The sequence below is a fragment of the Ailuropoda melanoleuca genome, chromosome 6 (assembly GCF_002007445.2).
Source record: "Ailuropoda melanoleuca isolate Jingjing chromosome 6, ASM200744v2, whole genome shotgun sequence".
Classification (NCBI taxonomy): Eukaryota; Metazoa; Chordata; class Mammalia; order Carnivora; family Ursidae; genus Ailuropoda; species Ailuropoda melanoleuca.
Window position 1 is genome coordinate 121,408,077 of NC_048223.1, and position 71,504 is coordinate 121,479,580.

Consider the following 71,504-nt stretch of genomic DNA (forward strand, 5'->3'; position numbering starts at 1 on the left):
TTAAATTAAAAATGGTTTTTTCTCAAATTTTTGTTTTGAAAATCTTCGAACAGACAGGGAAGTTGAACAGATGGCACAATGAACACCTGAGGACCCATCATTTAGATCCTCGTTTCACTGGCCTGTTTCTGTGTGAATGTATTATTTCTCATGGCTCTGTGGCTTGACCACGCGATCACTGTGTTTTGCACAGTGTTGGCTGGGGTGCTGGGAATGTCTCAGGTGGCTGGGAGTTCAGAGCTGTTTGCTAGGTGCCTGGATTCTCTCCATGTGGCTGTGTTCCAAGAAGAAACAGACCAAGAAACCAAGGAGAAATCACAAGGACATGTTACGACCTGGCCTTGGCACCCATGCAGCCACACCACCACCATTTGTCTCCAAGGCCAGTCCAGATCCAACGGGAGCAGAAACCGATTCCATGTCTTGACGGGGGAAAAGGCACGATCACACTGCAAATGAGAACAGAGGAGGGGAAACATTGTGGCAGCTATCTTTGGGAATGTAATCTACCAGAGCCTGCCCTCTGGCAGTAAAAATTCACATCTCTCCCGTTCACTTCCTTCCCAGAAAGTGTCATCCCATCACGGCATCTGACTCGGGCTGAAGATCCAGGATCTTGTCCTCTAAGTCAGCTCCTGTGCCGATGAGGCCCCCGGCTGTGGCGCCTCTGGCTCAGAGACCTGTGAACGGCAGACACAGACCCAACACGGTATGGGGAGCCTGGGCTAGGATAGCCACAACAGACACTCCTCTCGAAAAAGTGGGGGCAGAACACCTCGTGATTGCTCTTGTCCCTGTCGATCCTGAGGATAAAGCAGAAATGAACAAGAAGGGTCATCTTTGGGTCGTGGGCACCGATTTGGTAGATTTCTTTGTGCCAACGTGATAATATGCAAAACTCACGTTGCATTGGCGATGATTATGTATCCTACTGAAATGGCCTTTATTCATATGACCAAAGACTTCTGAGTTGCTAAACCTAGTGGACACTTTCCAGTCTTTATCTCATTTGAACTCAGCGGTGCAGAGGCTGACGCTCACAGTCAGTGGGTCAACAAGCCTCCTTTCTTTAAAAAATGGTGCATCAGTAAAAAAACCCAGCCAAGTGTCTATACAGCAAGAATAGGCAGTTAACAATTTCCCAAGCTTTGCAGGTCCTCAGGGACCGGTCTCAGTATCATCACCCAGGATAAGAAGGTCGTCTCAGTGCTTCTGCCATTTCGCAGGATGGGTTCTGGTGGTCTGTGTTCACAGGCCAGGTTTTCTTCATAAAATGGAACTCGAGTGCTGGAGGTGACCCCAGATCGTCCCGCACGACGTCCTCACTGTGTACGTGAGGAGACCTGAAGCTCCGTGAAGGGCGGTGGCTTGGTGGCGGGGCCAGGAGACCCTCCTGTCATGACCCAAGGCCTCGGGTAAGTGTTCGTTCTCTGTCGCACACACGCTCGTGGCGTGTCTGTTGTGTCCAGCTTCTATGCCAGGCGTGAGGACTGTGGAGAAAAACAGACACGCTGTGCTCGGCAAATGTCCGGAGTCCCAGCAGTTGCACCCCAAAAGAGGAACTGTGCTACGCCAAACCATGTGGGTGCCAGGCCTCTTGGAAGTAGTGGCAACTGCATCGCTTCCAAGGCCTCCCAGGCTCCTGGCTCGTATGGGAGGTCAGAGTGCAGCTGGCCGGCGGTCTCCCACCACGCTTAGCAGAGATAGAGTGGGTAGGGGGCGCATTCCACCACGTCGACCACCGCCTCTGTAAAGTGAATCGGGGGCAATTGCCAAGTGGACCAATGTCTGCTTCAGCATCTTGAGAAAGCCAAAAATAAAAATCAATACGTGTAAAATTAGGCTGTCGCGTGAACCCAGGACCACGAGTAATTGCGATGTGAGTTCGGACCTCTGTCCAGAAAACAGACACCTTCCCCCACATACGGAATCTGTATTCTCAGCTCCTTCTCCAGTGATAGTTTCTGGCTTAGAAAATGATACTCTTGGTGATCCCTAAGAGCCTAATTTTTAAAAATCACCCCCTCTTTCTTTGCTTAGCACACACCCGCTTACGCTCTGCTATTTCAAAGAAAGGAGCAGATAATAACTGTGTTTTAGAAATTGGAACCAGAAACTAGCAGATGCAACTTTAGTGAATATTGAGTTTTAAACTTGTCTCGCTGTGATTTGTGGCCATGTCACGGCAAATATTTTTCAATGTCACCGCCTTAGCCAGTGCTGTCACTAAGGCAGTCAGCTGGGGAATAGAGGGCCGAACACTGTGATCTCAATATTAATGGGAGCTGTTGAAAGTGGCAAAGGTGATAAAGTGTTGTTTAGCTATTGGTGCCATACTTTGGCTGCGGGACATTATTATAAAACGCAGTCTGTTTTTGTCAGATTTCAATCACGGCTTCAATAACACGTTTAGAAACTTGGAGTCTAGGAGCCCACATAAGAATGATTTTTACCCCCCCTGAAACTAAAGGAGTTTAGATTGCAATCTGAAGAAATAGGGTTTGGAATTTGGATTTTACTTACTTGTTTAATAATTTTTTCCTCCAAATAATTTGGCAGTGTGACATCCTTGCCTGATTTGCACACAGTCGGATGGCTTAGATGTGGCTTAAAGGAGCCGGGAAATTGATCTGATCTCCTCCTTCACACTTGCGATAAGGAAAGATTCCTATAGGTCGTGTAAAGGCGGGCCTCGTTCAGCAGGCAGAGTCCTGAAACCCCCTCACCCCCACCTCCCCGGGCCAGTCCAGGAAGAGAGAGTTATGCAAAGTGCATAATGCTTTAAAAAATAATATCCTGTTTTGCAAAATTACATTTCGTTCAGGAAATAACAGGATTCCCTAGCTTGGCCGCGACCCTGGGGAGAAGGCGAATGAATGCTTTGGTGAAGGAGGCTTCCCCTGTCATTAATAGTGCGTGGGTTTAAACTTATAATTAAAATAACCTTTAAAATTCAATTTTTATAGATGGAGGAGATAACTTGATTTGAAACTCTTCAATGCACACATTTTATGTAGCATTCACCCAAATCCAATGGTACCATAGAAAAACGGGAACATAAAACCAGATGACGAGAGTTTATATAGCTCTTAAATATCAAGCTGTCAGGCTCTGTGCGGGTAGAAATATTGTAATTGGACAAGAGTAAAGAAAAAGAGTTTGTGTTAGCGTTGAGGGTTTTTGAGTGAATTCAGACCAAGCAGAATATAATGGAAACCCCTTTAAAAGAGAGAGGACAGAAAATCCCAAGGTCTGAGCATAGTCTGACCTCCCTTTCAGAGGAGATCTGCTTGATAAAGCAGACACAACCCCAATAAAATCCTAACAATAGAAAAAAGTAAATAGAAATCATATTAAGCAGTGGCAATATTGCCTGAATTGAAACAAAAATTAGGTATAATAGCCTTGGCGGGTTTTAATATGGTGTCCAATCACATCACGATATGAAGCATATCATGGTGTTTCTAAATAATGCTTATCGTCTGGAAATCTTCCTGCCTAGTAGACAACTTGCATTATTTGAGGTTTGTGGCTTTTTAAAAAAGAACTCATAAATATTTAATGTCCGGGATCAAGAATGAGGTTGGGGGAGGGGAACATGTCCCCAGGAGTAGTGATGTTTCCCTGTGTGACAGGCCCCAGCATTGTCTGGGGCCAGGTCTTGGCCGTGGCAGTGAAGTTTCCGGACAAGGAGAAGCGTGTCCCACGGAGGACCTGGAGCCTGGAGCCAAGGAGCCACCTGGCGCCAGGGCCTCAGGGTGAGCCCAGATGGCGGGGCAGCCTGGCACAGGTGTACCAACACGTGTCTGCTGTGCCGTGGCAGGACGAGGCTCAGGTTGATATTTCCCTTGTGTCTCTTGAAGCAAAGGGGCCACAGAGGGGGGAAGAAAAGGCAAAATGAGATCACATTGGCCATCTATGAATGCCATTCTGAATTCTAAGAGCTAGAGGCAAAATTTAGCCAAAGGAAACTGGCCTTCAAGCTGGCGATCACTTTCTTTTCTTGGTCAGCTGATCGGCGTGGACCCATCGAGAGCCTTCATTGAGCCAGGCTCCCAAATCCTCAGATGGTGTTTTCTGTTTGCCAAGAGATTCTTTAGGGAGGGGTTTCAACTCTTAAGTTTCAGAAGCCTGCTTCTTTTTTGGATGGAGGCTGTAGGCATTCAAGGAGAGTTTGAGGGATCGCCTTTTCTCTACTGTATTGGTCAGGTCCTCCATCCCAGGTGGGAAGGGAGATGAAGGAGAAGCGGTAGCCTGTGTGCTATTTCCTCCAGATTCCCACAGTTAATTCTTAAAAGCGAATCTTAGTGACTCTCTCGTTTGGCCCTGCGGCGTCTGCTCATCCATTCACGCCATTCCTGAGGACCCACAGTGTGCCAGGCACAGTCTCAGCCTCTAGAGACGCAACAGGGACACTGGGCAAGTTCCCGTCCTCCTGGAGCTTACGTGTCCGTGGATAACGCATGTGGCTTGAAATTTGGCCTCCATTAAGAGGCAGAAAGAAGAGAAGCAAAGTACCTTTTTGGGTGGAGTGAGTGCTTTGAGAGCAGAGACACCTTAACTTGTGCAGGATTTCGCCGTCTTCTGTTTGTACGGGTGGCCAGCCACACACTGACACCGGTGCCCCTCACCGGACCCCTGCAGTCTTCCAGGGGAGGAGGGCCGGACTGTGGGAGCAGCCTCGCTGGCTCCAGCATGCGCCTTCCTTTCTGAATCAGTTCGCTAACTTCCAGCCCCGCCCCCTCAGGTGGCGGTGGGCTGTGACACCCCTGATGGTGGGCACCATTGGCTTACAGAAGCGCTCAGGCCCCCTACATGCTCCCCCTCCGGCCAGCCCAGAGTCCTCCCTGCTGCCCCCGGGGAGGTTGGCCTGAGGGACTAGCACCACCTTCCTGGCCAGGGGAGCCCTGTGGGCTGCCTCGGGAGGAGGAGAAGAGGGAAGCGCTGTTTGCCTGGGGCCTGGGTTACCAGCTGACACAGGTCGTTCCCTGGCCCACCATGTTCCCGTGTCTCCTCCCCCTTGTGAAGCCAGCTGTGGTGGTCACGACAGCAGCCGATTCCAGAATTCCCCAAGGCCTACAGTCTAGCTGATCTCAATTTCCCTGGCCCTCCCCATTTGCTGGGCATTGGGAGTCTGGCTACATGCATCGAGGGTTCAACTGACAGTGAGCGAGGGGAGGGCTGGGGGCCACTTGGAGAGGCAGCCGGAGGTCTGCAGAAAGTGTTATATAGAAACTCACCACAGCCCCCTGGGACAGGGATATGCGGCAGTGTCATATCACCAGCAAGTGCTCGAGGGGCTTTCCCTTCCCGGGGCAGCTAGACCGGCACAGACAGCGGCTGGAGTCGCAGCTGTAGGAACCGCTCAGGGCTCCCCACGCTCAGGGCTATGCCGGGGCTCATCCAGCCCTGGGACTCCCGTAAGGATGGCTGCCATGAACAGTCTGTCTTGGCTTTGAATGTTGGCCTTGCCACTTACTTGCTAAACGATCTTGGTGAACCACTTAGTCTTTCTGAGCCTCAGTGTTCCCATCTGTAAGATGGGTATGATCCTGATCACAGGAGGCTGTGTGAGGTTCAGCTCTGTGTGTAGGGGGCCAGCCTCCTGGCTGGTGGCCAGTGAGCTGTCCTGTCAGTGCCTGGGAGGGTGAAGATCTTTCTCCTCCCTGTTGGGCTTGGCTTTGGCGCCAGAGTCCAAAGCACAGCATCTTTGGTGACTGTTAGTGACATACATGAGCCAGCATTGCCTGCTTTCAGGCACACCTCCTTCCACACTCCTTTTCCCTGGAGGTGCCTGCCCCTCGCAGCCCTGAGCCCGGCTGGACCCCGGCGTTGAGAAAGAGGAGCCACCCTGGGATGCCCTCGGGGAGGGCATGCGCACCCGGGTCCGTGTCTGGGAAACCAGAGAGGTTTGCAGTCATCGGGAAATAAGTGTGGGCAGTGCGGAGGCTGGAGCAGGGCTGAGGTGCCGAGTCAGGGTCAGGTGCAGTGTGGATGTCCTGAGTCCCAAGGGCACAGGGAGGTTCCTGCCCTGGGGTGGCCCCTGCTGGGAGGGCGCTGCCAGGGGTTGAGGGGCCTGAGCCCGGAGGAGGGGGGATCCTGGAAAGGCCTGCTTGGCGGGAGCTCAGTAATTTTGCTGCTCTGTCACTCAGACTCCTGAGGAGGACTGGGTCAGGAAGCAGAGACTGAGAGACAGAGAGAGAGGAGAGAGAGAAGAGATAGGGAGACAGGACAGAGAGAGTGGGAGGGACAGAGCCCCGGGGAGACCACGTACTGGCCCGGGAAACGTTTCTGAATGTCACCTGGTCTGATCTTTGCAGCAAATACTATTCTTGTGCTCATTCTACTGAGGACTGCAAAATTGAGGCTCAGGGCCCCCTGCTCCCACTTGCCCTTTCTTTCTGCTTTCCCCCACATTCCCGCAACCCCCAGGATGCCCTGTTCCTCCCTTGACAAGGTGTCCGAGGGGGCAGTTTTGGCCACAATGTCTCCCGCCCGGTTGTTTCAGGTCTGACACCTGTGAATCTCGTCTCCCTAAGTTCTTTTTCTAGGGCAGAAAACGTGTCAGAATCTTCTCATAGAGAAGCTCCCGTGGAATTGTGCACGTGTGTGTGTGTGCATGTGTGCACCCGCGTGTGTGTGTATGTGTGCACCCGTGTGTGTGCGTGTGTGCACCCGCGTGTGCGTGCATGTGTGCACCCGTGTGTGTGCGTGTGTGCACCCGCGTGTGCGTGCGTGTGCACCCGCGTGTGCGCGCGTGTGCACTCGCGTGTGTGTGCGTGCGTGTGTGCACCCGCGTGTGTGCATGTGTGTGCACCCGCGTGTGTGTGTGCGTGTGTGCTTCCGCGTGTGTGTGTGCGTGTGTGCACCCGCGTGTGTGTGTGCGTGTGTGCACCCGTGTGTGTGTGTGCGCGCACACATGCGTAGCCCCTTTTTTCTCAGGAGAGAGTCCACAGTTCTCACTGGATTCTTATGTAAAAAGGCCAAGCCCGCTGCCCCGGAGTTGCTTCCTCCACAACTGGTATCTTACAGGAACTGGAAATTTCCCCCTTTGAGTGCTTTAAAATCACCTCCTAAGACAGACACACTTTAAACAAGGCTACTAGCTTCTCAACACTTCCACGGCAAATGAGGCTGAGGAGTGGGGAAATAGAAAATAGGAATTTTTCATCAGGTTACAGAAAGGGACACCAGGAAGAGTGGCTGTGATCCCCAGGGTCAGGGCGACCCCAGAGGAGAGCAAAGGCCGCTGCTGTGTGCACACATGTGCATGTGTGTTGGTGTGTGTGTGCATGTGGGGGGGGGCATGGGACGGAGCGGGGGCGCTCACTGTGCCTGGGTGTCCTGCTTTCTTTCTCCCTGAGGCCGCAGGAGAGGTGCTGATGCCCCCAGCAGGGAGGGGTCGTTAGGGAGAAGGAGAGGCCATTCCCATCTTCAGATTCAAGGATTCCTGATTCCTGAGATCTCAGCCCCTAGGACGCCTCTCCGGGTTAGGGTTAGGCCAGGACCTCACAGCCCGTTCAGGCAGGTTGTGAGAGAAGCTTTTGTACCTGAAGGAGGTGGGCTTGGTGGTCTCCTGCCAGCAGCAGCTTGGTGTCGGCATGGCCTTGAGCAGTGTATGAAACTCAGTTTTCTTCTCTTTAAAGTGGTGCTAAGAGGAATTCTGATGTGATTCTCACTCATGGTGAGAATTGTGTGTGTGTGTGTGTGCGCGTGTGTGTGTGTGTGTGTGTAAACAGGTTGCAAATTACAAAATCTTAGGCACAAGTCCCTGCTAGTGTTTCATTCAATGAGTCAGTTAATGATAATTCAGTTCTTGGAAGATCTGCTTGCCATGGTCGTGGATCTGGGGGTCACATGGCAGCTGGGTGAAGAGCCCTCAGTGATGGACAGAGGATGGAAACCCATAGAAACCCTGGCTGTGTCACCCAGCTCCTGCACCCCTGGTCCCTTCCCTCCCGCTCCACTGTTTGGCTCCGAATCCCGCACACCGAGCCCTTCTCGAAAGTCATTGCGAGCCAAGCGTGTGAACGTAGGCCTGGGATCCTGACCTGTCACACTAGACAAGTCCCCCAGAGTGCCAACCGGGACTGAAGCCAGGGGCCCTCCCTGCACCCATGTTTCCAGCTGCTCCGGCCTGGGGACTGGTTCCAAGAGACTTCCACGGAGAAAGGGGGCGGGAGGCGCGGAGCATGTGTGAGTCATGCTCTCATGGCTCTGCAGAGGAGAGAACACCGAGCGGGTTCCACCGGGCAGAGAGCCAGTGCTCCGAGGCAACTCTACTTGCTCCGGGTCTCTGGGCTGCTCCGTGGCAGCACCAGACTGTGCCCCAGATTTCTGCCTCTAGAGTCCAAGCCTTTCCCTCCTTCTAACCTGATCCCTCTGTCTTCTCTCTCCCCCTCTCCCCAGTGCAACCCAGCTCCTTGGCTGCGGCTGAACTTGCATCAGGGATGGCTTTAGTTTCTAGGCTGACACCAGTTCCTTGATGGTGGTGGCCTGGATTACAGGGTTGAGAAGGATGCTGAGGCTGCATCTGGGGTCCAGTGGGAAAGAGTACTGTGACTGATCAGCAATGGCCTGCCTGCCTTGGACTTGGGAAAGGGGGTACTGTGGATTTCCATCCCTCCCTTACTTGTGGGACAGTAACATCCCAGGTGCTGTTCGGGGTCCTGTGGTGGCCAAAAAAACAGGTTAGCCATCACTCAGGAATGCTTGGCTCTGCTGTCCCTCCTGGGTGGATGGAGTGGTGACAGTCAGAAGCAGCAGGGGAAGCAGCCAGGGCAACCCCGTGAGCAGAGAGCCCGACTATAGCCCAGGCCTGGGCAGGAACATCACTTCTCCATCCATCCTGAGCCAATTGTCAAAATGCCTCCATTTGGTCTTTAATCCCTCCATCATCTCAAATGCCCAGGGAGGGTGCTGATGGCCCCTTGGCTGGTGTGCCAAGAAGGAGTGGAGGACACGGGACAGGGGCCTGGGAATAATGCTTAGGGACTCCAGGAAGGAGGGATAGCCCTGGCCTCACAGCTCCCCAGCCACACGCCACCCTGGTGATGTTACAAGATAAAACACGGGGTATTGAGTTAGGTGTGAATTTCAGTTAAATAATAAAAATACTTGTTTAGTCCCAAATGTTTTTATTTGTTAAATCCGGCAACACTAAACCCTTGCCAAGGGTGCCTGGGTGGCTCACTCGGTTAAGCGTCTGCCTTCGGCTCAGGTCATGATCCCAGGGTCCTGGGATCGAGCCTCGCATCAGGCTCCCTGCTCAGTGGGGAGCCTGCTTCTCCCTCTCCCTCTGCAGCTCCCCCCGTTTGTGCGCTCTCTCTCTCTCTCTCTGTCAAATAAATGAAGTCTTAAACAAACAAACGATAAAAAACCCTTGCCAAATATACCTTAGGCTCCAAATCCAGAAGGTTCCAGAGCCTCAGCCTCTTGGACTTCATGGAAACTGAAAGAGCCCCAATAAGGGGAGGGCGGGAGCCAGGCTGCCAGCTCTGTGAGGGAAGGGGCTGCAAGGGCAACTCGGCCGCCAATTCTGGTGTGGGCTCCGGAGCCCGGCTGCCTGCGCTCAAATCCCAGCTCTGGCACTCACTGGCTGGGGCACCTTGGGAAAGTTACCTAACATTCCCGAGCCTCAACTTCTCCATCTATAAAATGGGTATCATGGGATAGCTCCTACCTCAGAGGGCTGTCGTGAGCTTCCGTGTGAAGGCAGTGTAGACCGTGTACCCAGTCATATGAGGTGACCATCAAGGGGGGTGGTTGTCGTTGTGTCATTTTTGAATAGGTGTGAGGAGGGAGTCTGGGTCTTGGCTCCTGGTCCAAGCTCTGTCATGAACTTGCAGCGTTTCCTTGGGCCGGTCCCATTTCCCTGTCATATTTGACCACATTGGACTCAGTCGGTCAGTTGCACACTTGAACAAAATGCTTTGTTTGAGCAGCAGAACCCTGACTTCACACGAGAGCTCACGAAGAACCCGAGTGGAGAGACTGAAGAAACAGAGCTCATGAGCTTGGGCGCTGTGTGTGCAAGGGGGGCGGTGGAGCCCAGAGCGACCCCCCTCAGCTCTCCTTCCTCACCTGGTACATCCGCAAGACCCCACAACCCCCGTGAGACTGGTGCCCCGGACAAAGGGTTGATTTTTTCCCGGCTGACCATAGTCACCTTGGATACGTGTGCTGTTGCTGGTGACGACCTACCCCGTGTGGGACATGAGTGAATGGGACGGAAGGCTCCCTGTCCCAGATTCCATGCAGGGGGGGCTTGGGCTTGGAGACTGACGCGCCTCATGCCCCACCCGTGACTTGATCCGACGCCAGACACCCTCAAGCAGTGGCCCGAGGGCCTGGTGTCTGCTTCTGCCAGGACAGAGAAATTGAGTGGGGCATCACGGGGCCGGCCTAGGAGCTGAGGGGCTGCTGGGCGGGTGGAGGCAGCAGCTTCTGGGAGGCTGGGCCACACAGCAGGACTTCCTCCCCTCATAAGGGGAGCAGCTTGTCCACTGTCGCTGCTGCACTGAGTCCAAGTGCCCTGAGCCCCAGAGCAGGAGAGAGAGAGTGCTTTGTTCTCTTTCTCGCCTCTAGGTGGGGCCAGCCTCAGCTCATCTGGGGCCTTCCGCGTTCTTGTTTAGTTAATTCTTCCTCAAACCCTACTCCCAGAAATTCAAGTCCACATTCGGGCCCCCATTTTGTGGATGGGAAGGCTGAGGTCCAGAGGGGCTCTTGCTCAGGCCACACAGACAGTCAGGGAGGGCAACCCTGTTTTGGGTGATGGGGAGCACCGAGGATTATTTGAATAATCTCAGAGCTTGATTGGTGGGGAGCTCTCTTTCCATCAGATCTAGTGCCTTAACCTCTCACTTTAGACCCAGGGAAGTGAGGTCCGAGGCTCGCAGTGACTCGCCAGGCTCGAACCATGGGCCAGAGCCACCCGAGGCCTCGTCCACCTGGCCAGGTCGAGTCACTAGACACCCCCGCCACCGCTCCGCATCTTAAGAACAGAATACTTGTCAAAAAGCCCGAGTATTTACAACACTTGCCCTGCCTCCTAACTCCTTCTTGCTTTTCCTTTCCTTCCCCTGCTCGGTGGCTTCATCAGGGGCTCAGATGTTTTCTGGGTCAGGTCTGCTTTCTCAGGTGACAGTCAAGGCTTGTGGTTTATCGGGGAGACGCCTTGGTCTTTGTTTAGGCCAGTTAACTCGAGGAGATTCAACCCTGCTAGCGAAAGAGGCCCCTCGCTGGCTGTCTGGTTGACCCTGGCCGTGGTGCTAGGGAAGGTGGTGGTGGGGCAGGCGGGTGGCCTATTTATCTGTTTGTTTAGTCTCTGTGGTGGCCGTTTGATTGGTGCCAGGTGCAAAGGACCTGATGTCCTGCATCCATTCAATCCTTTTTGCACCAAATCCTTAATGCACACCTACTCTGAACCAGTCACTTTGCTGGACGGATCCGGGCATTAGTATAAGAGGGGCTCACAGTCTAGGGAGAGATGGGCTCGTAGACATCAGACAATAACCCAGATGAAAGGTGGTCAAAGCTGTGAGCACCAAGGGATGAGAGGGAGAATGTTCAGACCTGCAGATATCCACAGTACCTTTGTCTTTTGTAAGGCCAAAGGGGGAGGAGATGGTGGAAGGGACGAGGATGACCCAACCTGGAACAAGTCAATCATTTTAAAATTTCATTGCCGAACCTGACATAATTCAGAACTTGTATCTGGCTAATGCATCAGTTCATTAGAACACAAAAATACACTATCAAACAGACAATCAAATTTCATGTAAAATAAGCTTCGGCATTAAAACGGTTCCTGGTGTTTTATGTGTGTGACTCGGTGGGCAGATATATTTCTTGCTGCGAGAGCAAGACTGATTTGTGTGAAGGCTCCCAACACCAAATCACTTCGAAGGTTGGGAGATAAAATGTCGCTTAGGATAATGTAATTGGCCTTAAGGTACAGGAGTTGAATTATTTTCGGTGATTTATAATGTGGAAATTAAAGACTCACTCACTTTCTAATTTAATTCCATCTTCAATGGAAAAATGTTCACTCTGATCTAAATTGGCGAGTAATGTTGCTAATTCAAATGCAGATGTAATTTCGATTCTGGTAGCAGTTTGCGGTGATTGACGGGTCTCCAAAGAATCATTAAGATCCTTATCTCCCAATCTCACAAATTCCCCGGCAGTTGTGATAATAACTTTGGCTAAGGAGAAAAAGGGAAAAAAAATAAATTCTCCCCTGCCCTGTTAGTTCGAGCCTTGCTTTTTGTGGGATGTGAATTTCGTGTCTTTTTCAAATTTACCGTCTGCCAGAGACAAAGCGTCGCTCACTTACCAAATTCGGTGGTGGTGTAAACACGGCAGTTTGAATTGTTTACCCCTGCTTTCCCTCTAAAATATGAATGAAATGGCCCAGAGAAGTTATCCCCAGTTCACAGTTAATTATCTGGGATTTTACACCACATTTGGTGCAATTCATTGATAAGTATCAACTACCCAGGGACAGGCAGACAATGATTAGCCGTAATCACGCAGGCTTTGCCCTCCCTCTCTCAGCTGTCACATGGCTCGAACATGGTAATGTGTCTTCATCTAAGTAGACCCTGAGAAGCTGCAATGGAGAAATGATGGGGTCACTCCCGCTGCGTGAGAAATGGCCAGGTCAGAAAGATGGTTGCCTGCATCATCTGTTTGCCCAGCAAGTAGCCCTGGTTGGGTTGGGTCACAGCTTTGGTCCAGTGTGCAAATTAAACTCCTGACCCGGCCAGGCGGTGGCTCTGACTCCCTCTAAGCAGATGGCAAAAGAATTGATTTCTTTGGACAACAGCTAATTTGACTGAAGTAAAGCCATTGCGGTCCAAGAGTTGATAGATTCTATCCAGCTTAGGCAATTATGTAAAGATTTGGGGGAAGTTGGGTATATTCCTGCATTTCTAGGGTTGCTGAGAACCATGAATGTGGAGTGGGACATGTCTTGGAAACAAGCTGACCCCATTTGTCGGCACGAGCTCTCACTGCACACGATCATTTTCTCTGTACAAGGTTTTATAGCAGAATTTGTTGATTTATAGCCTGTGTTAAGTCTCCAGGGGCACATGGTCATGGTTGAATGACTTTGGAGAGTGGGGGAAACACATCTCAAGCAGCTTGGGAAAGAAATAATTTTGCCTTGGAACAGGAATGAAAACAAAAGCTTTTACAAAATATTTATTGCTATTTTATAATCTATTTTTAAAAGTTTGATTGGGGGGGGTGTGAACCTATCTGGCAGAGACTGCTTGTGCTCACCAATATCCGTGCTCTCATCTTATTCTGGGGCATTCTGCTGGACCACATCTCCCTGTCTTCTTTGCTGTTAGATGGAGATGTATGACTGAGTTCTGGCCAGAAGAATGTGTTCATACATCTCTTGTTGACCTGGTCCGTGAAAAACTCTTCCGTGTGTGATCCTTACTCTCTCCCCCCATCTGTTGGATAAATGGAGAAGACTCAGAAGATTCTTCCTCCTGCCTCCAAACACTAGAACTAGAAAGAAATTTTACCTGAACAAGATAGAAGAGCCTATTGGGTTAGACCACGGAGGTATTGGGATTTGTTTATTTTAGCGACTAACACTACTCATCCTAATACAAGCTGCATCAAGCACAGCGGTATAAAGAATAGATGTATTGATTTCCTCTAATTCCCAAGTTAATTCTTTGTGGATCTCATATGTGTTACTGCCAGTGATCAAGCTGTATGCATGATCCACAGATGAATGAACCGTGCTTCCATTTTGCCTTTAATCCCCATGGCACCTTGAGTTAGACTTTGGCCTTAAATATGATGACTGATAAATGGGGAAGCATTTTGATTTTACAGATTTGTAGGTGTTCCCCTAAGATTGCATTTATGTCCAGAACCAGGGTCAGCAGATAAGCTTTTGATTTCAAGAAGGAAATTTTCACTTAAATATGAAGATATAGTGTGTGTCGTTGGCAATTGTTTTCTCGGTTGTAGACTTAGCCAGTATTTAGTCTTTAACAAACTTATCCATGAATGTACAAAGACAGCTGGCTGGAGATCACCTGCTTCTTCCCGTCGCTGCCCCCTTTAGTGGACTTCTTCCTAAACCTCTCTACACATAACTACTTGTCACATCATTCTCCATTGTGTTGGGAGAATTTTCTACTGATGGTCTTGCTGATGCGACATGCTTCTGTGAAGCTGGAAGGTCTCGAAGACCGTGGAATAAACTCAGGGGATAGACTTTTCTGCTTTTTAATAAGGGTGTCAAGGATATCCATGCAACTGAAACTCATCCCAACGTATGACACAGTGTTGGTGACCTCAGTCCCGCCCCTACCGGCCTGTGGCCAGTGCTCATCTTTCCTCCTGTGCCCCTTGCTGCCCTGTCATCAACAAATCTTCATTCCTTACTGCTCACCGGATGAGCTAAGCCTGTTCTCACCTCTGTGCTTTGTTCACGTCACTTTCTCGGTCTGGCCTACTGTGCTGGCTCCTCCCCGCCTTTGGAGTAGAAGCCCAGTTAGTGTCGGAAGTTCAGCTCAAGCAGCCGTAGATCCTTGAAGGGCTTTCTGCCCAGTTCCCTTGCCACCCACAGGGGACATGGTCTTCTCTTGTCAGACAGCTCTGTCCCAGCATCCGGGGCTTTGGACGACTCTAGTTTGCTTACTCATCTGTCTCCCTCTACTCTGAGCTTGGAGGACAGGATGGTGATGCTAAATGTTATTGCCATCTTGTTCATACCTTGTCATTATTATTGCCAGCAGTTACATTACAGAAATACCCGTGATACCCCACTCGTGTTGTACCCGCAGGGTGGCCATCCTGGCTCCAGGCTAACCTTTGCCTTCTACCCTAGGCATTGAGAGGCCTTTGCTTTCTGATGCCAGCCAGTTGGCACGTCACCTCCTAAGGGTCTTCCTCTGGTAGAAGGGGTGGATGGTGATGCTGCTTGAGTTTGTGGCTGCCTGTAACCATGTTCAGAGCTGCCCATGTGTCAGCTTGTGGCTAAATCTCCTATAAACCGCCTGGGCCACTAGATGCCAAGAGGAGTGGCGGAACCAAACTGCGCTGTCATTCTCGATGCACCTGGTTCACCTGAGTAATGACCTGCGATCAGGTGTTCTGTAGGCTAATGACATGGCATGGACATACATATTTCCTTTCATGCTTTTTAGATTTTTTTTCTTTTTAATTTCCTCCCCGCATCATCAGCGTCCAGAGAGACCCTGCTTCACCTCCTCTCAGGCAGCCATCCCAGCACACGAGGGCCCTCTTACACCACCCTCCTCTCGGCTGGAGGCCCAGTCTCTTTCATCTCTCCTAATACGGCCATCCTCTTGCAGGATTTTGGCTCTGAAGCTTCAGGAACACTCCCCAAATCCACTTGTTTAGCTCTTTTTTTCTTGATGGTAATAAGAAAACAACTACCAACGATTAAGTGTGGACTGTGGGCCAGGTGTTGTATGGANCACTCCCCAAATCCACTTGTTTAGCTCTTTTTTCTTGATGGTAATAAGAAAACAACTACCAACGATTAAGTGTGGACTGTGGGCCAGGTGTTGTATGGAGAGCTTGGTATGCGTTTTCTCATTAGATCCTTGTAACTAATGGGGTATCGTAGATACTACTGCCTCCGTTTGGTGTAAAAAGGAATGGGAGCCCAGAAGAATCACATCCAAGGTCACATGGCTGGTCAGCATCCAAGGCTGTGCTGTACCGGGGCCCACGTCCCGCTCCTTCCGACTGTGCAAAGAGCTGATGTTGCAGTTCAAGCCTGAGGGCCATCTGCTGGAAGAATTACCTTTTGCAAGGGAAGAATTAGTCTTTGGTTTGATTCAGGCCTTCAACTGATTGGATGAGGCCCACCCAGCACACGGAAAATAATCTGTTTAAAGTCCACCAATTTAATCTCATCCAAACACACTCACAGAAACAGGCAGAGTAATGTTTGACCACATATCTGGGCACTGTGGCCCTGCCAAGTTGATGCATGAAATGAACCCTCACAGCCCTCTTGCTGTTTTGAGGATCACAGTCAAGGAAACATTCAGCCGTTTACATAGCACAGTGCCATCATCAGGAATGGGCTCAAGCCTGCATTCGAGCCTGATCTCTCCATTTACTTAACACAAGACCTCAGGAAAGTAGATTAAGCTCAACTGTTAGCTGGGTATAATAACGGCTGGGAAGAATAACGCCAGGCTGATGAGATAAATAGCAGTGCATGTGGCAAAGAGCTTCGTTAAGTGTTAAAGTGACACATGAAGATAAGTGGTCTGGGCTTATCATTCCTTGCTTGGACTTGGACTTCCACTTCAAGCCCATTGGAATGGCTTTTCCAGCTGGAAATTCCTGGTGGTGCAGCCATCTTGGATACCAAGGCAGCTCTCCTATAGTGGGCATGACATTAAGCATATCAGGCCATGTTCTCAAAGCCACCAAATCATGGGCAGCCAGAGAGCGGCCTGGCATCTGCGTGGGTGATGTGGGACAGTAAGCCCATCCTCAGAAATGATCCTTCAGATGTGATTTAGGAGCAGAGGATGTGGACCTGCTGCCCAGACCCCAACGTGTGACTGATTTTTTTCCTAAAAAACCCTTGGCTGGAAAGTTTCTGCGCACTTTGTACATATTAACTCGTTCCATCTATGAAGTCAGTAGTATTCTTCCCACTTTACAGATGGGCCTGAGCGACAGGGAGATTGAATTATTTGCCAAAGCCACACACTGGGAACTATCAGGGCTCAAAGTTGAACCCAGGACATCTAACCTAAGAGCCTGTGTTTCTAACCACTGCTCTGCAGCTGTCCCAGGGGCTGGCACATGACTGGAAACCGTCAGAGACAACCAGACCTAAGAGGGCTCGGTGATTTGTTGCATAATCACTCGCTGTGGAGTGGTTCACAGTCTCCCCTGTGTGACCTTGGGAAGGTCATTTCTTCTCCTAGAGCCTCACTTTGCCCATCTGTACAATGGGAGCCCTCCCTGGGCTGCCTTCCTTGGCCTTGTGACTTTCTCCTTCCCAGAAGTGGGTCCTCCTTGACCCTGGGCGCCTGCTCTGAAGCCGCCTCTTTCCTTGCTCTGGTCTCAGGGGGTGCCTGGGATCGTTCACCGAGAGCATATCCACCTCACAGGTTGGAGAAGCAACTGTTAAAGGCTGGGCTAGATGCTTGCGTGTGACGGCACCCAGGCTCCGTTTGCTCTGGCTCTCCGGGACCGGGACAGCATTCCTGCCTCTTTTAGCATCCAGCCGGCCACCTGGAAACACACGGAACTTACTGCAGGAAGGAATTGGGGGTTGTGACACAGGATGAGAAAGGATTCTAATCTTGGGAATTCCTGTCCTGAGGTCCTCGGGGGGTCAGGGTGGTGGGGGAGTCAGTGTGGGCACAGTGGTTCTCTGGAGGCTAAGGCCAGTTGGATGGGAGGCCTGGCTGTCCCAGACAGGCACTGTGCTTGAACGGTCAGCCAGATTAGGGAGAGGGAAAACCTGACACCAGGACACTGGTAAATGCCATGTCTGGATGTGGGGAAGGAAGGGACTAGCAGCCCTCCATCACCTATCACGTGCCAGTCACTGCCCTGGGCACTATCATTCTTCTCAACTTAGTCCCAGAGCCAAGCTTGTCCAAAATCACACAGCTGTCCAGTCTCGGAGCAGAGATAGTAGCCCACCCCCAGAGCCAATTCTCCCAGGCTCTCTGACCGGGGCCAAACCAGGGGAGAACCCTCAAGGAGACCACTGGGAACCTGGCCTGCCACACACCTGATCTGCCCCTCCGGAGCAGCAGGGCGGGGGATGGGGGAGCCACCAAGTGGGGCTGGCTTTGCGGGTCTCTGCCAGGCGGGGCTGCAGAGCTGGTAAGGTGTGCGCTCATCTCCTATAAGTAACATCTCCCTGGCCATTTAGGAACCCTCTGGTCTTTCTAGCAAAAGCACCTGGCCGGGGCCTTGCTGGCTTTTTCTGCAGGCCCAGAGCGCTGTGCTATTAGTGAAGAATGATCACTGTCCAGAGAGGGGACCCCTTCCGCCAAGAGCTAGCGATCATAACGATGAACTCCCGAGTGCCCTGATAACCCCCCCTCCCCCCCCAGCAAATTCTCAGCTCTCCGAGTCCGGCCCTTCTCGGTCAAGGCCAGCTGCCCTCTAGGGAACGTCTTAGAAGACAGATGCCATCAAAAGATGGAGCAAAGCAGGACGGAGCCCCGAAATGAGAACATGAAAGTTTTCTAGTTTACTTATTAGTACAATATGTAATTGGATAGAAGGAGCAGGTTTCAAAAATTTGTCTTACCCTAATGACTATAATTTTTTAAAGATTGAAAATGAATCTGACTAGAAAATACCATTAAACTACCAAGTTGCTTAAAATTTAAAGGGTAATTCACATATAATGCTTTTATTTAATAGCCCAATTTACAAAACGTCTAAAATTAATGCGGATCTTTTCAGGACAAAATCAGCCGTAACTGCACCAACTAATTTTTGCTCATTTGAACTGAATTATTAATAAGAGAGAAATATACCATATGTTCCCCAAAGAGCTGGATACATTTATTTCAAATAAAAGCACTGTGTTTGGTGGAATATAAGAGGTTTAAATGCTTTCAGAGAAATGGGTTACTTATATACAGATTTAATAGAGTATAAATCAGGCGACGTAATTAAGGACGCAGCTGCTTCTGAACCCAAAGCTGGCAGCTTCGGAAGTTCCTTTATCACCTGCACGGCTTTCATGTGCAACCATTTGTTCTCATGGAATAATACCAGTGATTCAATGATTTTGCAGTTTATACTACCCTGAACAGGAATTTTATAGCAGGTTTTAGATTAACCTTGGTCATACCTATTGAGCTCATCTATTTCTCCTTTACAAGATATGTATTGAGTTCCTACTACGTGTCAGGCAGTGAATTAGTCTTGGAACAAAATGGACTTGGATCTTGCCCTCAGTTTCCTTCCTTCCCTGCCCTTCCTTCTTCCCTTCCCCCTTCCTTCCTTCCTTCCTTCCTTCCTCCCTCCCTCCCTCCCTCCCTCCCTCCCTTCCTTCCTTCCATTTACCCCTCATTCTGCAAACTCAGGACCTGGTTTTCAGGTTCAAAGTCACTGACTCCCACTCACACGGTGGAATGGGTCAATGTCATGGCAGGTGCACACCGAGAGAAGAGGTTTTCCCCACCGCTGTTCACGGGTTCTGCAGCCTTCGTCTGGCTGAGGGAGCTTTTAGCCCCGAGGTGAGTTAGAAAACCCTAGTCTGTACTTCCTTGTGCTCTGGGGGCCTGAGTGCTTTCAAAATTAGAGCCCCCCCCCACAGCAGACCATCAGGGAAGAGCCTTCGAATGAGCAAGTTCAAGTATTACCGGCAGAGACGGGGGCTGGAGATGGGCTTTCTGTTCTTAAAATGTCCCCAGCTTTACAGCAAAGCTCCCCTTTCTCTCCGTACTGGGTTATAGTGCTAGAGTTTAATTGATCAGATTGCAATGAGTTTTGGAATCGCTCGCTTCATCCAAAGGCTGTCAGCATGTGGACAGTTCCAGAGACTCTGTTTGGTGCCTGCTGATCTCTGGGGGCTCTGCATGGGGATCTCTGTGCCCCTGACACCTCAAAGGCTGGCGGGGCCCTGCCTTGCAGGCACTCTGAGCATGCTGCCATTGTGCAGTCATTGCTTTCATTTCTGTCCCTACCCCTGGGTCCCCTGTAAGCCGCGGGCAGGCACTGTGTCGGGTCCATTACTATTCCCGTGCCTGTTCTGGTGTCCGGCCCCATGGTGGGTGCCCGAACCCCATGTGCCATGCATGAACCTTTGTTCTTCTTTAATGAATTCTTTAATGAATGGATGTGATTTCTGAATGATGGATTCGGATGCACCTACCAGTTTCCCGGCCTCTGGCAAGTCTGTGCCGACTTTGGCAATGCTGTGATGGCAAGCAGAGTTTAATTCAGGGGGATGTGCTTGTTTCCCTGCAGGCCCGTGAGCCGACAGGGGCTGGAAACCGTGGGCTTTGGAAATCGGGTGTGTGTGCTTCAGCGAGACGAGCAGCCGGCCTCAAACCCCAAAGCATCCATGTTAAATGTATCTCAGAGTGAGTTTATGTTTTAATGGAAGCAGTTATCCCACTAGCAGACTTCAAATGGAAATAGCAGCTCTCTCTCCATAATGGGTGAGGGGTACTTTAATTAATAGCACCTCTTGGATTTTAATGACAGTGGCTTTGGTTTCTGGCCATCTGATGACCACTTGAGCTATTGTTTGGGGGCTGCAGGGACATGCGGACCTGTCTGTGTCAGCTGGAACACAATGGGCATCTCAGAGGTGTTGCGGTTTGTGGATTTACTAAAGCCTCATGCCTGCGCCTCATTTATATCTCAGGGCAAGCGCCGTACCCCGCGAGGCTGGGGAGGAAAAAACCCTCTCCATTGTCTCTTTTATTCTGGTGCAGACTCAGTAGAATTTCCAGCTGCCTGTGGAACCACAGCACAGCTTCCTGTCGATGGCCGGAGGCTGCTTTGTCACAAGGTGACTGTGCCCGCTGGGGAAGGTTCCATGGCCTCCCGGCCTCCCTGGGTGCCCTAATGGGCGGCTCGTCGTGTCCCGGCTCGGATGAGCCCAGGAAGCCAGTTTTCTAAGACTGGTGGGGAGAAAGCCTTCACTTCCTACCCCAAGGAAGCCACGACTAGGGGTGGCAGGCTGGGGACAGGGCTGCCAATTAGGGAAAAGCTGCACACATAGCCCTCTACCCCCATCCCGGGTCTTGTGTTGAGGGCTGAGGGTACAAGGGGAAAAAGACCCTCAAGGGGCTCACTGTGTGGGAGGAGACGGGCATGGAAGCGAGAGTGCCGTAGGCCCGGCTCTGGGTTCCTACGGGAGCCTCATTAGGCTTTAGAGAGGGAGGAAGAGGCGGCCTTCCCAGCAGCCAGGAGAAGCTCCCAGACCCCCTGACAGGCTTGGCCCAGGAGACCCTGCTGTTCTGCTGCTATGAGGAGCCCCAGGGATGATGGTCCCCTCCCCATAGGGGCTCCACTAGAGAAGCTCCAAACCATCCCATGCCTGGGCCCTCCCCCCACCCCTGTCTGCAGACCCCGCAGGCATTAGGGGCCATGGAGGGGAAAAGGTGGCTGTTTGAAATGCAGGGGGCATGGCGGGTGGGTGGGGCTCGGACCCTCTGCACCCTTCCTCCTAGCTGGGCCTGGGCCTCTGCTGGCATTTGGATTTGGCTGCTAGGACCTTGCAGAGCTGACCCGGTTACGTACTCAGCCATTCTGCCCGAAATATACACTTCTGTAAAACCCTCCAGGGCCCTCCTCATAGTGTGAGGTAAATCTGGGGAATGGGGTCCATCACTGTGCTCTGCACTCCCCCCGCCCCCCAGCCCAGCTTTCACTCCAGTACCCGGTCTCCTCCCTCTTATTCTTGCTGTTGGGAACACCCCTGACTCCCCTGCATGCTGGCCCAGCCACCACCTGTCCTTCAGATCCCAGCTCCTCACTCCATCAGGAAGCCCTCACTTCCCCAGCTGGGGCAGTGATGCTCTATGAGAACTGTTCATGCTACCTTCCCGGACAATGTCCTTATTTCCCTACTGAGTCCTTTCCTGGGGAGAGGAGACACTTAGCTGCTTCCCCTTAGATGTACATTTTAGGATCTGGGAAATATGGAGAGGTGGGGTGTTCTGTTCTTTGCTCCCTCCACCTGGGAGGCTGGAGGGGGCTGTGATGACATTTCCCCCTCCTGCTGGACCAGCTGTGAGCCCATGAAGTTTTGATCCCTATCACGTTGTCCAGAACACACAAGGGCTGCAAACTATTGTTGAACGAGCAGATAAATGAAGAGTGTGCGTATGTGGGGCAGGGGTTGGAGCACCCCCACTCGGGAATAGGATCTTAGCCCTTTCTGTGCCTGTGAGCTGCCCACAGGACCCAGCCCAGTGTCACCCTTTCCTCTGCCACCTGCCCTCTCGGACGCACGCCGGAGCCTCGCGAGACCAGGGAGGAGGTAATTAACGCTTGCAGGTACCCCAGCTTCTCACCCGGGTATTTAAACCTCCCCGATCCCTCCATTTAAATAATTAATTATAATCTAACTACCTGAGGCAGAAGAGAAAGCCGCAGGCTCCCAATGCACAGGTCCTTTAACCCATAAACTTTGATCTCGGCCCCAAAGGTCAGCCATCAACGCCTCACCCTGCAGCCTGGCTGATGCTTAATTACCCAATTAACGCATCATTTTATAGCTGGGTAGTTTAAGGGACTGCAAAAAGAGGGTGGGCTGCCAGGGTAGCAGCCTTTGGTCATGGCCCTGTGCTTCTAAGGCACGAATTAAATATCTGTGTCTTCTAAAAGTCAGTGTGTGATTTATTGGCAAATTGGTGGAAACAGCCCTTGGGGGGTTGTGTTCAAAATCTGGTTTAAAAGAGTGGCTGCTGGCTATGACTTTTTGATTTCCTCTATCCTATTGAATGCCATTAGCCCTCTTTCATGTAAAATAAATGTTTGAATGCAGCTCATAGAGGGCTTATTTATTCATTTCGTTCCTCTTACTGCCCACTATCATTATTTCTCTGTTGATTCTCTTCTCTGGAAGAACAGAAATAAACCCTTTCCTTCGAGGCACGTATTTGGGATTCAGATGATATGGAGGTCCCCTGGGCTTGCTCCCCTAACCCCCACCCTGCCCCTTGCCAGAAGCCAGAGGTGGTGCATTTCAGTCCTGGTAAATCATGCGTAACTCTGGGATGGGAAGGACTCTGGTGTTATTTTATTTGTGATTTGCTGTTATTTATTCATTGGGAAGTGTCCTTTTCCAAAAAGAGCACAGTATGCAGAAAAACATAAATGGGCGACACGTTCTGTTTTATAAGCCGATGTGAAGAAAGCCGCTGTCACCATGTTCAGATAGGGAGTGGGGGCCCGTGCTTCATCATCAATTGTATCCTTATTAGAACATCCTCGTCTAAATCTGGGAGATGTGGAGGGCCTTCTCCTCAGCCACCTGACCCTCTTCTGACCTTTTAACTGGCTAGCTGAAGACACCAAGGAAGGTCCATTCATTTAACAGGTCACTGTGGGCGTGGGAAAATGGGCCCACTTATGAAAGAGAGTTTACAACATAAGAGAGTTTATGGAAGGACAGCTGAGATGGAAAGGATCACCATGTGGGCAGAGAGGTCCCTGACACTGGGGTTAATCAAGCTGATTTCCTGGGAGGAAAGAGATATGTCAGAGATCAAGTCACGGAAGAAAGCTTGGATCAGCCAAAGTGAGCGTTCCATCTACCTTTGCATCTCAGAGCCCAAGATCCAAATACTTCGCATTTATAAACTGCAAAGCTCGTGTTAGCTTTGTTTTCCCAAAAGGCTCAAAAGCCGAAGTGGATTTGAAACTTCTTCCCTGGCCCAGGCTGCCAGCACTTCCAGGATTTGCTTACACACAGACCTTTGCAGAATTGAAGGGACTCGACTGTCCAGTGCTCTAGGGCAGGACTCTGTAAACAGGAGGTGCTTAATTATTGCTCTGCAAATACACGAGCCTGCGCGCATTACATGGGAAGAAACTAAAAGAGGGATCATTTTGTCTTGGGTCCTGCTGCTGTGTCACTCACTGTTCTCTGACTTCTTTGCTTCCGTACCAGACAATGATGGGCGGCTCTCCCGGGGCTGAATCCCTCAGCGCCTAGCTGAGGGTACACGGGAAGTGAGATCTCAGTGGGGCCGGCCCTCATGGGCTTGGTTGGAGTGGACGCGTGACCAGCAGTTCAGCATAGCGTCTTCCTGTAGAGAATGTCCCCTGGAGCCAGACTGCCTGGGTTTTTGTCCCAACTCCTCCGAGTACTACCTGGGTGATCTCGGGTAAACCGCCTCATGGCTGCGAGCCCCAGCTTCCTCGTCTGTGATACGGGCACCTGCTAATACCTACCTCATAATGGATAAGAGTTACTGCATGCTAGACGCCTGGAAGTGCTGCACGAGTGTAAGCTACTTCTGTGAGCACCCACCAGCTCTGACTTGCCTCCCTGGAGCGCTGCAGTGAATTTTCTGGAAAGGATAAGCCACTGGGCTTGGTGCCTGTCCTTTGGGATTTAGTGCATGTGCCCACCCTTATGAAACTGTATGAGGTCAAGGAAATGCTGTTTCCAGTCACTGGAAGGTTCCTTCTAGAACATTTCAGTAAGATTCAGGGGCTGTTTGGTCCCGCACACAGTGGCTACTTACAACGACACTTTTGTCCTTGGATCTGCTTTTCAGGTTTATGTGACTTACTAAACTGTTTCTCGTGGCTTTAGCTTCTTCCGGCAACCTTAACTCTAGGATCCACCCCGGACTTCCTCTTCTGGTCCTTTGAAAATGATTTTTCATGTGCTCTGGGCCAGCAGTTAAGATAACCAGGGTGTTAGCGTGTAAATTACTAGTAAGTCACATCTAGGTGAAGAGTGGAAGGGTTCCCTTATGGATAAAATATAGTGATTTTCTCTCCATGGAGTCTGGATGCTGTCCCTGGCCTTCACCCAGCCTCCCCCTGACCCTCCTGCCCTTCTTCAGTTAGAAGACACTATAGTCATTTGGATTTACACAGCAGAGCCTGTCCCTCTCCTATTTTAAAACTTCAGTGGGTGTTATCCCCATAAATCAAGCCCAAACCTCTGCCCATAGCAATCTGGCCCCGGGCCATCTCTCCAGCCTCATGCCTGACTACTCTCTTTCTTACTCAAACACGCATTGGCCTCATTGGGCATCCTTCAGTCCTTCCAACGTCACTGGTCTTTCCTGCCCGGGGCCTTTGCATAGACTACCTCCTGGGCCCAAGACATCCTTTGCCCCATTGTGCTTAGAGCTGTTTCCTCCAAATCTTCTGGTTCTAAGTTTGTAAGCTACCTCCTTGAAGACACCTTTCCTGCCAACCACCCCCTCCCTTTCCTTTTGCTGCCCCTTGCTGGATTCATTCTTAGTACATGTCACATTTGGGGGTGGTTCTTTCCCTCTAAAGTGTTAACTCCTGCTCATTAACACACCTCTTTGGCTGCTACCCCTCCTTACACACACTCCCCCTCTAATCTGATGCCTGTTTCCTGAGACACCCTCCCAAGTAATCCGCCTGCAGCCCAGCCCCCGTCCTGGAGTCGGCCTTAGGGGAACCTGCGCTAAGACACAGAGGGAAATAAAACGTGGGGATATTGCAAATGCGACATGTTTCATTTACATTTAGAATCGTTTTGGCATTTTTCAAAGTACTTTCACATACATTCATCTAAGCTTTGCATATACCTTCAGCTTTATATGACCCCATTAAGGTATATAACTTAAGCTTTATATTACGAGTGTGAGGACTAAGGAAGGCAAATGTTATTTATTTCCCTCTGACCGATGAGAAATGCAAGAAATAGGTCACGACCTATAAAGTCACACAGCAGGACGATGGCAGAGATGAGGCTTAGCATTCTTGGCTTTGCACTTGCTGTCTTAACTTCTGGCTGTTCTGAACCCTGCCTGGTCTGCTCTTTTCCCAGGAAAGAATTCAATGGTTGGGAATTTACTATTATCACTCACTATGTATTTTTCTGTTGAATGTCAGGCTTCAAATTGATGTGTTTTCCACCTTTCCCACCCATACCCCAATACCCCAAAGGAGACGTGTTAGCAGGAGAGGACGCCCCACAGTATTGAGGGTCAAGGACTTATAGCCATTCCTTTACGTGTTTTATGAACTTACGACAGTCCTATGAAGGTAGGTGGTGAAATCCTCATGCTGCAGAAGAGATTGTATCCAAAGCGCCTGGCATGGTGCCTGGCACATAGCAGGAACCTGTTAAGTAGCTGCCATAGACCAAATGTTTGTACCCCCCCAAATTCGTATGGAGAAACCCTAATCCCCACTGTGATGGCATTTGGAGGTGGGGCCTTTGGGAGGTAATTAAATGTGATGAGGTTATGAGGGGGTCCCCACGATGGGATTAGTGTCCTTAGAAGAGGAAGAGACTGCAGATCCCTCTCTGTCTCTGCCATGCGAGCACGCGGTGAGAAGGGGGCCTCGGCAATTCAGGAAGTGGGCTCTCACCAGCTACCAAATCTGCCAGCACCATGGTCTCGGACGTCCCCACCTCTGGACCTGTGAGAAATACACGTTTGGTGTTTGTTACCCAGTCTCTGGTGTTTCATAATAGCAGCCCATACTGACTAAGACAGTAGTTACTGAATGAATGAGGTTCAGAGAGGTTAAGTTGCTTTCCTAGGTCACACAGCCAGTAGGTGGAATCTGTCCCATTCCTAGTCCTAGGACCTCTCTCTGCCTTTAGAGGCCCCCCTCCAAGCCTCCATCAGGGCCTGTCTTCTTTCACATCAATGCCTGCCTGGGGTACTCAGCCGTGTTCACTTGGTGTCCACGGACTGAAGGAAACGTCACATGCCTCATCAGTGATGCCCTAAATGTCTGAGTGGCTGGTCCCCCCGCGGCCACTGCCTGGCATCATCCACTGTCCCATCAAAAGGGCTCATCCCAGTCTCACCTATGGACACAGGTGGGGGGACACGTGCTCCACGTATCCCTCACAAGTCGCCGTCCTGCTGACTGGATCACTGACCCACACAGGCAGAAAGATGTGCACGGCCGAGCCTAACAGCTGCTTGGGATCCATGCCAGTCTATGGAGCCCCCACCTCGTGTTGAAATGTGGCATTGACAGTTGCCTGGCCGGCCAGAGGCATTCACCAGATGGCTGGCAAACCTGGGCCCAGGAAGGTGTCCTCAAGAAGAACATGGCGTTGTTGGCCGCGCCATCTTGTATCTCTAAGTCAGGGGTAGGGGAGGTGCCCAGCGTCTGCCTGGCCCGCACGCATCTCCTTGAGGTTGTAATTGATACAGTTTGAAACGGTGGGACACTCCTTCAGCTTTTAAAGAAGAGTGTTGTCCTGAAGACCTCAAAGCACAAAATAAATATTGGCTCAGGCGTGTGACGAGCAGATGACAGGAGGAAAGGCGCAGTGAGGTGGATATTCTCTATCGAGACTCGAGCGTTGTGTGAGATGCTTTAGTGCAGTGAGGCGGCGTTCAGTCAGTCAGTCGTCAGTGTGGCCGTGGGCCGGGTGCGGGGACCCACTGACCACGAGCCCTGGTCCCTGCCCTTATGGAGCTCACAGCCCCACGTGAGAGGCAGATGAGCAAACAAGCAACTGCGAGCCCCCCCCCCCACAAATTGCCAACAATGGGGCCATCCTGGGGCCTTCTGAATTCATTCTGGGGGCTTGGGGCAGGGAGGTGTCCTAGGAGATGGGTCGTGAAAGGTAAGATTCTGTAGGGAGAATAGGAGTTAGCTAAGCGAAGAAGGGTTATAACGGGGGGGGTGTGAGTGTCCTGATTTGCCCCTCGCAGTAATCTTAGGCAACAGATCCTAGTACCGTCGCATTTTCAAACAGAAGCTTGGAAAAATCCAGTACTTACCAGTCTAGGAATACCAAGATGGGGAGTAACAAAGCTGCAACTGGAACCCAGGGCATATGAATTTAAAGCCCTGTTTTTGCCTCTCCTTGGTTTTTTATGCGTTTTTTTCCTCTAAAAGGTCATTGAATTTGGTGCAGGGGCAGAATCAGCCCATTTGTCTCATTTGTGGAAGAGTCCCAGCTTCTTCCATTTGGAAATTCAAGGAGTGGATTGAAGTTGAAGGGAGGTGTGAGATTGACACCCCCGACCCTTTCCCCAGGCTCCCCCGCCCCCAAACCTGCCAATTGCTGGGAGATGGAGTTCATGGAAACATCCAGTGCCCTGGGTTTGGATCTTCTTGACTTTGAAGCTAGGGGGATGGCCTATATGGGAAACTACTGGTATGTCTGGAGACTTAGCGAGAGATGGCAAGGAGATCAAGGGCCAGCTTGGACTTGGCCATAAGGATAATGGCAAGCTTTTGCAGATTATTGAACAAGGGAGTGACCCCTTGCAGTCCGATAGCTTTGAGTGGGCAGCCCCACCCACCAAGGTGATTTTTCAAGCACTGTCTTTGAATTGCATATTTCAGTCAAAATAGTCTCGGTTTGCTTGAGAGTTGTGTTTCATACCTGCTGTCTTGAGAAGAATAGGTTGGAGGAGGAAAGAACCAGAGGCAGAAAAAGCAGCCAGGAGCATGTAGACCAGTAACACAGTCAGAGACAAGAGCCCACCCTGTAGAAATGGCCACACCACTGGGCTTTCAAAATATTGAGGAGCTAGCAACATCGGAAGATGTCTGCCCCCATCGGGGCTTGGGCGGTTGGGGAAGCGATGAGGCCCCTCGCTGAGGAGCATACTGCAGGCAAGGGAGGCAGGTGCAGGGTTCAGGAGCCGAGGTGTCAGGCACACATCAGATGGGATGTGAAGTCCTTGGGGCAGCGAGGGACCGAGATATGAGCTCATGCAGAGTTAGGTCCACAGGCTGCCGCGGAAGCCACGCTATCGCTCCTTTAAAACAACCATCACAGCCATAGAGCGACAGTTGAAGCTGACATTCTCCTGGATGGTACCTGACAGGCAGGTCGGGCAGCATAGAGCCCAGCCACTGACTGGACTCTGGCCCATGATGTCTTTGGTGCCTGGTGCCGATCAGAGGGAGTGACAGCCCAGAGTCTTCTCTTTGCCATCCCAGCACCCTCGGCCGAATGCCAGGCATCAAGGACGGTCCCTAGCCCCTTTGGATTTCCTGGGCTTTGTTGGGCCCGGGTCACCGCGGTAATGTTATTTAAATCTGGGGTTTGAATGGAACGTTATTAAATGCCTCCTCAACCACAGGACACTTGTGATGGGCCATAGTGAATGGGGGATTAGGCAGATAAATTGCTATTGTGACTCTAACACTATCACCAGGTTTGCTGAGGACAATAATTATGTAGCTTACAGTGTTTGGAAATACTGCCTAAATCTCCTCCCCACATGTTGTTTGTGATGGAAAACAATTAGACAAAAGGTCCTTTTGGTAAGCTGCCTGGGATTCAGATCAGCTTGATGAATGGGCTTTCTCCTGGACCCTGAGCATTTGTTAGAAGTAAATTATATGTCATTTCAAATCCAAAAGGTCTGCCTTTCCATGTTTATTGGGATAAATTAAATCTTCTAAGGAGGGTAAACAGAAGGCCCTGATAATTATTTGCTTCTGTATAATTTAAGCTAAAAAGGATGTCGCCAAGAGGAGGACAGGGATAGTAACGCCCTGCACTGTGCCCACCACAAAGAAGGGACAATGGGGAAATTTAATGTGATACTGATCTACACACATCACATCAAGCTGGGGTGGGCAGCCTCACTCACTCACCAAGGCTGTCTTCAAATTCGGCCTTTGAGTTGCAAATTCCAACCAAAATCATCTTGATCTGCTACTCGAGAATGAACTTTTGTAAGTTTGAGAGGCTTCCTTATAGAGAGGATGGTGCTTCTCTGATCAGACAGGTTTCTAGTCCTGAGACCAGGATAGGACCTTCTCCCAGCCTCTGCTAAGCCCAGATCTGAAGGCTTTATCAGCATTGGTCAGAATCCAGTAACTCATTCATTCATCCATCCATCCATCCATCCATCCATCCATCCATCCACCAGTTCTTCCATCCTCCCGCACTCATCTATCCATCCATTCATACACCCACCCACATATCCATCCATACACCCACATATTCATCCATCTATCCATCCATCCACCCACTCATTCTTCCATCCTCCTGCACTCATCTATCCATCCCTCCATCCATCCATCCCTCCATCCATCCACCCACCTATCCATCCATCCATCCATCCATCCATCCAATTCGTCCATCCTCCCGCACTCATCTATCCAGCCATCCATACACCCACCCACATATCCATCCATACACCCACATATTCATCCATCTATCTATCCATCCATCCACCCACTCATTCTTCCATCTTCCCACACTCATCTGGCCATCCATCCATTCATTCATCCACCTATCTACTCACTCTTCCAAAAATACTTCTTGAATACTTCTGTTGAGTGCTGGCTCCCTGAACAGGACTGACACAACTTGTTGACAAGACAGAGCTGAGGTGATTGCTCGCCATATGAGGGAACCCCACTTCTACAGAGCTTTGGGAGGCAGTGTCTCAACAGGGGACGGCAAGGTAGGAGTTTATTGAGAATTGGGAGTTTGGTTTAATGGTGGGGCTTTCAATGTGGGAAATGTGAGAAGGCTGGATCAGGGTTAGGTGAGGGTCATGATACGACAGTCTAGGAATGTAGAAACAGTGAGGTGGGATTTTGGAGGTGAGAGATTTGAAGAATTATCAGGGTGCAAACTGCCTTTTGGTGCTTCCTGTCAAAGAATTGATGTGTCTTTGGGGAAGTTCCTCTAGTGAAAAACCAAACCGTTTGCCTGGGTAAGAGGCTTCCAGATACACAAAGTCATGCTAATGAAGCAGCGGGACACACAGTCTTGCTCATGCAGACAGCTGCAATTTGGGGTCTCAGTGTCCAAGTTGAGTGTGGAGTATGTGGCTTTCATCCTCACCTCTAGGGTGTCCAGCTGGAGGGAAGTGTGCCAAGGTGGTGGGGCTGGCAGGAATTTCTGAGTCCAGCCATGGTGTTGGACCTGGTGGGGACAGCTCTGTTGAGATTCGGTCCCTTTGCCTGGTCTTTGTGTCTCTGTCCTATATCTCTGCAAACACCGGACCCACAGCAGTCCCTAAGTGTCATCAGGTGCCACTTGGCACCTTCATCCTGGTTTGGGTGCAAGAGGAGACTGCACCTGCACCCTGAGGTGCACCAGACCAAAGGAAGAGAAGCAAGGAGGGACAGGGAAGGGAAGAAAAATGACTGTCAGTCCGCAGTCAGCATCCCAGCACCCCAGGCCGGGAACAGCTCCCCGTCTTGATTGCTGCCTGGCGCCCGCCCCAAGATGTCATCTGCGGTGTGAGGGTCCAGGCTCAGGTTTCACTGGTCCAGCCAGTGATAACATCTGGCTCTTGGGGTCCTAGGCCAGTGACCTCTTAGGCTCCCTGGTGCCTCACAGTCTGCAGGGAAAGTTTCCTTTGCTCTTGGGCTGACAAGCCTCCTTTGCTGATGCAAAGTTAGCCCAGCTTCCTGGCCCCTCCCTGAGCTGTCTCCTTCACACAGAGTCCTGCAGTGTCCTGCCCCCGGGCTCTGCCTGGCTCAGCTTTGAAGGAAAATTCCATCCAGCCATTGCTGCCGCCCAAACACCAACTATGCCCTTGGCCTGAGCCTGCAGGAACAGACCTGTAAAAATCCCAAATGTTACTGTTTCAGCTTGTCATCAAGCTTAATCATGGCTGGTTGGAATTAAGAGACATTAACTAGTGCCAATTAGTTAATGCTAACAGTAAGGTGTAATACTTCCCCGTGTATGGAGTGGCTTCACTGCACGAGCTGATTCAGTCCTTGGACGCAGTGGTGATAGCCCGTTTAATGGAGGAGGCACAACAGGCTGCTGGTGGGGTCAGTTTCCCAAGAAACAGGCCCCTGGACATGGGGGCTTCATAACTCCCCCTGTGACCCAACTGAGGGGCAGAATGAATGGGGATAGAATCACTTGTGACAGACTTGGGTTGGAATCCAGGCCTGCCCCCACCTCCTTCTGTGTCCCCGAGTAGCCCCATCCCTTCCTGAATTCAGTGACAACCCCCATTGTGAGCTACAGCATTGCATGCAGTCTTCTGCAAGTCAGAGCCAGCGAGTCAGCTGTCAAACTTAGACCATGCGTGTCGGAAACATGATGTTGAGCCAAATAGAGCAGGTCTCTCTCTTTTAAAGACTGGAATTCCTCTCTCTTCTTGTTCTTGTATCCTGCCTTTGGCCCCCAAGCCGTGCTGGCTGCCTCTCCCTGGTTTTTATCTTCCTCCTGTTGGCCTATCTACGACGTGAACACATCTTCCCTGTTGGAACTCCGTGTACATCGCCCTTTCCTGGTACCGCCTTCCCCTGGACCATCCCATCTGTTTCCTCGAAGGCTGCACCCCAGCCTCTGGGGATGCTTGTGTTTGATGCGGCTCCTGCCCTTGCTGGGACCTTCTGTCCCTGTCCCCACACCCCCAACCCAACCCCCAGCCCCTCTGGTTCTATTCTCTTACTCCACACCAGTGGTTCTCAAAGCCTAGTTCTGAGACCCGCAGCATCAGCGTCACCTGGGAGGGGAGGCTGTCAGAAACTAGACCGACCAAATCTGAATTCTGGGGGCAGGCCCAGCACCCCAGGTTTTACCAGCCTTCTGGGAGCCCCTGAAAATTTTGGTGTACACTCTCCCAGATGATCCTTGGAGCTATGCTAACCTTTTATAGGAGAATGTGTCCCGAAGCTCTGTCTCGAGCCTGGCCCTCCCCCTGGTGCCCGGTGATTCCATGAGAGCGGGATGCTCTCTCAGGATGGTGACAGTCACGGAAAGAGCTGGAAGAAGCCCCAGAGACAGGTCACCTGGAACAACCCTTTCACTTCACTGACCAGAATCCTGGGCTTCAGAAGGGTTAAGGGGCCCACAAAGTTCACACAGTTTCTAATCCAAAGAGGACTTTCTTTTTTAGCAAGTGGATCCTTTCTCAAAATAAACCATAGGTCTGGGGGCATGGATGCCCATTTCACAGACTCCAGGAGAACTCAGGTGCCTGAGGAGCCTACATGGGTCCGAACCTTCCCTTCACATGTGGGTTGAGAGCTGTTCTCAGAAATCTACCAGGGATCGGGAGCTGCTCATTGATTTCCAGTAAAAAACACAAGTCTTAGCGAGTGTGGATTCTCTTCCTAATGGTTCCCGTACTAAAAAGCTTCAGATTAGACATTAATTAGTCTCATTGTTATAAGCCTGTTAAAAATCTCCCCCACTGTCCTGTGTTCTGTACACCTGGTCTAACAGACTCCCTCCAAAGACAAAATCTGCCAGGCATCAGGGCTTGCTTGGGCCTGCTTGGGAAAGCTGCTTTCCCGGCAGGTCTGTGCTGCTGCCGGCCGGGCCGTGGGATTAGGCATGGGTCAGTGCTGGGGTCACAGGACAAAGATCAAATGTCAGCCCTTGGGGCTAGGCCTGGGCCCACGACACAGGCCAGGTTGTTTTCCTAAGTGGCTCATCTTCCAGTCCAAGCCCAGAGTCAGGGGCAGGGAAATGTCCAAGGGATGGGCAGAGATGGGAGCTTGGGGGCTGGGATCTGGAGGCCTGCCATCTCCGCTTCTCTAGAATTTGCAGTCCCCAAGTTCAGGGTCATCGGAAGGAAGGCTCCACCGGTGAGCTCAGCATCCTCATAGCTGTGTTCAGAGGTCGACTCTGTCCCCAGGACTGTCCTCCTGCCTGAGTGACCTTCTTGATGCCTCCTGACATCAAGGAGAGAGATGCTGTTTTAGTTGAATGAGGTGAAATTCACTTGATATAAAGTTAACCATGTTAAGGTGACATTCAGTTGAACTTAGTACATCATGGCGTTGGACAACCACAACCTCAATGTAGTTTCAACACTTTCAACACCCCAAAACCAAACCCTGTACCGAGTTAGGCTGTTTTTCCTCCTTCCCTCAGCCCCCCTCACCTGGCAACCACTAATCCACTTTCTGTCTTGATGGATTTGCTTATTCCGAATATTTCATATAAATGGAATCATACAATATGTGGCCTTTATCCTTAGCCTAATGTTATCAAGTTTCATCCATACCGTAGCATGTATAGTACCTCATTCTTTTTTTTTTTTCCGGCTGAATAATATTCCATTGTGTGGCTATGCGGCCATTTGTCTGTCTGTTTATCTGTCTGGCTATTTGGGCTGTTTCCACCTTGGGAAGTGCTACTAACATCACCATTTCACAGATAAGGAGTTTCAGAGTCTGACCTTCTTTTCCAGGTTCACCCGGTGACCGGCTGAACTGGGCATTAAATTCAGGTTTTGAAATCTCTGCTCTTAACCACAAAGGCTGCTACCTCTCAGCATGTCTGAACAGCTGATCTCGGGCTAAAAAGAAGGAGGAATGGTATTCTCTGGCTCCTCTCCTGGGACTCTTTGAGGAAGAGGATTCTTGGCTGGTCAACGTTTTGAATACCACTTTGCAGGTAGAAAAATAAGAATCCTCAAAGAAGATTAATATCGAATGGGGCATAATTCATCATGATATTTCTTTTAAAAAGTCCCCCTTGTGGGGCTCAGTCGGTTAAGCATCCAACACTTGGTTTTGACTCAGGTCATGATCTTGGGGTGGTGAGATCAAGCCCCACGTTGGGCTCCACACTTGGCCGGGAGTCTGCTTGAGATTCTCTGTCTTCCTCTGCTCCTTTCCCCAGCTTGCATGCTCTCTCTCTCTCAAATAAAATAAATAAATAAAATCCCTTTTTTTTTTTAAAAGGTCACCCTTGTTGAGGTGTAAGTCATGAGCAATAAAATTCACCAAGGTGAAGTGTACAATTTGATAAGCTCTGACACATGAACACAGTTGTATAACCACCTCCACAATCAAGACACAAAGTAATTCCCCCTCCTCACCGCACCTCTGGCCATAACCTTTCCCAGCAGCCCCCTACCCGAGGCCCTGGCTTCCTCTACCCGGCCAGCGCGTTGTAATTCACACATGTGTAGCTTGCTCTTTAGTGCCCAGCGGTAGTCCCTTCTTCGGATCTGCCTCGATTTGTTGATGCATCCTCCAGTTGATGGACATCTGGGTAATTTCCAGTCTTGGGCTCTTATGAATACGGCTGCTATGAACATTCACGTACAGGAAGCTGTCTGGACACAGGAGTGGAATTGCTGGGTCCTGTGGAAAATGTACCATCATATGTCCACCCAGAGTGGTGGCTTTCTGTGGCTGGCTCCCTCCTTGGGATCCAAGTGGGTTCAGCCCATGGACGCTAAGGTGAAGCCCCTGAGCCTGTCCTTCCTGGGCTGGGGGGGGGGGCTGTGCATCACCGGGAGTTTAACTGTTTCCTCCCTGGGGTGATCTCATGGTGCTCAGAGGGCGGCTGTCAGGCCTTCCCAGTGAAGCAGGCAGGTTGAAACTAGGGATGAAGGTTGCATTAAAAACAAAAAAAACCTCTCCTCTCAATATTCTGAGCCGATGACTCAGAGCATGTCAGCCCTCTGGTTTGTGAGGGTATTTTCAAAGGCTTTCCTCAAAGTGCTTCCTCTGGTGGCCTGGGGTCCCTGAGAGTGGCAAATGATCTATCTTTCTTTTTTCTCTGCATGAGATGGGGCTCCTAGTAGATTAAGAATTTCTGGGTGCCGAGGCTAGGCCCCTCCTCGTGGTCTGGCTGGGAGGCAGCTGAGCTCCTTCCGGTCAGCAGCCCTGTACCTACCTGCTGCTAGAATTTTACTACGCAGGACCGTTGTGGTGCCCCCACGTTGTTTGGAATGGAAAAGGAAAATGAGCAGGCAAATGTCCAGGCAAATGCCTGTGGGTTTGAAAACAGAGCTATTCTCTTCCAGGACTTTTCTAGGGGAGTCATTTGCATGCCCATCTGATAGCAGGGGCCTAGCCAGGCCCAGCAGATAAAGCCTATCTGGGACCTTTGAACGAAAAATAAACATTAGCTTCTTTTAGACCCCTGGAAGGTCGTTTGCATAAAAACCTGCAGCATTTCCAAGCTCTTTGGAGTGGGGGGTGGAAAGAGAGTGGTGAGGGAGAGTGAGTTTGCATGAACCTGGGAAAGCAGAACTAAGTGGTTCAGGTTAACCCATATTGTTTCTTTATTATTTGCAAAGATATGGGCCCCCGAGAAATTCGGGCTGGGGCCCTGATCCTTGCTCTTGTTCCACTTCCAATTTCTCACTTGACCTCTTTGGACCTCAGGTTCCTCTTCTATAAAATGAGTAAATGGGGCCAGATCCCCTATTGAAGCCACCTGCCTGTACTGAGCATGTATTAGGCTCCAGGTACTCGGCTAGGAGATTAAGGTACAACAGGATAGATAAGGTCCCTGCTGTCAAAGAGCTCCCTGCCTAGTGGGAGTCAGGCAGGTCGGCAGAGCCCAGCCGTGACAGTGCCAGACGGAAAGAGGGACCGGGCCCAGGACGAGTGGTGGGGGGAGGGTAAGGAAAAGATCTCCAGGGCAGTTAATACCATCTTCCAGTTCTGGCCCTGAGATCTGTGAGGGTCCCACCTGCCCTCACGGGGGGCTCTCAGCTCGAGATGATCTTGGGTCATTTCTAGATGACAGCCAGCATTTCTCTCACATTGACAGACGCTTTTTACAAATGCAAACGATAAGTTTAAAGACACTGGCCGGCCATCTGAATTATGGCTGCCTTCCCCTCTCTACTCTCCCTGCCTTCTTTGGAGCCCCTGGAAAGTGTCCTAGAACAGACGTCCCCACTAGACCCTCTGGCAGTGGGACTGATGTTCTATCAGTCCCAAGCTTGGTGTCCGTGGGGATCCATCTGTGCTCAGATGCGGATTCTGGGTTTGGGAATCTACGTGAAATTTTGATGTCATTGGAAGCACGTAAGGAAAGAAAGGGGTGTGATTCTGGAGGACAGTATGTTAAGTCCATTAAATGTTTGTTCGGTGCAAGAATAGAAGTCTGAAAGTGGAAAATAATGGCATGTTGTGAGAGGCACATGAGACGAGGTCTTCTCAGCCAGAAGGCAGTGCCGGACAATGAAAAGAGCCCCGAAGGGGTCCAGAGACCAGACTCCGATCCTGACTTTGTCGTTCACCAGGCAAGGCCTCTGCAACTCCATTCCCCATCTGTGAAATGAGCAGGTTGGACGAGGCAGGCTAGGTGTCTTTGATGCCTGACTGGCTAACAGAACATGCTCCCCCACGTACCTGATCAGGGAGAATCCGGTTCAGAAAATGGGGAGCACGGGCTTAGGCCAGCCAGCGCCAGTTAGATGGTGGAAAAGAGCAGTGTAAAGGCGGAGACTATTTCTGGCTGGCGAGTGGGTTTTGTCCTTTTTGAAGGATCCTGTTACTTGGAGACCCTCAAAGGAAAGCGACTTTGGTTTGTGCAAGGTCATGGAGGAGATCATGTTTGCAAACGGGGCTTCTCAAAGTGCCCCTGGCTGCATTGCTTCCTCCGGACATGCCCTCCTAGAGAATTTATTCAACCCAGAACCGTAGCATCACTGGCTTTATCGAAGAAACACAAGCTTTGGCGGCTCTGAGCCATTGGAGACCTCCCTCCTCTGGTCCCCTTTGCCTTTAAGAATTCTTATTGTGACTGACGACACTCTCTGGGCACAATTAATTAAATCAATGGCCCTCTCGTAAATTTAAAAATACATTCCCCATGTCTTTAAACCTCCGAATCCCAGCTGGGAAACTGAAAGGCGTGAAATACACAGTCATCATGTCACAGTCATGGAGACGGGATCCTGGAGCTGTAATTGTGTGATAAATGTCTCTAAGACACACACCCACAATTTGGTTATGCCCCAGAGGCGCCAGGAGAGCCCTGAGAAGGAGAGGGGAAGGTTCCAGAAGGAAAGACGGGGCTGCCCTGTGGTGTGCTTTGGGGATCAGTGTAGACTGGAGGCTCAGACAACCATGTGGGGCAAGACCTAGGCTTTCTAGAAAGTTCACAACACAGTTGTCTCCAGCCATGGATTTGGAAAGAAATCGCAGAAATTCTGCTGAGACCACTGGGAGGCAACACGAGCCGTGTCCTGCTCATTCCCCTGAGTGAAGATGAAGGAACTGACCGTTGGTGACTGTACTACTCCTGCCAGAAGGCTAGACTGCTCACACCTGGCTGAGCAAACAACCCTCTTAAAACACCGAGCACCTGCTGAGCACCAGGCTCTGACCTAGGCACTGACAGGGGGCTGGCCCCCACCCTAAGCAGTGAGCGCTCTAGAGGGGCCGCAGACACGCGTGCGCAGGCAGGGCAGTGTGAAGATGGGGGGGTGCTCCCTGCCTCCATGGGCAACCTGCCCGCTGGGATGCAGGCCTCTCGGGGAAGGGACTCCTGGAAGAACTGAAGGGTTAGTAGGAACCTTGCAGATGAAAGGGAAGGGCAGAGGGTGGGACTCCCTGTGGAGGGATGGATGGGGGAGAGGGTACCGCACAAGAGTTTGAGGAACTAGAAGTTGTTCAATGGGACCCAGATTGGGGGCGTTGAGCTCTGGCCTGGGGATGAGCTTCCAGACAACCTAGAAGGGGACTATCTAGGTGCCCTTAGAACCCGGCTGGGAAGGATGCCGGGAGGCCAGGGAGGAGGCCGATGGGCTGTGCGCTCTGGGTGTTCAGCAAATGCCCTTTGGTGCATTTTGGGAATTCATTTTATTACCCAATTTGACACAATATTGAAGTTGAGACTTTTCCGTCCCCTTTGGTTTCAGTAGATTCTATTCATTTTTATTTCTTTTTGTTTTTGTTTTTGGTTGATATTGTTCCCGGTTCACTGAGAATTGTATTTCAGAAAATACTGCTTCCTGAACTCCTTGACTTTTCATTACAGCAATTATTTTATTTAGGACAAATAAGGGAAAGTCCTATTTCACATGTGCTAAGAAACCTGCAGGAACCCCCCCCGCCCCCCCCCCCCCTCNCCCCCCCCCCCGTCACACTTCCAGGGAGGGGAAGCCAAGCAGGCAGCTTCAACCTGCACCATGGGGCAGGGTGGGAATTCACAGGCCCTGTAATCTCTCTGAATACCAGTCAGTTCCTGGCAGGATCTGTGTCTGACAGCCACTTCTCATCGAACCCTGCACGGAAGGTGTTGCTTTCCTGATCGGACCAACAAGGAGGCAGGGGTCTGAGAGATCCCAGGACCACCAGAGTGAGAAAGCAGAAGAAGCCTTGTGTCCAGGGACAGTGTTTCTTCTGTTGGACCGGCACAGTGGGGAGGATTCCTACATCACTTTAGCCACAATCACCCCCAAATCCCCTTTCTGATGGGGCCAGGGAGACTTTGGCTCTCCCAGAGAAGCAAACGTGGACCCTGCACGTTCCAGGTCTAAAAGCGCCCCCCTGCTCCGGGCTCATGCCATGCCGAAGGTTCAGAAAGGCAGGGTCAGAGCAGGGGAAACGGGTTCATTCTTTTCATATGTCCACCCAAGTGCCCCAGCATTCCTGGACCCACCTGGTAGAAATGACTGGCCAAACTGTACATTTTAAACTTATTTTTTTTAGCAGTGGACTTTTCAGGCAATTTTGAGCGAAAGCAAATCCATTGCTTTGGGCTGGTGAGAGGAGAAAAGGAGACACCTCTGTGACTCCAGACTCCCTAGTGTCCTCCAGGCGCTGCTGCGTCCCCCCCCCCCCCCCTCCATCCGCCCTGTCTACGTAAGAAGCCTTAGAAACCACTGCTTGAGAATATTCTTGAATCGACATCTATTTTCAGCTTATGCTTGGTTCTTAGCATTAAAATAAAAATAAACCCGAGCACCTCATTACACACTGTATGAAGCAAACCCTCCTTTCATTTTTAAAACTGTCTCCTTCAAGCTCCAAAGGGTGCTTTCTAGTTTGCGCAGGAATCCACACGCTATCCTCGGGAAAAGTGCAGGTCTGGGAGCCAGCTGTCCTGGGTTTGGTCCCAGGTGCTGGGCTCATGAATGACTGCTTCCCCTCTGTGTTCATCCTTTCGTTGGGAGATGTCACCTGTCCAGGTGATGACTGTTGGATATGTAGCCAGTGTCCCTGTCCTGCCTGCTGTACCTCCCTGCTCATCTTCTCTCTTTCTAAATTGGATTTTAGTAAACACAGAAGGAACCAATGCCCTTTGCTTATTTGTGACTGTGCTGATCTTATAAAGCTGGTCCTTTTTATTTTTTATTTCTTTTTTTTTTTTCCCTGGTATCTCTGAAAGCTAGTCCTGGCACTGATCACTCATTCAGGTAAGCAGTGACTTGGTCAGCTCGAACATGGGGCCCTTAGACCCTGTTGGATGGAGTCTCAGGTGGGCAGTCACAGGAGCTTTTAACCACGAGGGGCTCCCTCTGCCCCGGGGCCCCCTCCTCATGTGTTTCTGCTCTGAGCAGAGCCCTGTGATGTCACCTCTCACCCCCACTTGCCAGGACTTCTCTCTGCAGGTTAGCCCCCCCCCCCCATCTTGGTCCCCGACCTAAGGACTCCAATTCCTGATGGGTCCTAGACCACTGATTTGAGGCCTTTCTGTTTCCTTTGATTCGGTCTTTGGCAGAGCCCCAGGAACAGGAGTCCTTGATGGCACCTGGCCCTTTCTAGTCACCGACAAGGGAAACCTGAGAAACCATTCTCAGAAATGGAACTAAATTGTCAGTGAATCTGTCCCCATCTGGAGAAGAGAGGAAGATTTGGGATGGCAACAAAGGCTCCTTTGATTTCTGTTAATTAACTACTTTGGACTCAGGGGTCTGAAGTGGCTTTCGTTTGACACACAAAGAATCCGGGGCAAGGATGACACCCACGCTCAGGGTGTCTGCACTGGAAAGGGCTCCGTGTATTTACCTGTAGGGCAATTCAATTAAAAATAAAGAAAGGGGTAAATCTATGAGATTAGCTCCACGAACAATGGCACCGATTGTGGCTGGGTGTAACAATCCCGCCAAAAGCAGATGTTAAACAAATATTTTGATGGCTCCAAACAGCCCAAGTGTGAATCTCCTGTTCGTCTTCCTCATTATCCCCCGGGGTAGAAATCCCGAAATCTTCATCAGTAATCCACTTCGGTGATTATTGAAATGATCGTGAAGCGAGAGCTTGGTTGTAAGTACCCATGTGAAGGGACTTGATTTATGAATGTGGGGACATTCTGGTTTTGCCTACTCCCTTTTCCTCCTCCGTCTGATCCTTCTGGGAATGTCCTTCCATTACCAGGAACGTTTCTTGGGCTTTGGTGACAGACTCAGGAGAAGGAGGGGACAGAAGACAACAGGCTGTAGGCTGGGACTGGGCTCAGTATTGATGGGAGGACCCTCATGGAGGCTACTGGAGCTTTTCTTCCCAGGTGTCTGGAAGAGAGAGGAGATGGGAGCCACAGTGTGTGAGGAAACATGACAGGAAGGGAAGGGCGAGTTTAGGGAGTGTCACATGAGCCATGGATCCCCTTCACAAGTGTACGTATTGTGAATGAACGAATATGTGTAGAAACGTACATAGAGTGACAAGCCCTTGCCTATAGGTTGACTCAAATGATTATTTTGTTAGATGATTATTCTGTTTTTAGTGAAGCAAGTATGAAACTTGGAATACTTTTTAAATACTTGAGTAGAAATATTCAAAATAGATAGGACTTAATACAACTTTGGAATTTGAACAGCATTTCAACCTTCCATTAAAACGGAACAGTCACCTGTCCTCTTCACACCTCTCCTTTCTCCCTCGGAGCTGGGTGCCAGCTTCCTGAGGACAAGGGCACCCCATCTTGTTCATGTTGGGGTTCCATGGCCATGGCCTGGCGCTTCATAAGCCTTCTATATGTATTTGTTGAACAAAGGAAGGGAGGAATCAAAAAAAAAGTCAGGTTTTCTGTGGTCCATCCTGTTTCCACCCCACATCTCTGAAAACATTTTGGAGCAGCTCAGATCTGAAATCCAGTCTTGTAGGCCAGATGCTCTGGAGACTTCCTATCCTCTCCTGGGCTTGCCATGGACTCTTGTCTCTACAAAGTAATTGGGCTGCATTTATTATAATGTTGGTCACACTAAGGCAAGTAATAAAATTTGAGTGGTAGATACAGAATCATTTGAACATTTTTAACTTCACATTTTTCAAATGGCCATCTGGCTTTGTATAGACACAATGAAAGAATTACGACCTTTGGCCAACTTTACTGAACAAGGCAATAAAATATAGTTGAAGTATATAGTGCCTTTTGATTTTTGGGGAGGCGGGGCTGTCATTATAGCCTGAATTATTCTATTTCATCGAATGGACCGGAGCATTCTACGGAGACTGAAAAGCCCTTTAGCTTGAGCCTTTGGGAGAGGAAGGGCAGGCGGTCCTGGGAGGGAGTCGTTCATCTTCTAAAGGATTCCTGAGAAAAGGAATTTCGCACCTGCTAGGTCTAGTCCCTTAGTTTTCCTGAGACTCAATCTTCCCCGTAAAACATGGAAATGACGTTACATGATTTGCCTTCTTTATGTCACAGTCGTGTGGACCAGTTAGAAAAAGACATCTTAAAAGTACTTTCTAGACTTTGAAGTGCCATGCAAAAATCTATTTGCTCAAAGGGACCCTTCCTCAGAGACTTGGAAGATATATTATACATGGACATATGAAAAGATAAATCTTAATATTTGTCTTGAGTCAATAACACAACATTTGTCAGCTACATAATCATTATTTACCTACAATTGCAGATTACTTTATGAGGATAATGACTTGGGTAATTGCTTTGTTATGGCAAGATATCCACACACTTATAGCCAGCCATGTAAATTACAGCTTTTTAATCTCACAATTACAGAGCAGTGGGAAGGCTACCAAAGAGGCTGAGATATAATTGCTAATTGACAAACAGTGCACTGGGACTTTACTTATTTCCTGTCGTGACAGTTTAATGGTGGCATGCAGAGTGAGCGGGGTCATCTGGGGCATGGCTTGTATCTGTGCAAGGTGAAGACGCAGCCCCAGACTTCCCAGAATCGCATTGTTTTAGTTGGTGTTTTAATAGGACACTTCCCAACTCGAGATGCAAATGTGGAAATTGGATGCTCGCTTTCCACTCCCCTAAGTGATGACATGAGATGGCAGATACAGTGGCCTGGAGGGTCCCTCTTGAATTAGTGCCTGCTTCCTCTGAGGTCCTCAGGGAGGGGTCAGTGTGGAGGTCACACCCCTGATGAAGAGGATTTAGATCAATACGGGAAAGGGATCGTTGGCTCCCATTCATTCTTGTAAGAATCAGTTCAGCTCTTTGTGAAAGGTGCACAGCACTGGAGTGGGGCTCTTTGAGCTTGAATGGCTCTACGATTTTTGAGCCACGCGAACGGGAGCCAGTTACCTCTCCCCTCTGGGCTTTGGTTTCCACATCTGTAAAATGGGAATGACAAGAATAGAACCTCTCTCGGGGCTTGTTGTGAGCCAGGGTAAATGAGAGGATGCAGGTTTAGTGGTGAGAGTGGGGCCTGGCCGCGCTGGCTCGGTATCCATCTGTTGTAAACCCATGCCGATGGCTTTGTACGCTAATTCCTTATGCCACTGGTTCATGGAACATTGCCCGCCTTAGGGAGTCCTCACATGTCCCATTTGCAGCCAAGTTATGTTACCATGCACTATCAGCCTAGCGCGGTCCTGCTTCGGGGGCTGGAAGCTAACACTGAGGGTCAGTTATCTACTTTATGTGAGAGCACTTTGCATCTGGGCTTTCCTGATGCAGAAATGCTTTACCTTTTAAGGCTAATGAATCAGACCTCGCTTACAGGGCTTTTGGATGAACATTCTCAGTCCTCCAGCTTGGTCGGCTTGGGCACCAGCCTGCCTTACTCCAAAATCCTGCGCCCACAAGCGCTTAACTCGACTTCCCTCGTCCCCGCCTTCTTCTTCCAAGGAAACCCCCTTTGTTTGCCAGGGTTCCTGTGAATTCCAGCCTCCTAGAGAGCTGTTTTCTCTCCAACCAACCTGCAGATTCCTGAGCCATCCCCACACCCACATGGGTGATGTTCACAAGTGTGCTTGCCAGCAACTCAGGGAAATTTGCACAAATAAGACCTTGACCTTGGTGCTCAGACCTTGACATTTCTCAGCCCTGTTCTGCCTTTCAGCATCTGAGCCCAGAATGATAGCTTTCTTCGGGGAATGCCAACATGCCTGAATTCACCTACCCCAAAGCTTTGACGTGTGTCTTCCTTGTGGCCAGAGGGAAGTTCCAAGAGTCCCACATCGGAATGGGGAAGGCAGGGGATTTCGGAATTCTTCCCTTGGGAGCAGCCCCGGAAAACTCTCAAGGGGAGCCGTACTGCAGAGTTGACATTTGCAATAAAATTCAGATTTCTATTTCTCTTAAAACCATAGTCACAAGAGGTTTTGGATCCAGAGAAAAGAGAGACGTGGACAGCTGGAGGGAAGGAATAAGTGCTTCTGTGGAGAAGACGAATGAGCTGGCTCCAGGTGAAAGCCTTTCCCAGGTAGCAGCTCTGTGTCAGTGTGTCTATCTTGGGAAGTATTTTCTGGCCCATTTTCGTGCGCGAGAATAGCAGCTTTCCCACGGGCCTGCCCATTCCCAGGTCCGGGGAACACTGACTGTAGAGGCACGTAGCTTTAGACAAATGGAAGTGGTGCCTTCGACACGCTCATCCTTCCGGCAGAAGTGCATGCTGCATGGCCGCGCTACGCACGTCGTTTCAGTGACATCGAAGCCAACGTGGAGAAAATGCACTATTAAAGCAAAAAAGGTCAAAGGGCGTGGGTGCACAATTTTAATACTAAGAGAACAAGCAACTTTGTTTTCTCTTCTCTTCTCTTTTCTTTTTTTCTGTTGTGAATAAATAAAAGACTGTCTATGCTAGGTAGGAGTCCTGAATGCTCTGCTAGGACACAGTCACTTTCTAACCAAGCTGGACTTGCAGTTGATTCAGAAGTTCTGCGGGGGGCGGGGGTGCTGACCACCCTCTGGTCCGCTGGTCAGTGTGTCTGCTGAGGGGGGTGGCTGGCAGCAGCTCTAGAAGTGGACCCAGGACCCAGGTCTGAATTCCTGGTCTTCCACTTTTCACCTGGCCTTGGGTAAGCAGCCGGTGTTCTTAGCCTCAGTGTCCACATCTCTATAATGGGTAGAGTAATAGCTGCCTTGCAGTGACATTGTGCAAAGTGTGTGAGAGCACAGGATAGAAGCTGAAGAAATGTCAGTCTCCTGCTCATCTTTCTTTCTTTTCGTCCACATCCCTCCCTTCCTCCCTTCTTCCTTCCCTTTCCTCCTTCCCTCCCTCCCTTCTTTTCTTCCTTCCCTCCCTTCTTTTCTTCTTTCCCTCCCTCTCTCCTTCCTTCCCTCCTTCCCTGTCTTCCTTCCCTCCCTCACTTCCCTCCTTCCCTCCCTTCCTCCTTCCCTCCTTTCCCTCCTTCCCTTCCTCCTTCCTTCCTTCCCTCCTTTCCTTCCTTCCTTCCTTCCTTCCTTCCTTCCTTCCTTCCTTCCCTCCTTTCCTTCCTTCCTTCCTTCCTCTTTTGGAGTGCTTTTTGGAGTATGAGGGTGTGGAGGGAGCAGTGGGCATTCCTGGAAGATCTGGGGTAATGAAGCTCGAGTGTGCTCTCGGACCCCACGGCACAATGTTGCTCAGGGTGTTGTCTGAGGACACCCTCGTCAGAGGCATCTGAGGGGGTGTGTCACATGCAGGCTTCTGAACCCCACGGCAGGCCTGCCCGATCAAAAGCCCCGAGGCGGGCCCAGGGAATCGGGGTGTTGACAAGCACTAGGTGTACCCGCACTGCTGAGGGCCTGCAGATGGCCGCTGCCCTCCCTTTTCCTGATGGAGCCCTGTTTTGTTCAGGTGTCCACCCTTCCTTGACAAAACTCGGGGGGCAAATCCTGACTGGTCTGAACAGACCCAGAAGCCCCCAGTTCCCCTGCCAGTGACGGGTTTAGTGGAGGGCTGGGGGCTCCGTGTGGACCATGGAGATGCAGAAGGACTGATGCTGGAGGCTGCTGGGCAGATTTCCTTGTTCTTTGAAAAGCTCCTCTCTTCGTCCACTAGTTGCTGTTGTTTGTGTGTGATGCCTGGAACCGGGGTGGCCTTCTCGCAACCCAGGGACCAGCCAAGGGCAAAGCCGAGAGTGTCCTCTCTGATGTGTCAGGCAGGTGGGACATTTGTGGCCATTTAAAAGACTGAGACATAATAATAGAACATCAGATTTTCTGTGTTAAAGTATATAATCCAGCAACTTTTTAATTTTTCTTCAGTATGTTCACAATGTCGGCCAACCATCACCACTAATTCTGGAACATTTCTATCACTCAGCAGAGACACCAATACCTACCACCAGTCACTCTCAATTCTCCCCTTTTCCCAGCTCCTGGTAACCTACCGCGGTCTCTTTGGATTTGCCTATTCTGGACATTTCACGGAAATGGAATCATTCAGGATGTGGTCTGTGGTGACCGTCTTCTTTCCCTAGCGTGTGTTAGCACTCTGTTCTTTTCCATGGGCGAACAATATTCTGCTGTCTGGACATCCGCCATTTTGTTCATTCATTTGTAAGTTGATGGACCTTGGGCTGTTCCCACTCTTCGGCTCCTATGGATAATGCTGCTGTGAACATGGGTGTACGAGTTCTGTGAGGAAGTGTGTCTCTAAATCTCTTGGGGATATACATCAGGTGGTTGTACTTCCTGAGATCTAGGTAATATGGCAGAAGGCTCAGAGGTAGATTCTGGAGTTTGACCACCTGGCACTAGCGCTTACTAGTGAGGGGACATTGGGCAGGTGACAGGACGTTCCGTGGTTCAATCTTCTTCTGTCAGGTGGTGATGGTAACCATATTGCCTCCACAAGATTGCAGTGAGGACTCGATGAATTAATCCAGCAATATGCCTTAGAACTCTATGTGGCACATAATTAATGCCCAGAAAATATTAGCTGTTCTCATGTTTTTTTTATAAAGATTTATTTATTTGAGAGACAGAACATGAGCCAGGGGAGAAGCAGAGGGAGAAGCAGACGACCCCCCCTCCCCCCACTGAACAGGGAGCCTGACGTGGAACTCCATCCTGGGACTCCAGGATCGTGACCAGAGCCTAAGGCAGACGCTTAACCCACTGAGCCACCCAGGCGCCCCAGCTGTTGTCATTAAGGTCATAGCCACACACCAAAAGAAACTCACTAGAGATTTTCCGGCTGAATTTATTCTTACCTGTCTCTGGGGAGCAAGGTGAGGTAGAAATCCATCTTTGAAAACACCATCATCACCTCCACTGGCCCTTCTGATGATCCAGACAGAGCACACCGGCCGCACTGGTCAAAACAACCCAAAGACAAGCCAAATAAGAGTGGCCAGTGGTACCACCTTCTATTTCCTCCCCTTGTTGCAAATTCTTGAAAATACCGGCTTTGTCTTTCTGGACCAGACACAAGCCCACTCCGCTTCCCTGTTCCGTGTCTAAAATTCCTGCAAGGTTTTGATTCTTCTTTGGTCATTACCTTTCATCAGGATGCACATTTCCCTGGGCTCTTTGCTCCGTACCTCTATACATCTTTTTAGCTTCCCGTGTTCAAAGGTCAGCATTTTAGTCAGACTAGTAATGGCCTGCTTCTCCCACCCCACCCCAGTTCCAACCAGCGGGAGGGCTGATCTGCCCTTAATACCGGGCCTTCGTCATGGCTTCAAGTGAGAAATATGAGACAAGATATGGCCTTGGGAGAGGTCTGCGGTCCTCCATTTCGAGCATTCCCTGAATGTCATAATTAATGTGTGATAATTAATAACTAGCACTGCCCCAGCCTGAGCTGAAATTCACATCCTGGTCCCAGGGGGCACATGCATCTTGGCAGAGCCATGGTTCCCGGGCTGTAGTTCACACTCCTTTAGTGTGACGGGGGCGCCTCCTTGCCAGGCCTGGAACCCCGAGGCAGGTGGAGGATTTGATTCAGCTGCACTGGGGCTCTGGAACGGAGAGGCCCCCGATCCCAAACTGACTGTTGCAAACATCCTGCGCTGGGAGGCATGATGGCACCCCAACCGAGGGACCCCAGAGCTCAGTGGCCAGCTCTGGGTCCACGTGTGTAAGTTTCTATCAGCCACACGGGGTGGTAGCTAAGCAGCCAGGCCCTGGAATCAGATGGTGCAGATGCAGTTCCCACCCCCCTTTTCTAGCTGTGTGATCTCGGGTGAATTCCTTCCCTCTCTGAGCCTTAGTGACATCATCTTCAAAAGAGAAGAGGACAACATCCTCCTTACCCTGTCATTTTGTGGATCAAACAGGACAACATGAAATGCTTTGCAGAGTCTCTGGGGGTGAATTCTCACCAAAGATTAGCTGCTATCGGTCTGCCTTCGCCAAGTCCTCACCCCTCCTTGTCCCGCACCACTCTCGGCACCAGGCTCACTCTCCCTCTTCGGCCTCACCCTGCCCCCATTTGCCCACCTCCTCTGGCTTCCAGGCACCTCATCTGTTCTCACATGGGGTCCTAACTGGGGCTCCCGCTTGGATGCTCATGACCTCACCCGCCCTCCCCACCCCTCCCCCATGTGGCCATGTCCATCCTTCTAAACCTCCATCCTTACTCTTACTGAACGAACCCCACGTGTGACCTCTGGAAACAGGTCTGGGCCTGGCTCCTGGTCTGCTGGGCTTCCCGACCTGCCCAGAATGACTGTCTAGTCTCCTGCGTAACATCACCCGAGGGGAAACCCCCCACTACTCTGAGCACTCATGGGCCTCCCACGCCCCTGTTCACACCACCTGCAGCGCTCGATGCCCCTCCTGCCCAGAAGACCTGGCCTCAGGGCGGTTCTGCCTGTGGCTGTGCTGGACCTTTTCTTCCGACAGTCCCGTCAGATAAGTGCTTCCCAGCCCGCTGTGCCCCCGTCACTCTCCTGACTGTCTCTGCTGTCCAAGGGTCTCAAATGGAGGTCCAGCATCCAGCCCCCACCCCGAGGGCTGAGGCCTGGACTGATGGGCCAAGTCCCAGCCCCCACCCATGCTCCAGGCCGAGCCACTTGGCCAGTGTCTGTTTGGTGTGTGTGTGTGTGGGGGGGAGTCCCACCTATGCTTTATTAAAAGGAAAAAAGACAATCACTGTCCTGCTGCTCACAAAGCCATTCGAGAAGCCACAGTGAGCTGCCTGCCCCTGGAGAGCCGGGTTAGAGCCTGGCCACTAGGAGCTGTTCTACTGGTAGGAATGGAAGCGCAGTCGGATTTCTTAGTGGAAACCCTATGCTGGTATGTTTTCTATGGCTCGGAGGAGGGGAGAGAGTAGGGGAGATGGCCTGGCTTCGGCTGATGGACAAGGTGGGCCAGGGCCAGCAGCAGGCAGAAGGGCACTGAAGGGTGTGGCCAGATCTGGGCCAACTTCAGCTAAGGGGCTGACCTCGGTCAGGGTCAGAGCCCCGGGCTGGCGCTCCGGCCCCTCGCCTTACGGACGCTGATTAGCCCAACCCTGTAGTTCAGCAGGAAAAACAATGCCGGGTCGGCTCGGCTTGCCCGGGCTACGGAATCCAGCGCTCATTACACACCCGTTTTCACGTCCAGGCCTGGAATGAAATGTCGAGCTGCGGACGGCTTCCTGCAAATTCCTCGGTGTTTTGTTTAAGGGGAAGAAATGCATCCAGTTCTTACTCCGGGCTCTCCTTGCTCCGTCAGCCACAAAATAAATTAGACAGGTCAAACGTTGTAGATTTAATCTCACTGTGAACTGAAAACATAGTAGCTCTCCTTGCCATCGGAGAATCTGCGAGCACGCAGTGACCCCCAGGTGAACCGGAGGGGCCGGGGCGGCCGGCAGGTGCAGCAGCAGGGACTCAATGTGACATTCACCGCGCTTCTTTGTGCCCTTCTGAGAACTGCTGGGTAGCGCTTGGAACTGAATACTCCAGGGCTTTCCCTCACCGGCTCACAATGACCTGTGCAAGGCAGAAAAAAGGAGAAATTGAGAGAGAGGCCAGAGGAGGAGGAGGAGGAGGGAGAGTGGCCGCGGGAGAAGGGGGCAGATTCTCCAGGGTGCGGGGGATGCCACGGTGGTTCCAATTAAGGGCAGACGTTGGCACAGGAGCCAACGGGGTAGAAAGAAGCGATAGAAACACTGCTTGGTAAACAGATTGCTCTCGGCTTTCTGGCAACACGGAGGCGGCGCCTGGTCCCCGCTGGCCTGAGAGGAGGAGAGGAGAGAGAGCACAGCTCTGGGCAGTGGTGGTGGCCCCAGCCTGGAGAGTCTGGTGGTTTTGGGCCTGTGACTGGCAGCTGCTCCCAGGGTGGATTCACTGCAGCCAATGGGAGCCAGTCCCCTGAGCCGCTCTTTCTGGGGAGAAGGCTCCCCTCCCCACCCTGCACAGCCACTCACTAGGGACCCTCGGAAGGTGCCCCACTTGGCATGAGCATCAGCAGGGGCTGGCCTCTGGAAAGGCCGTGGGGCAGTTCTGGCAGAGCACAGTTACGAACTGGTCTATGCGGGGGTTTAGTGCTGGCCAGACAGGTCTCCCTCTCCGTGGAAAAGGGAGGCAGTGCGAGGTGAAGTCCAGTTTGAATCGCAGGGAAGGCCCGGCCCTAGAGGTTCAAGGCTGGGGCTGTGTCGGCTCTCAGATGTGCGGTGGCAGGCTTGGGTCCACAGGAGTCGTGGGATTGAGAGAGAAAGGGTTTGACAACCTTACAGGTACCTTAGGAAGGCCTGGGGCCCCCAGAGCCTCTTCTCCTCCTGCCTGGGATGTCACCATCCATGGGTGAGTGTCACCTACACGAGCAGCTGGTGGCCAGGTGTGGGTTGTGCCTGAAAGTCGCCATCAGTCCTGGAGACTGGGCAGGTGTAGGGTGAACAGCTGGGGCAGCCTGTCTTAACCGCCTGGTGTCTCCAACCACATAATAACCTACGAAGTCACCAGGCCTAAGCCTAACAAAGAATCATAATTTTAAAGGATTTTTCCAGAAGGGTCAAGGAAACCATATTCTGTCATCCTGGGCAGAGCAGTCCTCCTGCCATTTGTCAGAGCCCAAAGGGAAGGAGAGGAAGAGAGTCTAGTTCCAGGGCAAGAGGAGACCCCTTGGGGATGAGGGGTGGGAGACATTCGGAGGCTCCTCCACCAAGAGCTTGTAGAACTCATGGTGTGTCTGGTGCTTTGTCAGGCTCACGGGATTCTGAGGCTAACAGGACCTGCTCTGGCTTTAGCAGGGCTCAGGGGCAGCTGGTGGTGTCACTAACCTTGGAGTGTTTTGGGCAAACCCACTGAAGTTCTCCTTTACCGTGAGCCTCCCTCCCAACCAGACGCCAGCAGGAGAGCCTGGGTAGGGTCTGTCATCTGCTGCTCTGGGTCGTTCAGCACACAGGCCCCCCCACCTACCACCCCACCAGGAGCCCTAGGACAGTCACCTATGCACAGAGCACTGGTCTGGGAGCCAGGGCCCTGGGTTTGTACCCTCACAAACCATCTGGCCAAATCCCTTCTCAAGTCTGAGCCCCGTTGCTATCTCTGAGCCATGGTGCAGAGCCCTTATGGGCCCCTGCCCCAACACCTGAACTAGGCTGAAGTGTGTGGCCACTGGGCCCAGCCCCAAGCCCTGGAGGAGCCCCAGGATTAAGCTGTTCTGAACTTTTGGGCCAGCCCCGAGCCCAGTAAAGGTGGGAGGATCTGAGGCTCCTACATTTGCCTCTTCTGTGTCACAAGAGCACTGGGGCGACTTATTTCCCAATGACCTCCCCACTTACAGATTCAAAATGGTGCTCCCTAAAAATGCCTCTGACCCAGGAACAAAGACGCCACCAAAGTGGGGCAGGGGAGGGACATCCAGATGGGGTGCTGAGTTATCTTTCTCTCTCTCAGGGCCCAGACAGTCCTTGGCAAAACTGGGCAGCACATCCCAGAACCTCTCTCAGTGAAGAGTGAAGGTTCTATCACTCCTCACCTCCAGAATCTCCAAGATCATGCATTTTTTCCTGGGCTGGGTTGGGGCCAGAGTGTAGGTGCTGACGTTGTCTGTCTCCCCCTGTGCCTGGAACATACCCAGTACTCAGTCAAATGTTTGTCAGCTGACAAAATGACCTGACACTCCACTCCCTCCATGAGGTGATGGAGGGATGGAGAAGGTGGTGTTGGTGGGGAGTGGTCTGCTCCCCCTGCCCATGCAGACAGTACCCCCTTTTTTTAGGCATGGCCCAAGCCACAGGGACAGAGTCCCTGTCTAAGCACTCATCAGCTTTCCATATAGGCAGGTGATTTAAAAGAGATGCCAGAATCATGTGGGTAGGCTTTCCACAACGCATTATCCACATCCTTACTACGCTCACCCCATGCACATTGTATCACTCAAGAGGGGTGAAGACCATTAATTTGTGAATACCATGGGTTCCCTGGCCACAGATAACACCAATGTCAGGGAGGATTTGATCAGTCCCACAAGAGATGTTTGGAAGAACTGCTTTGGAAGCAGGGAAGATCAGCATTCCATTTTAGGAAAATTATCAAAAATGGGTATTCTATCTCTTCGGGTAAATTTGAAATTCATGGTGGAGAGAACTTAGTTGAGATGAGTCCACCTGGAATATTGGGCCTTAGTGGGGTTTTCTCTTCAACAATGTCTCCTTCAACATCTTGGAATTTAGAATATGTCCCCTCCGTCCCCTGCCCCCCAGGGCAGACCTAAGTTTCGGCAGGACTCTGAGGTCTCCTCTAAGGAATGGTATAGACCAGAGCTTAGCCATTTTTTTCCTATAAAGGGCAGATAGTAAATATGTTAAGCTATATAGGCCGGGCAGTTTCTGTCGTAGCCACTCAAGCCTGCCGTTTCAGGTGCAGAGGCACAGGTGAGCGAGTGGCTGTGTTCCAGGAAAACCATACACGTATTGGGTCGTCTGGATTTGGCCCTCGTGCCACAGTTTGCCTAAGACTGGGGTAGGCGGCCAAAGGGCTTGGGACACAACCCTCTTTTCCGACCATGATGCTTCTCTTGTCTCTCATGTGGGGCTGTCACTGGAGACAAAAACCCACCCTCGGTCCGGCTGCCCAGATTCAGAGCCAGGGCTGATGCTGGCTTCTTCCGTCCCCAGAGATGGTGTCAGACCTGATCATGCAGTCTTGACAGCCACGCCGACTGACTGAGGAGTGAAATGTAAAGCCGAAACATGCCCAAAGATGTTGGCTTTCAGGGTGCGTTTAAGGGGGCCCCCGAGCTTCCATACGACGCTCAGCACCTCCCTGCTCCCACTGCTCATCGTTTCAGAAACGGCCACTTGCCAGAAATTCCTCCAATGGCCACTGTTGACATTGCTGTCACTCTCTGGGGGTAAGTCCCCACCACTGATGTAACAGACAGTTTAAAACATGCTTAGAAATGCTGTCAACCATCCTTTTGAGCAAAGCCTGCCAGGACCCGATTAAACGGAGCTTGTAGCTGAAGCCGCTCTTCCCTTGATGACACATAGTAAGTGGCAGGTAATCCGCGTCCTAATCTCCTTGCTGCCCCCAGAGGCTTACGGTAACTGATCCCCCTGTGAATGCCACCGAGTCTGATTGAGTTACCTTGAAAGGCCAAGGCTTCTTCCTGCTCCTTTCCTAATGGAATGTGTTCAGATAAAGGCACCTTGAAGTTGGCCACGGTCTCCTGAGATGTTGCTCTGAAGGGAAAATTGGATTTCCCCTAAGCTGTGGCGAGAGGACTTCTTGATTTTTCCCTGAAGCATTTCACCAAATGCAGCCAAGGGGGCCACTGCGTACCTGTCTGCCGGCCACCTGGGGGGAGGGGCGGGGAGAATCCTGGTGGCCAGCCTGCCTCCTGTTGTGGTTTCTGCCTTCGACTTCAGGGTCCGAGCAACCCTGGCTCATGGGGGAATGTCATGATCAAAATTCTGACTTTTCCCACCATCAAGACCTACCCCAGATCCGGGCTCCTGCGGACGCCTAGGGTTCATGGTGCCCTGGGAACTGGAAAGCTGGGCACAGGACTGAGCACACAGGGGGCTGAGCAGCTTGATTCAGTCACTTGCAAGCTTTCCCTGCATCCTGGCCCCTCTAGCTGGGGACACGGAAGGCAGCCTGGTCAAGCAGAAAGAGTCCTGGACGAGGTCCTGGGAACCTGACCTTAGGCCTCTGGCTGAGTCGCTTACTTGCCCAGTGGGTAACCCGGATCCCATGCCTTCTCTTGGCCCCTCTGTAAACTGAGGAAGCTTAGTGAAAAGATGAGTCAGGTTCAAGGTTGCCAGATTTAGCAAATAAACATACCGGACACCAGGCTAAACCTGAATTTCAGATCAACAAAGAATTAGCACTAAGTGTAACTATGCCCATGTAACATTGGGGACACACTTAGACTAAAAAGTGATCTGTTTATCTGAAGTTCAAATTTAACTGGGTATCCTGTACTTTATCTGTCAACCCTCCTTCCGTGGCCTTCCACAGTCTCCAATTCACCTCCAATTCACCATCCACTGCACCTTTGCAACCTTTGTTCGCCCTTCGTGCTGTATACTTTCCAGTCTAATAGGACTTCGGGGTCTTCCCTTACACACACCATCCTTTCAAGACCACTCTGTCTTTGCTCAAATGGTCCTCTTCCTGGCACCCACATCCCCCACACAGGTAGCAAAATCATGGGCACTGGAGTTAGAATGCCTAGAGTTGGGTCTCATATCTACTGTTGTGGATCTTTGCAGAATTTTCTTTAACTTTCTGTGCTTTGGTTTTAGCATCTATGAACCGGAGGTAACAAGAAAATCCAGTAAGGCTATTTTGAGGCACAGATGAGCCAATCCATGTCTGGCATTTAGAAGACAAAGGAAGTTCTTCTAATCAGGGTTCTTACTCTATTCCGTCTACAAATCCCTAATCCCAGCCATCCAACAAGGGTCATTCCTGATTGACCTCCACAAAGCCCTCCTGATTGTCCTCTTCTTACAGGTAGAAAGCAGGGTCTTGCTTTAGCATATTCCTGGAATGTATCCTCCTACCCAGTGCTTTGGGATAGAATACAACGTGGTCATTTCTCTCCTATAGATCGTACATTCTTTGTGGGAAGGACCAACTCAACCACACTTGGGTGTCTACGTGTTGCCTGGTACACAGAGGATACCCAAGACACCTTTGTTGACTGAACGAAGTAATGAATCGATTAGAACACACAGCGGCTACAGAAAGAATTTCCTGGCAAGTTAGAGGATGGTATTGTTACCGTAGGATGTGTTTTTATCCAGTGCTCCCACCAAATAGCTGTGAGATGTAGGTAGGTGAAAATGAAGATGCCATCTAGCACTGATCTGATCCATCACGAAGGGGCACAGCTTGGTGTGGTAGAAAGAGCAGGGGATAGGAGTCCAACGGAGGCATCCAAAAACCTAGCTCTGTTCTTTCATGGCCGAAGACCTACGGAAACTTCCACTTCCTCACAGGTGAAAGAGGCATAAGAATGCTTCCTCTTGGGGATGGGAGGAGGAGGGCTCGGGTACTGAAGAGAGATAAACACCAGCAAAGAGCTCTGCAGAGAAGGGACTACGCCGATGGGTACTATCTAGCATCTAGTTACTGGGTTTAGCTGATGCTGGGTCTGGGGCGCCCCCAAAAGGTCCTGTTTGCTTCCCTTGTCCACAGGGACACAGACCCCCGGCAGGGGGCTAAGAGCAGAGAATCTGGTAAATTCTCTCTCCCACTGAGCTTTTCCTGTGGCTCTGAGCCTGATATATGGTGTGCACGTTCCTTACACCCCCAGCTACTCAACCCAAGGATAAAGGTCATTCTGAGCTTCCGTGGTTTGAGCTAGTAAAGATTTTTATAAAAACTCACCGTCTTGATTTGTGTTCAAGTACTTTAAAGTTCACATATTTCTTATTTGAACTTTGCTGGCTGTAGTCATTTCATCCACAATCAGCCTGGATTGGTTCTGCTTATTCAGAGCCCATCAATTACAGAGAACCGGACTGGAGCGCACGCCGCCCATTCATTGGCTTCGCCCCAGGCTAGCCGATTTATCTGACATTTAATAAGGAGTTTTAGATTTTGCAGCTTATCAGGAGAGCACCGTGCGAGTGCGGGTGAGCCAGTGAATCCCAAATAAGTGGGCTGCCCAGGAATCTCTTCCTTTTAACCTGTTCTTTGTCACGCACTACAGCTCTGCACGTCGTCGTGTTAGGGACCGTCTATCGTCCTTCTTCGCTTTTGTTGGGCCTTCTTTCTTTTCTTCGAATTGTTTCTGGGTTGGTGTTTTAAAATCACATCCATGTTGAGAGACTGTGGAGAGAATTCCAAATCCAGCTTCGACAGAAGCAGAGAAACTCTGGAATTGCAAACAAGGATTGGGGAGCTCTGTTGCCCGATAAAAACTCCAGTCAGCAGATAATGCTGCATGCCAGAGTGCTAGGCATGGGTGTGGCGAAGATGAGGTCCCTGCCCTACCGGGACACACAGTGTGCCAGGAAAGCAGGGCCTGGATGCAAATAATATAAATCCCAGGGGGACTGAGCCGCCGCTCTAGTAGGGGTATAGACAGAGCATAACGGGAGTGTTGGGGGCAGGGGAGAGATTAATAATCTCCTTGATTTGTGCCGTTCGTTGTAGGCTCAGACAATTAGTGCCCATTTACACATTTGACTACATAAGGAACTCTGTTTTATTCAGCTACTTTCCAGTTCCTTTTGAACATCCAGACTACTGTGTTAAACTTATTTCTCCCTGATTATGGCCAGTTTGGTTCTCTTGGGCATTTTGTATATGTTGAATCCGCCTAGCCTGGGTTTCCGTCATAAATTCTCTTGGTGACAAAGGTTTCACCCAATGCAAGAACACTGGCTGGCAGGGCATTTTGGTAGGAAGAAATGACTCTTCCCTGGCTTTCTCCACCTGGTTTCTAGGTTTTTCTTCCCTGGGATTTTCACTGTCATTTTATGTCTTTAGAGTTCTAAGTTCAATATATGTCCCGACAGCCATATACCAAAGTGTCTTTTCCACTGCCCCCTCACTAATGTTGGTTCTTCTCCTCCTCCTCCTCCTCTTTCCTAAGAAAACGGAATTGTATAGATTCCCTCCAATGTTCCTCTAGCATCCTCAGAGTTTCTACAAGTTTGGTCCCAGACCATCTCTATCTGTTAAGGACTCAGGTTCTCAGCAACCATGGCTGAGATCCTAATTCGTGGGGGTGAGATGGAACCCATGAACTCTCATGTTGATGGAAGCCCATGTGACTCCCATGAGTGTCCAAGTTGGGGGACAAAGTCCTGTACATTATCTCTCAACAGCCCCATCCAGCCCCTAGCTTGGTGCTGAACCCTGCACCTCCTGGTTGAGCACCAGGTCTGGGGGGGTCTGCCTGCACAGGCTCCCCTGGATGACCTGCAGACCCCCAAACTCAACATGCCCAGCAGTGACCGCATCATCTCCTCCCTAAATCTTTTCTCCCCTGTGTTCCCCCACGGAGTGGGCATCGCCTGGGACAGATACCTCCTCTCTTCTTTCACACACCCGTTAGCTACTAAATTGTGAGATTCCATGTCAAAAAAAAAAAAAAAGTCTCCATCCCGTCTGTTCATCTAGCTCAGTTGCCACTTCCCTAAAATAAGCCATCAGCACTGCTCACCTCCTCTGGCCTCCTTGCTCCAGTCCTGGCTGCACTTAATCCATTCTCTTCACTGAAGGCAGAGTGAATTTTTCTCCTAACTGGCCAATCTGATCTTGCTGCTTGCTGGCCTCAGACCCCAGAGTGGCTCCCCACTGCTTTCAGGATGGAGCACATCCTCTCCACCATGGCTTTGAGGGCCGTTTACACTCTGTTCATTGCCTGCTTGTCCATCCTCCTCTTGTACCATGCTTCTGATCCACACACACAAAGCTTTTTCCAGGACCTCAGACCACCGCACTCACTCTTCCAGGCCTGCCATCCCCTCTGCCTCAAACACTGCGCCATGTCACCTGAACGGGAGTCTTTCCTTCCCCACTTCTGGCTCAAGTTGGCTGTCACTCCCTCTGAGAAGTCACTCCCCACCTCTCTAAGTTAGCAGCCTTGTTCTGCTCTTACCAGAACCTGCCACCCTGATTAAAATTGTCCATGCACCTGGCTCTTACCCCAGTGGACCAGACCCTAGAGAGGCAGGGCCCCACCAGCTCCTGGCACCAACCCTGGCAGGTGGGTGGAATCATAGGAAGCGGCTGATTTTTGACCTACAAAAAAATAACCATTTCGTAAGGGCTCATCCTAATACTCATCATTCATAAATTTTTGTCAAAAGAAGATGTGGACACTGCCTCTTTGTGTTCATTATATTGGTTTTGATTATGCACGAGGACAAACTCCGTAATAGGCATAGACTTTTGAATGTAAATTTGAGCTGGTGGCACGATGCTCACGAAAGACCCAAACTGGATTATTTGAGGAACAATGTACAGCATCACAAAGGAAAAGACCCCATTCCTGACCCTGGCATGAAGTTTCACACCTGAGTGGCATCGAAGAGGACGTTAGGAGTGGGGTGGCTGGGATGGTGGGAGGATTTGTTTGAACAGGACCTCAAAGAACACTGACCTGCTTTCATGGAGTCTGTGCCACCAGATGAAACATTTAGATGACAATATTTGGCAAGTTACACTGTTGTTTGCAGGCTCTATTTCCCCTGGCGAAAATGTGATTGGTGAATACTTTAGAAACACACTTTTTATTTTCAAGATTAAATATTCCCAATGGCCATGTTGGTCCAGGAGAAACTTACTTGACTTCTGAAGATAAATGACTAATTGGCTGGTTTCTGTTTCCTCTCTGGCCCTATTGCATTTGCTGAGACAGTATGGATCAACACAAGCATCCTTTCCTTGGATTTTAGTTAGCAAGAGGCTGCCATCTATAGATCCTTGACCCAACTGCACACTGTTTTAAGAGGCTGGAACGGCAGGACTGTGGCTCTGTTGGGCTTTTATGAGTTTCCTCTCTCTCAACTCTGAGGATTAGGGTGGCAGGTTTTTAATAGGCTTTCACTTTTAGATTAAAATAAATTTGTTTTATTTTGCAGACAAGCTCAATGTGCTTGTTGTAAGACTTAAGGATCATCTAGTTTCCTGTTTTGCAAAAGAAAAAACTGAGGTCAGCCAAGATTGGAGGACTTTTGCTGCCCAAAGTCCCCCAGGATGTGAGGACAGAGCTGGAACTTGCACCCAAGCTGAATGCTCATCCCATCCTTGGCATCCTTGCCTTCTCAATGCAGGAAAAGCAAGGTTCTCCACAGGGGGTGCACAGCTGGCAAATTGAGTCTGGCCTGAGCTCAGTGCCACGGAAGCCGAGTCCCCCCACCGGCCCTGTGGAAATGTTTCCCATTTTAGACTTTGCCTTCTTCATAGCAGTGACTCAACCCCTTAGTCTTTCAGACAAAGTAACAATAATGACAGTGATGATAATAAGAATTGCATAAGCAGAGTTGTGATTGGGAACAAGATTTATAATTAGGATTATTTTCATAAAATGCCTCTGTGTTTAGCAACACTATTATGGAAACAGCAGTAAAGCTATCTGCTTCTAATGAAGGGAAAGTGGAAGGACAACACGACTTTTAAAAGAGCACATTATACAGAAACAAAGGGGTCTGCCCCCCCCCCCGGCTGCCCTCAAGTTTAAGTCTACTGTGTTCCGGCCAAAAATGAAATGTCTGCTCCCTGCTCGCTCCCAGATGCCAGGCCCGTTGACAAAGGCCCACTTGTTCCTCGGGACACGTGTCTAGATGCATTTTCAGAGGGAGGTTTGGAGGGCGCCCGTCACCTGCAGCTCCCCGGAAGATGACGCACGTTGCGGGGCTGTGCCCCTCTCCCCCACTCATGGGCTCCGCGCGGTGATGACTCCTGTTTCCTGCCCCACAGTCAGCCTGAGAGGAGCCCCTCTGTGGTAGGAACGACACTGGGCACACCAGGTTGGAGGTCCCCCGATGAGTGCGGGGATGGCCTTCGCCGCTTGTTTTCAGACCACGAGGGCAGCTCCTGCCCTCGGAATCCGGAGGGCGCGGGTGGGTGCGCCATGATGGACAGGGAACGGATCCATGTAGAAATCGTTGTGGCTTGGTGAAGGGAGGCGCGGCCTGTGGGATCTGGCCATGCTCTCTCCCCCTTCAAATGAGTTCTACTTTTCAGGGCCTTTCACCGTGGCAGAGCGACAGCTCTTGGCTCTTGACCACCATAACCTCCCGGGCCAAACTCTTGGCTCTTCCTCCTGCCACTGCCTGCCCGAGGCGCCATCAGTGCGCACAGCGAACGGAACTGCCTGTCGAGGTGGCCCCGCCCCTTCCGGTTCTGCCTTTGCTGCTTTGTCCCTGTGTCCAGACTCCCCCTTCTAGCCTCACGTTCCCGTGTGTATGCTCGCCATCTGCTGTTGGGCCTTCAGGATCTGGTGCCACCATCACCCTTCCAGAGCCTTCCCTGGCCACCGCTCCCAAGGAGGACTGGTTGCTGGTGTCCGGGCATGACATTCCATTCCATGCTCCTGTGATTGTGAGGGGGTCCCTTGCACAACACTGTGATCTCCTAGAGGACACGGACTGTGTCTGTTCACGTGTCTGTTCCCGGGCTGGAGCTGGGAGTCTGCGGCAGGTCAGGTGCTCAGAAGCATTTCGTGACTGAATGAATGAACTGGGGGGGCTTCCGAGCAGAAACTTGGGGACGGCTTTATCTCGGGCTTGTATCTTGGGGACAGAGACAGGGCAGCTTGTATCTCGGGCTTCCACATTTGATAGCTTAGGGCAGGGGTAGGAAACCTTTTTCTGGGGCGTCAGATAGTAAATAGTTTAGGCTCTGTGGACCAGATGTCTCAACCCTGACGTAGTGCGAAGCCCGCCATAGACCACAGGTAAAGAAGCACGTTTGTGGCTCAATAACACTTTATTTCCAAACACAGGCAGGAAGCTGGGTTTAGCCACCGGCTGTAGTTTGCTGATCTTTGGCTAAGGGTTTGGAATGGAACCATATGCTCCAGGACAGGGGTGATGAGTGCCTTATGCTGGACTTATGGCTCTCCTTTTCTTTCTTACTCTCTTCATTATAGTTAAGGCTCAGAACTTTCTTCCAGCCTCCTAGCTAGCTTTCTGGGTATTTTCTGCATTTTGTTGTCCAGATACCTGCCCCAGGTAATTCTAAGGAGGACCTATCCCCACCAGAGCAGGAAGAAATAGGTTCTAGTCATCTGGGTCTCTCCCACACAGGCAAGTAGGCTTCCTCTCCCCCTCCCCCACGCCCAGTCCCAAGTCCCCTCCTGCATCTTCCGTGTGGAAGAATGGCAACGCCAGCGGTGCCCTCTTGCTGCTACCTAAGCCTGCGTCACAAACCATCACAAACCGTTGTGGCTACAATGGCGCTGTTTTTTTTTCATGGGCAGAGCTCAGCTCTCCTCCGTTCTCCTTGGCAAAAGCTGGGTTGCTCGAAGCCTGGGGACAGGAGTCTTGTGGAGGCTTGTGGACTCACCATCTGGTGCCCAGGCCAGAAGGACTCAGTCCCCAGGAGGATGAGCAGCTGGGGTCCATGACTATCTCTCTCTATCTTTTAGGGTGACCCCACACCATCTCTCCAGCATGGTGACTTCTGGGTCACCATATTTCTTAATATCAGCCCAGGGATCCCAAGGTGCCTGTCCCAGAAGAGCCTTAAAGAAGCCATGTCACCGTTTATGACCTAGCCTCAGAAGTCATGCAGGATTACTTCTGGCACATTCTATTCCTTGAGGTATTCATAGAGTTCCATCCAGGTTGAAGGGAGGTGAAATGGGAAAGGATAATGTTCTGTAAGAGCACGCAGGACCATTTTTAGGAAATTGAATCCCCACCCTTCCACTTTGTGGGCCCTACTGTGTGTCAGGCACTGCGCTTGTCCCCTTGCTAGCTACATTGTCTGTACAGAGGTGTTATCAATACCTGTGTATCTGTAATATCTTACGAAGTCCTTTCTTCATTCTCCTGAGTCCTTATTACCTATATGCAAACTTTGTTTTGAGTATTTCCAGTTCTTAGGCAGTTCCCCCATGGTTTGGCAGGGAAACCAGCACGTGCATCCCTGTACAGTGTGAAGGACATGAGTCTGGGGGGGTCTGGACTTCCTTCTGGGGCGGGCTGAGCTGTCCAAGGTAGAAGACGGCAGCGATGGTGGCGCTGGGACAGGACATGTCTGCTGTCAAGTCGCCTGTGCCAGTGCCAAGCTGGTCATCATGACTGGGGTGCACATGGTCTCCGTCCCCATGGTTCCAGGTGCCCAGTGTTGGGCTCAGGAGGTCACTGTCCACAGGGACATCTGGATGCCGGCTGAGCGGGCAGCAGGGGAGGAACAGCCTCACCAGTCACTGTGCTCCTTTCTCCAAATCGAATTGATTGGAGCAGGAGGACACACTGTCCTGTTGTGAGAAGGGCTCTGCCTGCACGGGACCCTCTGTGTGGGACAGGCTGGGGGCTGCAGATACCAGTTCACCACCAGTTCACCTCAGTTCGTATGTAGGGCTCCTAAAGGGATGGAGGCCAACTTCAGTTTCCATCTTATTTTTTGGTATTTCTGTATTTCCTAAGAGTTTTTATTCCTGTCTTCTTTCTTAATTATTATGGCTTTGATGAGCGGAAACCCTTCGGGCCAGCAAGATTCAGGGGAATTATTAGTTTTTCAAAAACAAGAACAATTTTATAAGCTTCAGAGACACCTCCAAGACCCCTTGCCAAGCCCTCTTGGTTTTACAAATGAAGAACCTGAAGGCCCAGAAGGGAAGTGACTTACTCAAGGTCACACGGGGTGCTAGGCCTGGGTTTTGCCCACGGTGCCTGCATCTCTCATGCAGCCTTTTCTGGAGGGTACGTTGCTCCCAACTTCTGAGTCAGTGCTTTCCTTTTGGCCCTGCTGCAGGTTAGTCCTCTACGGCTTCACACGTTTTCCAGAGTGTTCCAGCACTTTTTGGGCCATCAAGGACGATGGAGCAATTCCACACACTGGCCTATGACTTCCCTTTGCTGTTCTGTCAGATTGCTCTCTATCTTTCGTGGTGCCACCTGGTGACAGCATGTGTGGCCGAAGCAGTGGTTTGACCCATGAGTATGGGGGCCACAGTGTGGGCTCCCAGATGCTGCCACAGCCCTGCCTCAGCACCTGCACGCCGGCAGCTGTAAAGTTCAGTGTTTGAGTGACGAACGGGCTAAAGGAGGGAAGCCTCCTCCCAGGCTGCCTTGTCCCCTTCTTGTCTCTTCCAGCTGCCATTTGGCTCGGCCATCAGACATTCCCCTGGATGGGCTGACTGTGGTAGCAAGCTGCCCCTCTCCCCTGCCCTAAGCGAGGTCCAGGATGTCCCGAGTTTTGCTGGAAAGCACAGGCTGTGATTTACCTGCCACTGGTCATGGCCGCACAGTCTCCTTCCCAGTTCGTTCGGTTTGCTGGTGGCGCTCTGAAAATACAGGCTGTGTTCTGCTCTTACATACAGCAGCTTCTTAAATCCTCGGACCCTGAAATCTCCGGGAAATTCCTGGCATCCCCTCTGTTTCCCACCGGTCCAACGTCTCAGGAAGCCTGGTCTTCTTATTAACTCGGTCTGCATTAGAATCACAGGGGCTACTTTTTTGAAATGCAGAGTCCTGGCCCCCTGGGATCTACCACCTCAGACTCTCTGGGGACAAAGCCCAGAAAATATGCACTTGAACAAGCTCCTCGGACAATGCATAAGCAGCTGGCATTTGAGACTCTGCACTCGAGGAAGGCTGGGGAACTCATATTGTCTACAACTGTGCGCCTCGCCTGGAGCCTGGTACTGACCAGGTGCTAATAAACTGTTCGTTGGATGAATGAATGATGTCCTGTCCCTGCACTTGACCCTGACCTGTTTCTTTTGGGACTGCCCTCCCATCCCATCCTCCAGGCCACTCACCCACTGCTTGCACACCTAGAGCAGATGTGACAGGTAACGCTCTGTCCTGCTTGTAAATAGTATCCTGTTAATACTGCTCCAGGTACGGTCAAGTTCAGGAACGTGTCATATATAATCTCAGGTTAAGGAGGTTAATCATCTTAAATATTATTTGTGTGCGTGTGTTGCCTGTGTTAAGTGTTTAAGGGGGTCAAAAGAAGGATGTCCTATTAAATTTAGAAATTGTAAAATTATTGGTGGAATTAGTTGTCCCTAGCCAACATATCACACACAAATGCTTAATTTTCACAGTGTCACTTGCTGGACATATAACGCACATACTTTGACAGGAAAATGTTTCTAGAAGAGCTCGCTGTGCTGAGGGAAGCACAGGCCGAGGAGGGGCAGGCTGGCCCTACCCTGTCACCAGGCACGCGTCAGTGGTCTCGGGAGGAACAGGGCTGTAGGGTCGGCACGGACGCCCAGCGATGCGTTCTTAGAAGGCCTGTCGTCGCAAAGATGTGGATAATTTATACGATGTTTAACTATCTTTTAAATAGCCAGTTTTTCTTGTGCAGTGGCTGGGCTTCCATAAAACAGAGACAAGGACTGCCCATTTGGCTCAGTTTTAGAGGGGACGGTGCCGTAAAGTTAATGCAGTGAGAAATCTATGGCACTCTGGCATTAAACCCAACACGGGACATAAAGAATTGGGGCTGCTGTAAGCCATGGCAGCGGGTAAAGAGATTAAGCAATCTTTGCAGGTGAAAATCATCCTGAGTGGGTGGGAAAGGGCCTCCCTGCACCGAGAAACTGGGAACTAGGAGAGACATGGGTGGGCTCTGTGCCCTCACCGTCAGTGCGGTAAGGTCTCTGAATAGCCAGCCCCGAATTTAACCATCGCTGGATCCCGAAAGTCAAGGAAGTACTGAGAGAGAGCGGGAAAGCATTCACATGAGAGTTTAGTCCATTTATTTATCCTTTGTGTGTTTGTTCTCATGCCTGACTTGGCTTCTGGGAGAACAGGTACGGAGCCTCCTCGGTGACAGGCAAGGCATCAGAGCACAAAGATGAGAAAGCATCTCAGGCCACTGGCCATTGCAGCTCAGGGTTCCTGACCAGGATGCCAGGGCAGGCAGGCAGGGCGATATGGGTGCTGCTGGGAGATTCTGACCCCGGCCCCTGGCCATCATGTCTAATGCTTTTTTTGTTTTCCCCCCAGACCACTTTTTGCTGGGCGGCTTAGATAAGGAGATTTATTTGACCAAGGCACCTTCTCTCCCCAACATGAGTGACTGAGTCAGAGACGTCCGGACTCACAGGTATCACCTTCCCAGGTAGCCGTAACTGAACGTGTCTGCTCTGTTTGAGGGCAATGGGCTGGCCAGAAGCATGTGTCGGGACACAGCAGCTCTGTATTGGGACAGGTCGAGGACAAGAGGCCATGGAGTGGCTGAACATGGTCTCAGGACCAGTCCTAAAAAGGTCAGTGAGGGGCTGAGCTGCTGAGGAAGGGGCTGGGGCCTCTGGAAGCCTCTGGAAAGTCTACAGAGAAAGAGGCCTGGGTGTGGTACCTCTAAGCATTCAAGGCCCCTCCCCCCTGCCTCTGACAGAAGTACCTGATGGTGTCCTGTGCTCATCCGGGACAACTGGTGTCTCCTCCTGTGATGAAAAGCCCAAAGGAAAGAGGAGACTGGAGGAAAGTGTGCAGGGAGGGCTTGGGCTGGGGGAACAGAGAGAGAAGGCAGGGTACAGAGTGGACAATGAGAGCTGAGCAGGAAACAGCAGGATGGGCTGGGGTTTGGAGGCCAGCAGAGCACAGAGCAGGAAAAAGTCAAGGCCACGATCCCAGATTTCGGAGGCCTTGACCCTCCCGAGGGCCAGCAGAAAGGGTGGGAATAAAGGGCAAGTAGGGCAAACGTGGCCCTCCCCTGGAACTCAGTAGCAGGCCTCTGAAAGCACCCCCCACAGTGGGCCCGGCCTTCCCACGCTGAGGAGAGGGTCTATGTCAGAACTGGCTCCCTGTCCCCAGGGGCCCCCGCACCCGCAGACGGGAGATGAACAACTGGAAGCATGTGCTTGGGGCTGTGATTCTCCCCATGCTTCCTCCGTCTGCCGACTTGCCCTTGAAATGCTGCCTCTTCCAGGAAGCCTGCTGGCCCCTAGAACACGGCTCACAATGAGCCTCCCTGGTGCTTCTGACCCTGGCCTCAGTTCTAAGGGGACAAATGCAGCTGCCTTGAGATGGAGACCCCTTCCAGCCAAGGTGTGGGCTTCCCACAGCAACCTGTCCACGACCATTGCCTGGGGCCACCTGTCTTGTCTCACCTGAACGGGTGGGTTCTTACAAGGGCAGACAAGGTCCCCACGAGCAGCTTTGCGCTGTGAGCGCTGCAGGCCAGGTGCCGGGGCTGCGTGATACTGTGTTGGCACCAAAGATGGTGGCAGGGCATTTGGGTCACCAGGGGGTCCTCAGATCCCATAGGGACCAGGCTCCTGCTGCCAAAGGGCTTAACTCAGAATCCCTTTGAGGCCCAAATCTTTGCCCCGGAGAGAGAAGAAAGCAGTGTTCTGCACAAAGATCAACCTGTCTCAGGATCTCACCGCGCACTGGGACCCCTTCTTCCTTATAAAACCCATCGGCCGAGAATCTACTTAATCAATCGCAAATTCTAACCCGCAACCCACAGATTCCCGCCAGGCTGGGGGGTTAACTCGGGACTTGGAGAGCCCGCTGCATCAGGGCGCATCTGCAGAAGGGATCAGCCAAGGAATTCATAAAGTATTTATTTAGTGCCCCCCCGGCACCCCACCTCCCTTTCTTAAGGTAGAATTGATGCAAAGTTTCCAAGACAAGCCCGCGATTGCGGCTGTCACCAAACAATGCCATATTTCTTTTCTTCTCTTAAATTCTAGGGATCATTCCCTGTAAGAGGGCAATTTGTCTGTCAGGCAGGCAAAACAGGGGCCGCTCCCTGCCCTCATTAAACTGACAGCACGGTTATTAGCAGAAAACGAAGCCCGCCTGCCATGAAGCTAGCCACTGTTTTATGGCGAGCGCCAGAGAGATATTTTCAGTAATTAATTTGATAAATATATTAATTATGAATTGAGTTGACAGTACAATCAGATTGTCAGCCTTCCAGACAGCCTCTTGTGATAAAGCTCTGTGATGAAGTGGTTGGATTTCAGACCTGTCATCTTCAGGGCAGTCCCTTATCACCGTCTGCCCATTCACTATAATTTCCTGCGCGTTGTAATTAAATGGTAGCTTTCTGATTGGAAGTGACTCCTCAAACTTAATCTCTCTTTCTTTTCCAGCCTGGTGGGGGAGGGGTACAAAAAAGCCCTTTGTTTCAGGGGATTTTTAATGTTAAGAAGCAGTTTTCTTTCCCCCCTCTCCTTTCAATGCACCTATCTGGTCCCACGGGACCCCTCTCCTGGTTGGGGGGGGGAGGAGGAGAAGGAGGAGACTTGTGGAGGGTCAAGTGACAGAGGGGCCATGGAGGGCTGGGGGTGCTTACACGTCCTCTGGGCAGGTGACTGCTCCTCCCTGGGCCTGTTTCTTCAGCCAGAGGAAGAAAGGCTTGGTCAGAATGGTTCCGTGGGTGTCCCCGGGCCTGAAATTCTGGGCTCCTGGGGACTGAACAACTTGGCAGGCTCCCTTGCCCTCCAGGGTCCTGGGAAGGAGAGAGGGGGGAGGGAAGGAGAAGCGAGCCAAGTGTCAGCTGTATTTCTGCAGGACAGGTCATTCAGGGAGTCCCTTGCCAGCACTTTTTTTTTCCCTTTTGATGAAATTAATTATGAACACTGCCCGGGGTCATTTGACTCCGGAGATACATGTCAAGATAAAATATTTCAGAAACACTTATATTTAATAATTTAATATGCTGGTTCGCATTTGGGTGCAACAAAGGGAATTATTGGTAATTGCACATTTTAAAGGGGCAGGAGGAAGCCCAGCAAAGTGGGGGGACCACAGGACAAAATGGGGAAGGTCACCAAAGGTTTTTGTTTTAGGAAGAGGCTCCGTGTCATTCGTGTACCTGGTATGGAAGTCAACGCCTGAAATCTTTTGAGGGAGCAGTGTCCAGGGCCCCGGGTAGCCCCAGTGGGGCAGAGAATGAGAGAGAGAACGAGAGAGAGAGGACAGTGGTCCGAGGGGTAGTCGTCCTCAGCCTTGCAGTCATAGAAAGTCTGTTGTCTGGGACTCAGAGATGCTGAGGGGTTGTCCCACACCACACAGCTAAGGACCAAGAACCCCGAGAACTTGGCCTCCCGGGCCGGTGCTCCCCGGTCACGGGGTCCATGGAGAGAAGAGCAGTTCTGCGCCAGGAAAGCCGAAATTGTCCGCCTTGCCTCAGTTTCTTTGTTTGCAACATGGGCTACTAAACTACCTAGGTCAGACTTGACGTGAAGATGACGTGAAAGAATGCGTTTCGGAGCAGCGGAATCACGGTGGAAGCACGGTCGTCGTGAGCTGTGCACAGCGGTGCTCGGCGAACATGCGTGCATGCGCGCTCGAATGTATGAACCACGGTTGCTGAGTTGTTGGCTACTCTGCTGTCTCAACCCCGCCTGCCACCCGTGTCCCCTTGTGATGCTGTGCTCCATGGCCAAGCCCGTGGCCAGGGCCCCCTCTGCAGCGTGGCACAACGGATTAACTCCCAACAAGGACTCCAAAAACCTAACCAGTCCTGCTCCTCGACCGGCTCATGTGGCTTTGGCCACATCCCCCTACGAGGCCTGTTGTTGCCGCGTCTCTTAACTATAGGCAAGCAGCGTGCCCGAGGGAGCTGTGTGGGTGGGTGCCTGTCCCGGCCGGGGGGTCTCTGATGGTCTGGGGTCTGCCCCTCTCCAGTGAGGGGAGCCGGCCGGTCCCTTCTCTGCTCTGGGCCTTGGTCCCCTCATCTTTAAAGTGAATGTTCCTCACTCAGTCATTGACAGTGTCATTGGAAAAGCTGCCGTGGCCCGAGGTCTATAGCTGGGTCATACTTAACCACAGAATCCGTGCATCCTACTAGAAAATTCCATTTTTGTCCATCACCTAGAAATCTTGTGGCCCACTTTGAGCAGAGCCTAGGGTCAACGGCCACAAGGATCAGGGCTCAGATTCCCAAGTGGAGGAGCCGCCCCCCTCCATAGGGCCCCTGCCTGCTAGGTTGCACCCATAGGAGTCCCTCCAGGGCAAGACAAACCCCAAGTTACACCACCTCCTTAACCTGTCTCTGGAGGCAAAGCCCCACAAGCAAGACAGAAAGTTGTACGATGATGTAAGTAAATGATTGCTCACTATAGAAGGATTCCTGCTAGGAGCACGACCAGAGTTGAGTCTTTTCCTTTCTCAGGTCATACTCGAATCTATATTTTAACATGTTCCCATTATATTTCAAAGAGGAGACATGATTGCTTTTGAAAAAAAAAAAAGTAAGACCAATGACAGGGTATTGTCTATGAGCCTACCCTCCACCCCAGAAATGTTCTCGTCGGAGGCAGCCGGGTGTCATTTGTTAAATCCCGAATGAGGAATCATAAGCTGCTTTATTTTATACCAGAAGCGACCGGTAAGTGGACGCAAATTGATTCTGGAGAGGGTGCTAAGTGATAATCCTTCCCAGGTTCCCAGTAAAGAAAATATACCTATTTGAGGGAATTTTCAACTTGGGTTTGAACTTGCTGATGCCTTTTTAGAGTCCAAGTGGAAACTATGGTGCTTTTGTGTGTCCATCAGATAGCTGTGCTTAATGCCGAGGGAGGAATGATGAATATGCAGAGCGCTTTGATGTTAATACCGTGCGGGCCTCCGAAGGGGCGGGGTGGACGGCGCTTGACACTGCGGTTTTCATCCCTCGGCAGGGATCGAACAGATGCTTGAAAATAAATGGCACCTGCCGAGAAAGTGCTCTGTCCCTGACTCTGTCATCGGAGCCCGCGGTCCCCACCACCGGCTCGAGGACCCTGGGCTCCGAGCTCTGCCTGGCAGGAGCGGGTGAACGCACACAGGGGATAAAAGGCAGTGACTCACTTTGTTTTATTCTGTTTGCCAGGGAGCCTTTCTGATGAGCCCCGGCTAATCTTCTGCAGGCAGGGATATGAAAGGGAAAAGCACTCTCTAGACATGAATAGACAACTCCACTTGGCTCGGCTGCCCGCCCCACCGGGCCTCAGTTTCCCCGTCTGTAAAACGAGGGGGTTGGGCTAGATGAGGTCTGGGATGCTGTTCTTCGCTCTTGTTTAGGGAGAGGACGCTGTCAGACCGGCCCCTGGTTGGGGACGGGCAGCGGGCAGCTCGCGTACGAGCAGGGTGGGCCTCTGTGCAGACACCTGTCTCAGCCTCTCCCCTCCAGAGCCAACCTCCCTTCCCAGGGCGGTGAGGTTGGAGAGGGGAAAGGCAGGGCATTGAGGGGGTGCCTAAAGCTCCCCACAGAGGCCATTCTTCTGTCGGGGACCCTAGGGCTCTCTCTTAGCCAGGGGACGCCTCTTCTGCTCTGGGAAGAGAGAACGGGTCTGGGGAAGGACCATTGTCCTAGATGTCAGGGGATGACCCCCACACCACCCTGCAGACCCTGGCATACGGGTTGGACCTTTGCTACGTGATGCCCAAGACAGGGCCTCTCTCCACCCCTACCTGCTGTCTGGGCCACAGCATGACTTTTGCGGGCCCTGGGCACTCTTGCCCTCATGGACCCTTTCCTCCGTAAAAAATACTACAAATTTTGTTTCACAATTGCGTCAGAATGAAGGTGACTATAATCCAGGCTAGATTCATTATTTTATATCCATTATTCTCAGATTCATTTCTTTATTCTGATTTTAAGAAAAATATTTGTGTGTGTGTGGACCCTTAAAAAAATGTCATGGACCCTGTGTCTAGTGACTACGTTGGCCCCACTCACTGTCCTCCCTAAGACGCCATCCCTTTTCAGAAGCCGAGAGCCCTTTGGATTTGCATTCCCACTAACTAAAAACCTGTCCAGTACTGGCCAGAGGGCCGAAGGAGATGGCAGCTCTGTGCTCTGCTGAGTTGTCTAGGAGGCAAGGTTGGAGCCACGCTGGCATGGGAGTGCAGCCCAGCCCCGAGCAGGCGGCCTGGTGCAGTGGGACAGTGTGTGCTCCAGGGTCAGAAAGACCCAGGCTCTCATTTCTTCCACTGCTCTTCCTATCTGAATGACCCTTGCAACTTACTTTCTCTTGGCCTCCATTTCCCAATCTGGAAGATGGGAGTAATGCCACCTTGACAACAGGTCTCCTGAGAGGCATGTGTCACTGGGTAAGTGGCAGCCCTTGTCAGAATGTTCCATGTCCTGTGACCTCAGGATCCCTAGCTTCCATAAAATCACGATGTCCATTTGTTCCTAGAGTCCCATAGGGGCATAACGTTTGGCAGACCCCACGGTCCAATTCTTTGCCTTGGGAATTATGGGCTCCGTAACTGCCCAGCGGGGATTGACAAGGGGGATTTTTGTTTTTCTTTCTTCAACAAGAGATTTTCCAAGCAAATCAATGGAAATGTGTATATGGGAACAAAAGCTCTGGGGACCCTTGGCGAATTCCTTGTTAGCTCACTGACAACAAACTTCTTACAAGTTGGCCAGTCTCAGCCCTTAAGACACTGTGCTCGGTTCAGCCCTGAATCAAATCAGCGAGGGGTTCTGAAGGCTCCTGTAATTTTGTGCGGAAACAATGTCTTAAATTAATATTTTCTTTAGTTCAAAAGGCTGCCTGTGCCTCTGGCTGCGTACTCAGGCTGCGGGGAACCAGGGAGTGACCCTGGCAATGGGGCCCCGCTATGTGGGGACAAAAGCCCCACATATACATCAATAAGGAGAAAATATCTCACCCGGCGGCGTTAGTCCACCAAAAATGGTTTACACCAGTTGAACACAAAAATCAATTCTGAAGTGCAGTATATCAGAGTCATAAATTACACGTGTCCGATCGAAAAAGTGAGGGAACAGGACAAAGGCGAGGACAAGAGCGTGCTCACCGGAAGATGCGGCTGCGGACATGGCCCAGCTGTCGCGCCTGGGACGCCACCAACGTGTCCTTTGGGTGACAAACTCCCGCCTGCACCCCTGCCCCAGAATGCAGGCGGGGAGTGGGATGGGAGGCCTGGGCAGGGCAGAGCACGGGCCTCTGCCTGCCACCACTGATTTGTTCTAGAAGATCCCTGAGCTCACCGAGGGGCCCGCAGACCTGCTCTGCCTGCCCTACCATTGGCTGTGTCTTGACTCCAGGTTAACAC